Source organism: Zootoca vivipara, chromosome 4 (assembly GCF_963506605.1).
Source record: "Zootoca vivipara chromosome 4, rZooViv1.1, whole genome shotgun sequence".
Taxonomy (NCBI): Eukaryota; Metazoa; Chordata; class Lepidosauria; order Squamata; family Lacertidae; genus Zootoca; species Zootoca vivipara.
The window spans coordinates 47,302,906-47,374,994 of record NC_083279.1 but is presented as its reverse complement, the minus strand read 5'-3'; the positions used below and the strand labels follow the sequence as shown (position 1 = coordinate 47,374,994).

Here is a 72,089-nt window from a genome sequence, read left to right as displayed (position 1 = left end):
GAATGTGTTTTAAATGTATGGTGTGGATGTGACCCAAAGGAAAACTGAGAGCCCATGGCTTAATGAACAGGTACAGAAGGCAGAAGTCAACAGAAACAGATATTTTATTACCAAGCAAAGGTACCAGCACTCAACATGTTTTGGTTATGACAGTTTGTTCTAGAGGGGGGAGATGCCAAAATAACAACAACACCCCAACCTGTGTACCATTACAACATTTACAAATGTGATGTTATACTCTAATTCTTTTCCATATGAAAGCATGCAGAAGAAACCCCCAGAAATGACAATGCTGCTCACTAGCAATTGCATATGCTAATTAAACAATCCCCAGCCATCCAAATATCGCATAAAAATGCAGAGTTAAAAATAGCCAACACCAGTTTTTGCAATCATAATTTATGTATTTTATTTATGTATTTGTATGGAGGTTGTGACATGCAACGGACTCCGAGGCATCCCTGTTCTTCTGGGAAAACTCTCACAGTATGTGAATTTATGCGCTGTTGTCTTTTAACAAGTGAACAGGCAAGACTGTAGGATTGTTAACCAGTTAACCTGGTGACACTAAGGAGGTGGATGATTCACATTGACTGGAACTAACCACTTAGATACTTATTAGCTGCAGGTCTCTATATCGTCTCTATATTGTTTTCTAAAGCTGCTTCCAGATGGTGGTTTATTGTGGAATTGTTGCTGGTCATGCACACAAGTGTTTTGCACCATCCCCCTGACATCATTGTCATCAAAATGCCCATGCTTTTGGGGGGGGGTACATTTTAAGGTTCATCGACACTCAGCATGGGTCCAGGGAGATTTTTCTTTGGTCCTGCTGCTTTCCCCGGGAAAGCATGTTCTTTACTGCTGAATCAGAACAAATATCAGTTGGGTCTTCTGTGGATTGGTGTTTGTTCTGATTTAGCAGTAAACAACAGGTTTTGCCCAGGGAAAGCAGAGGGCCAAAAGCAAAACCTTTCATAACCATGTCTAGAAGTCATGGGGCAAGTGGAAGAAATCATGGAAGTGTAGATGAGCCCAAAGCCAGAAAATCCTTTAAGTAAAAACAACCCATTATACATCCACAGTTATTGTTGATGTGGAAGCTCATTTGGGGTGGCTGGTTTGTCATAGGTGTGATGAAGTTTCAGTGGGTGGTCCTATTGGCCATTCCCCTGCTTCTGTCTGCCTCTCATCCATGCCCAACTAGCCATTTTGTTTCCAGCAGCCCAAACTATACAGATGTGCCCATTTCCACCAACTGCTGCATGCTGAAGGCGTATGGAAATTTCAACAACCCAGTTCAGAGAAGCTCTTCTTTCAACACATGTGGGGGATCACTTAGAGGTTAAAATTGCAGTACATATATTGGCACTTAATAACACACAAGTCTTCCACAAGACCTCTTTAGCAGATTTTTGTATCATCGGCATTCTTTTGGTATAGTTGCCAATCAAACTTGAGGAATGGTTACAGGTAGGTAGCCGTGTTGGTCTGGGTCGAAGTAAAATAAAAAAATTCCTTCAGTAGCACCTTAAAGACCAACTAAGTTTTTATTTTGGTATGAGCTTTCGTGTGCATGCACACTTCTTCAGATACACTGAAGAAGTGTGCATGCACACAAAAGCTCATACCAAAATAAAAACTTGAGGAAGACCTCTGTATTTAAAAAACAAACAAACAAACAAACCGCCAATTGAAATGAATGCATGTTGTCCCTTCACCCTACCCATACACAAATCACAACCCTTCATTTTGCCCATTGTGGAACATAACTAGGGATGGATATGTTGACTCTTCCACACTTTCAGTAGGAACTTAAAAGGTGTGCATACACAGATGCAGAAATACCAGTGTACATGCCCAGAATGGGAAAAGGTGGTGGAGGGTGTGGAATAGGCATTAAAGGAAGGGGCCAGAAACATCCTGTGAACGACTGCTCATCCATGTGGGTGGAAAGCAGGGGCTTACCCAGTGCTTTTTTTCTGGAGGGACGCAGGGGTACGCATACCCCTAAACATTTTGTGAATCTTTGTGCTTTTGTCCATTTACTGTATTTATTTTTCCTGATTTGAACCATAAAATGGTGATTTTCTTGAGTCAAAAGGAGAGTACTGTACTCCTAAACATTTTTAAAGAAAAATATCACTGGGCTTACCTATGAAATGTCAAAGACTAAATTGTGTAATTGGTTGCATGCCACTCATTCATAGAGAAAAGTGGTATCTTATTGACTCATCTACGGTATAAACCCCCCAACTGGAAGCACCCTACATCTAAGTAAAGAACTGGATGGGGTCAGCTTCATCACAGTGATTCAGAATATTGTACTCATCACTCACCGTGGCCTATTTCCACCTACTGAAGATTCGTTTTGAAAGACTCTGTGAAGCCCCTGGAGCTGAATACACTGTTTTAACATGCACAATTGTTACATAAGCCTTAAAGAACAGGGTGTCTAGGGGCGGGTGATCATATAGAGTTCCTAGCCAAAAGCAAGACGTTGCCTGGTGCCAATTCTGTGGGACTGGAAGCGGATTGTAAGCGGAGAGCATGGGAAAGGAATGGAGAAGGAGAACCCTGAAGCTCCCAGACAATGTGTCTAACTTGGAAGGGGTGCTATCAGAACCACCAGAATTTTCCCACAGCAATGCCCAACTTTGATACTGCTCCTCGAGTTAGGAAATTCCTCCCTTCTGACGCCACTGCTCCTGAAATTGCTTTTGACCTGTTTAAACGCAGCTGTGCTTCGTGGAAGAAGGGTAACTTCAAAGAGCCTGTTGTAGCCACACTTGATAGAAATTGAGTAAGTATGTTATGCAATCAAAAACATAGAATGTGGAATGCAGCCAACAATGCCAAATGGGAAAAAACAAACAACTTGTGAATCAGAGCATCTTAATTTTATAGATATTCTTAATTGCCGTGACCTGTTCTGCTAGCCTAGATAGACACCATGGGAAACCAAACCAGGAATACATCAATAGGAAAAAGGGCAAACTCAGTACATCTGTTTTGCTGTGTCTACATGCACTGCTCTGTCCATGCACCAAGAAGCCATTTCAGCTGCCACTTCCCAGGACGTTTTCATACAGATACTTGTGTGACCATCGTGCTTGATTGTTCGTTTATATTTCATGGATTGACCTCCCTGCATGGAAGTTCACAAACCTAGGAGATATCTGAAGCAACTTCAACATTGCCTATGATCTATACGCATACAACAGAATTAAAATGGTTCAAAGTTATTTTAGGCTCGGATGCTTGCTGTGCTAAATAGCCCTCTAAAATGGAAACACCTCCTGCTCTGGCTTACTCTAAAGATGGAAATTACCTTGACATACAATGTGCTTCTTTATGCATACCAGAATCTTCTGAGCTGTAACAGAGGCTGAATCATCAGTTCAGAGAAGGTCAGGCTAAGGGCAAGATTTCTTCCTTTATTCCTCTGCAGTGGGTGCATTGACTCAACCCAGTCCTCTCTTTTTCTTTTAAATTCAAGCCAGCAACTCAAAAATGCTTCTTGCAGATTGAAGTAAAATGCTAGTATGCCTTCAAAAACACATCAGCTGGTGAAGGGATGGAAGAGAAAAGTCTGTGATATTCTTTACATTTCTAAACCCGTTAGGCTTTTCCATGTAGTATCACTGTTACAGCTTGCAAACTAGTAGCTGCTGATCAGATATGCTTGTGAAGGAAAGGAGGAGTCGACTGGACCTGTCAGCTTCCATTAAAGCAGGCTGGGGAACTTGTGACCTTCCAGCTGTTGTTAGACTCCAAAAGCCATCAGCCCCAGGCAGCGTGGCCAGTGGCCAGGGATGATGGGAGTTGTAGTGCTGCAAAATACAGGTGGCCACAGGGTTCCCATCCCTGTGTTAAAATCTTAAACCAATTCATTTGGCCAGTTTTGAAACAAGGCATAGTGAATGTGTCAGATCTGCAAAAAAAAATCTCAGCTTCCAGGTAACTATTGCATATCCAGCAGCCCAGTCTTTCTCTGCATTTGGGGGTGACCAAGCCTGAAAAAGAGGCATTCGCATAGATGCCGAATCTGAACAGAAATCAGGGTTTCCCAAACTTGGATCTCCAGCTGTTTTTGGACTACTAGCAGAACTAGTGGTCAGGGATGATGGGAATCGTAGTCCAAAAACAGTTGGAAACCCAAGTTTCAAACTGACCAAAAGGGCACCTGCCATCTCCTTGGTCACTACCCAATGGTGTTGGGGAAGGGGGTGTAGCATGATATTTTGCAAATGCACCTTTCAAAGAAGCAGGGACCATCATTGGGTCAGAGCAGAAGGTGAGAATTCTACCTGTGCTTTTAGTAGAGTATCCAATGTGGTGCTTGTCAGATACTATTAGACTACAACTCCTGACATCTCTGACCATTAGTCATGCTGGCTAGGGATGATGACTGGTGAGAGCACATTGGCGACCTCTGCCTTTGTGTCTGTGTGGCAGGGAACAAGATGCACATGACAATGTTGCCATAACAGGAGGCTGTATGCTTATTTTATTACGTTTTTATTCCACCCTTCCTCCAAGGAGCTCAGGATGACATACATGCCCCCCACCCCACCCCACAATTCCCCTCACAGCAACCTGATGAGGTAGACTAGACTGGCAGTGTGTGACTGGTCCAAGGTTACACAACAACAACAACAACAACAACAACAACAACAACAAATACCCCGCTCATCTGGCAGAGTTTCCCCAGCCACTCTGGGTGGCTCCCAATCAAGTGTCAAAAACAATACAGCATTAAATATTAAAAACTTCCCTAAACAGGGCTGCCTTCAGATGTCTTTTAAAAATAGAATAGCTGCTTATTTCCTTGACATCTGATGGGAGGGCGTTCCACAGGGTGGGCGCCACTACTGAGAAGGCCCTCTGTCTGGTTCCCTGTAACCTCACTCGTAATGAGGGAACTGCCAGAATGCCTCGTGCTGGATCTCAGTGTCCGGCTGGACGATGTGGGTGGAGACGCTCCTTCATGTATACTGGACCGAGGCCGTTTAGGGCTTTAAAGGTCAGCACCAACACTTTCAGTTGTGCTCAGAAACATACAGGGAGCCAATGCAGATCTCTCAGGACCAGTGAGCTTAGAAGCTTGAGTAGGGATTTGAACTCAGGTCTCCATGGATGATGTAGGTACTTCTGTGACCTCTGGCTGCCATACCAGTATAAAATATACTCAACTTCTCGGATGCAAGTCTTGTTGACGAATGGGGCTGACTTCCAAAGCTTGCAGCTTTCAAGTTCAAGCAGTCTTGCCCACCAAATATTTCTTTATTATATGGTAGACACTGGCTAGAAAATGCTCTCATTTTTGAATGTAAATGCACAAAGGTTGTGCATGGGGTAAGCACATGGATACTTGTTCTCAGTAATGTCATAAGTGCAAGTAAACAGGTTTGGGGTTGACTGGACCAGAAAGCATGAAAGACTTTATTTAAACAGAGTATAGGTTAACACTGTCAATTATCAGTCACTGTTGCTTTGTGTGTATGTGATTTTGTTTTTCAAAGGATTAAAGCTATGATTGTTCCTTCTGACATTTGCAGGCGGATTTCACTAGAAGAACCTAACAGACCAGTACAGACCAGAAATTCATAAAGCCTCCTCTAAAAACACTCACATACACAACCCTATACCACTCTGGCTCCCTGTTTCTGAGCTCGTATCTTCCATAGGGCAGGAATCTTGTTACAAAATATGGATCAGAAGCTTGGAAAGCTATTGTGTAATGCTGCAGGTGTTGCAAACTGCTCTGGGTTGTGTGTTAAAACAGATGACCCGATTTCCAATTCCACAGCAATAGAATCACAAAGGGAACCATTGGGAAAGGGTGGATTCCAATATGGGACATTTTGTAGGAGCTGAAATGGAAGCTAAGATTGCAGGAGAAAAGTTGACCCAACTGCAAAGGTGGTAACTTGGTATTCAGTGTTTGCCTATTCTGAGTAATAATTCTTAGCCTTTAAAATAATTTATTTATATTTGAAAAATTATGTGCTGCTACTCATAAAAAATCAGAGCACTCTACAACAATTGTACATAGAGCCATGTTTTGTTTTGTTTTTAAAGAATTGCACTATGGTGCAACATAATATAACCTCCCCACTGACAAATCAGAATTGATGCTCAGTACATAGCCAACACCATCTAAAGGTAAAGATACCCCTGACTGTTAGGTCCAGTCGTGGACAACGCTGGGGTTGCAGCGCTCATCTCGCTCTATAGGCCAAGGGAGCCGGCGTTTGTCCACAGACAGCTTCCGGGTCATGTGGCCAGCATGACTAAGCCGCTTCTGGCGAACCAGAGCAGCGCACAGAAACGCCATTTACCTTCCCGCCAGAGCGGTACCTATTTATCTACTTGCACTTTGACGTGCTTTCGAACTTCTAGGTGGGCAGGAGCTGGGAACTCACCCTGTCTCAGGGATTCAAACCACCGACCTTCTGATCGGAAAGCCCTAGGCTCTGTGGTTTAGGCCACAGTGCCATCCGCCACCATCTAACCTCCCTGCAAACTTTGTGCACCCACCTGCATCCTCAATGTGCTTAGATCAACTCTGCCCTCTGCTTCTGCCTCCATCTCCCTTTTAAATCTGACTCCCGACTGGGTTACCTCCATAAATGCCTCCTTGCATTCCCCAGTGGTCTCTGCATCAAAAAGCAACCTGCTAGCAACTTTCTCCATTGGGAGGCATCATCTGAATACCCAGAGCTGTTAGGAACACTGGAAGTTGTCTTGCAATGTCAAAGCAATGGTCCACCCAGCTCTTTATTGTCTAAACTGACTGGCAGTGGCTCTCCAGAGTTTCAGGCAGGGACCTCTCTTAGTCCTACCTGGAGTTCCTACCCAAGACCTTCTGCAGGCAGATCAGATAGGCCACCACGGGGCTACAGTCCTTCCTTCATCAAGCCTGTCCAGGTATTGCCTTAAGGCAGGCATAGGAAACCTGTCATCTTCTGGCTGTGGTTGGACTCCAGCTTTCATCTGCCCAACCAGCATGGCCAACGGTCAGCTGCCCTGAAGCATTCCTTGATTTTCCAAATCCTGCACGAGGGATTTCTCATGTAATGAATCTCTCAGATTCAAGCTTCATTTTTAGAAACAGATATGTGCATGATGATCAGATGTTTTACTTCCTTACTTGTTTTCATCCTGTATTTTATTCTGTGATCCACCCTGAGATCTTATGATGAAGGGTGGTATAGAAATCTAATAAATAAAATTCTCCACCTTCTCTTTCTTGGCTTGATGCAAAACATTTTGAAAGAAAGTTGCAGTTTTAATGTTTAATTATTATTTTTAAGTACTTCCTTCAGAAATATCAACTTGGAAAATCACCCCCATTTCCGAACAAGCATGCTAATTACTTCAAATGAATGGTATATCTGATTGACGTTTCCCATGATGGCACTACGGCTGCTAATCTTGCTGCTAATCTTCACGCGCCATCATAAGGAAGAGAAGAAGTAAGACAAAAGTCTTGGGGGGGGGACGACTTTCAAGAAAGCATTTCGACTATATACCGTAAGATTGACTGATTGCTGCAGATTAGCGCAAGCTTCTGAGAAAGCTTCGCAGAGCCCGCAGAGACACTGGATTTTTCATTATTTCACTTAAATTGGCTAGAAATATATTAGGACATATCTTGAAAAGTGTTGGGTGATATTAAGGAAGTAGCATCTGACGGCAGCCTACACAGAGTATTTCTGTGAGCATATGTATTACAGGGAATGTTCAACAGCCCACTGACACATACCTCAGTTGTATTATGTAACTGGCAGCTGTCACTCATTCAGCGGGTAGAATAATGCAAATACAAAAGGACCATCCCCAGGATTGCCTTATTACTGTTGTGATTAGGAATGGGATTGAGAATCTGTGCACTGCACATGGGGGGGGGAACATGGGCTGTTGGACTCCAACCCATCAGCCCCAGCCAGCATGCCTAGTGGTCAGGGATGATGGGAGCTGTAGCCCCACAACTGGAGGGCCGCAGGCTGCCCACCTGTGATCTAGAAGGACCAATGGCCTGGCTCAGCTCCAGGCTGCGTCAGTGAAGAGATCAGGGCGGAATGTGTACATGCCCCACCAGCTCCTGAGGGAAACTCGTTCCACACCTTGATGGTTATGCAACAGCTGAGGCTATTAGGCAGCATGACAGCTTTCAATGAGCTTAAACCAGTGAACAAAAGGATGTGCGTAAAAATGGTTATGGGGCGTTTACTAACATATTATTCACACATTGCCCTGTTTTGGGGTGTGGGTGGTTGCAAATGCAGTTGTCACTCACACTGGGGGAAATGTGGAATGGGAACAAGATCTTTCCGTAAGTCCAGTGGGAAAGCCACAGCTAAGTCAAGCATTTCCAGGTCCCCTATAAGATGTTTGAGCTTATTAAAGCAGATTCCAGGAGGAAGCGTTGAATTTCCTAGCATTCTGCCTCTGTCCCAGGGAAAGCTTCACTTGCTAAATTTCTCTTGGGCTGTTGTTACATGCTCAGGAGAAGGGTCAGTGGAGGCTAGTCCATTAGGGGAAAGGGGCACCGCCACACCCACCTCAACTGTGCTCAATTTTGCCAAACACATTTTTTTGCAGTGTGATTTTCCTAATTCATTTTAGTATGGTATTTTCAATAATGCATTTATATAAACACGTCGGTATATACCGGTACATGTCTGTGCACAATGTTAAGCCGAAGAACTGCATTGCAAAATTTGAAGAAGTATGAATTTCAAAGCATGGTTGTGTTTCAGTTAGCATACTGTTTTGGAAAATGCAGACTACGCAAATTTGCCTTTAGATGTGAACTGAATCAAAGTTCTTCCTCATCTTGGCTCCCTACACTCATTAAACATCCCTGGCTTTCTGCTTCTTTCATTGTTTTAAGCAGATTCTAAAGGAGGTAGAATTTCTGCAGACTGCTAAAAATCCACTGACTTAGAGCAGAAGTGAAGGAAACTGGAAGGACTATTACACCAGCTCCTAGGTCAGTGTTTTGACTCTATGGTAATCTAGCAATGAGTCAACAGCACAACCAAAGCTAGAGAAACTAGGGGTATATCTTTGCCAATGATCACTGAGCTTGAAAGAGGGCTTAGAAGAAAAGTTTCTCCAAACCTTATGCTTCTTACACCTATTCAATCACGTTCATAAACCATATCAAGCTACTATTACAACACTACTTTTTTTTAGTTTAAGATTATTGATATTCTTAGTAACAATGATACCATCATATAACAAATCAGATCTTGCTCCATGACAACATCACTGAAGGCAAATAATGTTAATTTGAACCAACAACCAGTATTAAAAGACACGTTGCAAAACTGAATGGTTTAATACTCCTGGGATTGTTGGTGCAGGTATCTCAGAATCCCTTCTGATAATTTAAAAACCATGTGAACCATTTGAATGGCAAGTACACTGGGAAAGAAACTAGGAGTTGTAATACCACGACATATATGGTAGATGAACAAAACTAGTAACTTGGGGTGGAGAGCCTCAGTCCCAGAGGCCAAATGATGTGGCCCTCCAGGCCCATCTGCCTGGCCCTTGAGACCTTCCCCTGCCCACCCATCCGCAGGCCACACACCCGCTCTTCAAACCATGCCCTATTCTAGTCCTGCTCCACACTCCTTGCTTGCTTGGCCAGGGGACAGACCTGAGGGAAGCCTTCCCACTCTGTTGGCTCCACCCCCTGGCTCCACCCATGTCCCAGCCTGCATCCCCATTTGCTGAAGCGGGATGCAGGCTAGGATCTGGCTCCTGATAGGTGGAGAGGGCTTATGCCCCCTCTGCCAATCAGGCAGGGGCACTGAGGTTCTGATTCCTTCGTCAGGACCCTGGTGGAGCCTCTGCCGCCCCAGAAGGTTCTCCATAAGGTAACATGTTTCTTGGGCTGAAGAAGGCTCCCTGCCCTGCCCTGAATGTTTTTCCAATCTGAAAGGGAATGAATTATCAGGGGTGGCTGAGAAGAGCATTAATCATATGGCAAAAGCAGGACTGCACCACTGGCCCCACTGCTAATGCCCCACACACCCATTAGCCCAGCCCACTCAATGCTCATACATTCCTCAAAGGAGCATCTACATGGGGGGAGGCTGGTTGCAGACAGTCGCCCCATGCAATTGGGAGTCACAATCCTATAAGGCAGTAGCCTTATTCACTCAACCATCAACTCATAATAGCCAAAGTTGCCAGGTACTACTGCTGTGCTATGGTTTCCAGAAATAAACCACATGGGTGCATGTTTCTTGTTAACAGCCCCCCCCCCCATATCCCACTTTAGGATCTGTGGGGAAATCTCAGCACTAGGGTTGAACGGAAAATAAATGGATAAGCACGTTTGAAGGAGCTCAGCAAATTCCATCTGCCAGGCACGAAGGTGGAAAAATGTAGCAATTCTGTGAAAAGCTGCACAAAGCTTCTTAGATATGCACATTTAATTAAGATGTAATGAAAGGCTGTTAATTAAGTGGCCAAGATGAATTATAAAACTTCACTTGGGATTATGTGATATCTACAAAGTTTATACTTTGTTTATACATGTGTGTTTTTCTCCAGAGGATTTTAAAAAGAAACACACACTTGTATTTACTTAACTGGGTATACTGGTAGCTATAGAGATATGAAGCTATCATCTGATCCAGCGTGTTTCTGATACCATCAGTGTTTCCTTATTGCTTTTCTGTTCCCATAGCCTCATTATAAGGCACGCCCTAAACAAATCTGCTGTCACTTCTTGTTGCTATGTGAGACTTCTCATTATTTTATTTTGAATCATGCTGTGAGTCTCATGTCGTGAAAAGCCAAGGGAAAGTATCCTGGTAGATGTATTTCATTTCCATAAGATGGTAGCAAGAGTGCTGAAAGTACGTTACTTTGTTTGGACAAATGTTACCGCAGTGATTCACCATTGCTGAATAGCAACGCTACTTGGAAAACTTCAAAAACACTGAACCTGTTTCTGGGGTTGCCAATTTTAAACAGCTGAGCCTTTCAACAGCGGCTTGAACAAGACAGAAGGTAGCAACTGATAAATGTTTAGCTCTACCTGTGCAAAGCTTCGTTCTCTGAATTTTGTGATAATAACTTCTTCGGTCAAACAAAATTTACAAAAATGCATATATTGGGTGGAAATGTTCTAAAAATGCTACATATGTGAAAATAACATGCCAAAATGTTAGGGTAAGCTAGTTGCAGAATGTATATATTGGTCAAAACTGCATGCAGAAAGTGACATATTAGAAGAACTTTGCACTAAAATGCCGACAAATTTCCATGAGATTAAAAATATATAGACTCACACACAATTTACTCACAGAATTGAGGAGAACTGAATTTTGCAACAACAACAAAAGACAAACAGAGAGAAACAAAAACCAGGGACAGACTTTGGTATTCTTTCATAACATGGAGCCCTGTGTGAGGCCAAAATTTGGCACCCCAAAATGGATCTTCTCAGTTATGGATCTTCTCAATTTTGCACCCCTTATGGCTCAGTACTCTGTGCATTGGAACCACCAGCACTGCCCTAAATCTGGTGCTTCCAAAATTGACAAATGTATCCATCTGTATACTGGCTCAAGATCACTTATGACTGGAGTAGCCTATGAACTGGGGACTTTCCGGACCACACTCTTAGCCACTGCATGAGTGTGGTCTGGAAAGTGGCAGCCTTATTTTAACAACTAGAGAAATGCTTGGCACATGGGGAAACTCTGCTAGCTGTTCTGATTCTTCCCCCTTTTATTTAATTCATTATTTAGTATGTTGACTGTTGGAACATTTCAAATGCCACTCACTGGGGCTTAGAAGTTTTAGCCTCATTAACAGGTAGGGAGCAAGTCTGACTTTTCTAGATCATGAAACAGTACAAGTGTCAGAATGATTCATGTAGCAGAAATGCAGGAAATTTCCACCATGCAAAGCAAGCTGGCTTGCTGCTCGTCATTTCTTCTACCAGAGAGGGTTTCCCTGCATGGCTGAATACTTTCTCAACACTCATGAAGTCCTACGGTACTTCTAAAATCAGACGAGAAAACGAGAGTTGGAAATATGTACACACACAAATACACACAATGTTATGTGCAGCAACTTTTCAAAACAAACAAACAATGAAATTATGAATGCAGACACTGAATGCTTATGAATTGGTTAATGGATGTTCCGGAGGGGAGGGCAGGCACAAAGATAGTACTGAAGGGAAACAACACCCAATATTAGATAGAAATGAATACCTGAAATTAATTTGTGTTTTAGTTGTGAGGAAGGGGATGTAGCCAGAGGGGAGAGAGCTTTGCAGAAGCAAAATCAGGTCTCTTTCAACCAACATCCACCAACCAGCTGCAGAATCAGCAGCCTTCTCAGGTGGGGTTACGAGGACCAGAATAGATGGCACATACTACATAGGAGAGTGGCACTAAACCACTGAGCCTCTTGGGTTTGCCAATCAGAAGATTGGTGGTTCGAATCCCTGCAACGGGGTGAGCTCCCATTGCTCTGTCCCAGCTCCTGCCTACCTAGGAGTTTGAAAGCATACCAGTGCAAGTAGATAAATAGGTACCACTGCGGCGAGAAGGAAAATGGCATTCCCATGAGCTCTGGTTTCCATTGTTCCATTGTGCCAGAAGCGGTTTAGTGGACAAAAAAAAGCTGGAAAGCTGTCTGTGGATAAACGCCGGCTCCCTTGGTCTGAAAGCAAGATGAGGGTCAAAACCCCATAGTTGCCTTTGACTGGACTTAACCATCCAGGGGCCCTTTACCTTTTACATATGAGTAAAGAATGGAGGAAAATCCTTTGTGGAAGGTAAAGAGACAGCTCAGCGGCAATTAGGACTACCATTTATTGGAAAGCAAAATTATGGCACTTGAGTGTACCTGGAGTGGGACTTGGCAAGGTGTGGGTGAACAGGTGAGCCCAACAAGTCAAGGCGTGTATATAACTCTAAGGCAGTATATAACATAGTTAATGATTTAAAACAGGCTTCCTCAACCTCGGCCCTCCAGATGTTTTTGGCCTACAACTCCCATGTTACCCCAGCTAGCAGGACCAGTGGTCAGGGATTCTGGGAATTGTAGTCTCAAAACATCTGGAGGACCGAGGTTGAGGAAGCCTGATTTAGAAGATCTTCTAGAAATCATCGAAAGACATTTTGTAGGCAAGGAGCACTGAGGCTGACAGATCAGTCCCAAGGAAAATCTGTGATTCCATGGCAGAGAATTCAAGACATATGCAAAAGATGTAACTCAAGAAAGCAAGCCATGCTACAGACTGCAGGTCAAGGGACTCCATCACTGGTTCAAAGCCTTGTGGATCTGCCAAGGGAATCAGGAAAAAGCACCTCTCCCTTTCCGCTCTGGCCACCAGGGCTTGGGACGAAGCGGCTGATCGGAAGCTCCATTGTGCTCCCCTGCTCCCCAGCTGGGGTTCGATATGTTTTGTCAGAAGAACTGTAACAAATAAAAACTTTATTAAGGAAAAAATGGGGGGGTGAGAAACGGAAAATGATTATTCATTTATGGAAAGGGGACATGCTAAAATTCTAGATCTAGAGGCTGAAAAACCAGTGTTTTTTTAATCTGTGGAAAAGTTAAATTCTAATAAAACAGCCCAGCTTTAGAAACCTGGAGATGTGTAAAATAAAATTATTATATTTTAAAGTAAGTAACTATTCCACACTATATCTATTAAAGTCAATGGATAATGCTAGGCAAAGCTAAAACACAAGTGTTTTGACAAGCACCCAGAGCTATTAAGACATGGGGGTTAGAACTGCAGAAGAATAAATTGGTAGGTTTCTTACCAAAATTATTTGTGGTTCATAATCACAAAAACATAGTGATAAAGAATAATCACTGGGAGTTTAAACTTTGTAAAGTGTATAGATAAAGAAAACCAGAGAACTAATCAAGAAATTGGCAGTGGCAAACAAACTATTGAAAATTGTGTGTTGCGGGTTGTTGGGGAGGTTTGAAGAACAGGAAAGCCAAAGAAGAATTTGACCAAAGGATTCCAATGAGGCAATCTAATCTTGAACAAAGGGAAATGTGATATCTAAAACATTACCCAGTTGAAGAGAAAGCTGAAGCAATAAATACAAAGTTGATAGTAGTGAATTATTGAGGTAATAAATTGTTGTGCTATGTGGTGTGTGTGTTTTTTCTTACAGTTAATTAATTCTGGCAAGCATAGATAACATTTCTTCCTTAAGTGCAAAACAACTTGTGCATGAAAAAACTCCTAAAGTAGATATCCTTTGCATGCAAGAAGCACATACATAGGAAACACAGGAGAAACTTTTGGAGAATTGCATTTAAACAATCTGTATACTAGGCCTCAGCTGGTACCAAACTAAAATTGGTCATATAACCTCTATCGTAAAGTAACAACAAAAGATCAGGACAGTATATCTTATTAAAAGGTGTAATTGAATAGGAAGTGTGTGTGTGTGTGTGTGTTTATGCCCCTGGGACACTTAAAAACCTAATTAAAAGGTTGGGAACAGATTTCAGCAAGATATTTAACCCATGTCTACATAGACCAGCAAACATTGGACATGGTAATAATTGAGCAGAGGTTGGGTGGCCAACTGTCTTGTATTATCTAGTTGAGATTCCTGCACTGCAAGGGGTTGGACTAGATGACCCTCAGGCTACCTCCTATGATTTTAATCACAAGCACATACATCTCAGACTGGGCCCTACAACATCAGAGGTGCAATTTGCAAGCAGACAACCCCTTTTTGGTTTGGAAATTAAAGTGCAGAACGCCAGGTTTCTTGTTTGCTGAACTGAACCATAGCAAGTACTGTAGTGTGAAGCTAAAGATCTAGTTCCATTGCCTGTGTTGAGACAACACAGTTGTGTTGAGGGTACTTAAATCTAATTCAGCAAGATATGATTTGGAAGTGGGGTAAAATAATAAACAACCCATGATCTGGCTAGCAAGCTCATAGAAATGTTGTGCATGGGGCAAGGGTAGAGACTTAGCCAACAAAAATAATATTGAATTTCTTCATGAGTCAGCAGTGTTAATGTTCTTTGTGCAGGTTGCTGATTCCAAATTAGCTAGTTGCTGGAAAACAAGTTCACAGCATTATTACGTCTGTTTGCTCTCCCATGCCAGAGCCTGGCTCGTTATAGTCTCCTCACCTCTCTCAGCCAAATCATCTGAAGTCTTTACACACACACACACACACACACACACACACACACACACAGCCTTCTGCATCAGCACTATAATTTAGTAAGTTCTTTCAAAAAGAGAACTGTATTCTTTTCAAAAGAGAAAACCACAAATTAAAAAGGGGACAGAGAAGCTCAGGAAAACCCAAAAGCAATAAATATTGTAACCCTCTTGCTCAATGACAGTACCTTCCATGCTCAGTATTCCCCTTTATTGGGAAAACTTCCTAGGAAATATGGAAAATATTTGCGGAATTTGTATTGTTAAAACAGAAAGGGGTCAAACCATCTCAAGAAGTGTTAAAATTTTGGAAAGTTGGATAATTATGATAAGTAAGGGGCTTGGGGTTGGGTGCACATTTTTATTTGTATTGTTATTACTTTAAGGGGGGGTCCTTGTTGGGGTTGTGGTATGCTTACACTCTACCCACCTCACTGCTTTGAGATTACCCAGCTTTCCATCATGCATAGGATGTGACTCCCAATGCACACCTGGAGGAAAGGCTTCTGTCTCACACTTTTGACAGCCCCCACCTCCTGTCATTGTTCCCTCCTTGCTTCATCCCCAAGACCCTGGGAATTTACCTGGCCACCTGTCAATCAGCACCCTGGGCCAAACAATCCTTTGTCCATCTTGATCCTCCAACCTGCAACTGATATACTCCTTTTGAATAAATTGCTGGACTGGATTCCTGGGCTATACTGATTTCTAGGCACAGTCAAGGGCTGGTTCTCTTCCATGTTGCTTAGACTGCCTGGGCTAGGCTACTCATTGCTCAAGTACCTGGGAGAGCAGGTGGGTGGGGATATGGACTGAAATTGCCAAACCAGTGTTCAGTTTGCTGTTTCTTTAATCCCACGGAGATCGCTGTGAGGAAGTAGCAAATCCCATGCCTCTTGCCCAAGCTGACACTAAGTGGGTGGGCAGCAGCAGAGAGGACTAGAATGGGACCCTCTTTGCTACTGGGATTCCTTACAGGATTGGTGCTGGAGTGGGGGACACCCTTCCGTTACAGGGGCTGAATATATTCCAACTGGAATAGTACTCCACAGACATGGGAGGGAATACCTAAAAGCAGGCGAAAAGCTGGTATCCACCTGTCCTTTAATAAATGATGATGTCTGGAGGTCCACAGTTTGAGGCCAACAGAAAGACGGAGAGAGGGAGAGAGAGAGCTGAGTTTGGGCTCTCTGTAAGCACCATAGGGTGGCGGGCGCCTCTCTAGAAATCTGACATGACAGCAGTGAACTTGGGCTATCTGTCGGCGTTTTTTACGCTGTGCAGCTCTTCCTGTACTCAGCCCATTTGTAAGCAAACAGAACCATTACAAAATGCCAATAAGCCTCCAGCAACTTCCCTTCCAAAGTGAGTAAACACTGAACCCATGGGACTTTCCACAACTTGGAGAAGTGGGATGAGCAACGCGATACTTCCCTACAGAGAGAGATTATCTGTGGAACAGAGCGGTATTCCAGGGAACCGCTTCAAGGTCACCAATCAAACAGCCTGGGAGAAGGGAGAACAAGTCCCGCAATCAGGTTCCCAACCTCGGAAGCCTTCTGTGCCTCTTGAAACAAACGTGTGCAAAACCACATCACTCTACGCCCCAGATTTAAAAGCTACATTTGCATCCGTTCATTATGAGCAGGGATACTAAGAGTTAAGTGCACAGTTGGTGTCAGCCCCAGTTCCCTAATGGTATGTAGCCAAAGGAATTATTGAGCCAAAAGTATGCATTCATAGGCAATTTATTTCTGCTTATGCAATGTAAGAGGCATAAGAGTGTGGAAAATCTAGATGCTTTGGAAGATCTTGTCCAAATTCATATGCAAAAACAGATGACATGCACAGAGCTTGCCAGCATCTCCTGTTTGACAATTGCTGAAAGTAAAAGACAAGCGCTCCCCCCCCCCGGCCAACACCCATCTGCCAAACTGTGATTCTGTCCCCAACGAGAGACAGAAATCTCTTTCTGAACACACCTCCCCCCCCCCCCCGGCAGAAGGTGGTGTTTATGCCATGCTGGCACTACAGCCCTGTCTCTAGCAATGCCACACAAAGTAATAATTATAACTCTTGCCCAAGTCTTGTACGCGGCATTTAGTGGCTGATGGGATGTTAGTGGCAGGCCAAGGAGGAAGCTGAAGCTTGCCCTACTTACATCACCCCACAACAAGGGCAACAGTATTTGCTTGGGTAAATCTAGGTTTGCCAACCAGCCATTATTTGACAGGTCTTACGAGCAAAACTGCATCAGGGAAGTAACCAGTATCTGGGATTAAAATGCCAGTAAATTACAGAGACAGCTCAAGAATTTGCGTGTATGTGAACAGATTTTTTTTTAAGTTCATTGATACTTCCCTCATTTTGCTACTTTAATCCTTAGCTTCAAAGGCAAGCCAAGATGATGATTTGCAACATTTCCAAAAGATCCCAAGACTTTTGACAATCAGGGCAGGGGAGAGCCAGTGAGAAAGGCAGAACTTTAAAACGATTCCTTCTCAACAATATGCTTCTTTCGTGTTTGGTCTGAGTGAAGTTACAATACTTAATTTGTACTTCTACATTTATTGGCTGTGGATTTCTTGTGTGTTAACAAGCTACTGATTTAATCACAAGTCATTTGGCGTTTATGTGTCCTTCCTATGGAATTTATTATATGACAGTTATTGCCCTATTTGGACTTTAGTACTAACAATAGTAAGGGACTCAGGTGGCGCTGTGGGTTAAACCACAGAGTCTAGGGCTTGCTGATCAGAAGGTCGGCGGTTTGAATCCCTGCAATGGGGTGAGCTCCTGTTGCTCGGTCCCAGCTCCTGCCCACCTACCGGTAGCAGTTCAAAAGCACATCAAAGTGCAAGTAGATAAATAGGGACCACTCCGGCAGGAAGGTAAACAGCGTTTCCGTGTACTGCTCTGGTTCACCAGAAGCAGCTTAGTCATGCTGGCCACATGACCCGGAAGCTGTCTGCAGGCAAACGCCGGCTCCCTCGGCCTATAGAGCGAGATGAGCGCCGCAACCCCAGTCGGACATGACTGGACCTGATGGTCAGGGGCCCCTTTACCTTTTTATATACAATAGTAGGAGGAAGAGAGAGACTGATTACTATATTGATCCAGGGCATCACCTGGTGTGTTTTGTGAGTTTCACACACAGAGAGACTTTATATAATTTTCATCTCGACTCATTATGTTCCCGCAAATTTTTCCCCTAACCTTTTCGGTGCTCTTGGTAAAACTAGCTCCATGTACGGTCCTAGGAGAGCAGCAGTTGAGTATTTTTTATATCAAAAGTTGACAACCCTATGAAGACCCCCAAAATCCATAAAATGTTAAGCCATAATAAATTTGTTAGTGCCAGATGAATTTTAGTTGCTTGCGCTCAAGAGGATCAAACTGTACACAAAAAGAAATACCTTGTATATGACTATGTGGAGACTGGGGATAGGACCAGGAAACATGGTTCCGTTTCCTTTTCCATGTTTTCCGTATACCAGCCTTTACCAACGCCTTTCAGATGTTTTGGACTACAACTCCCATCAGCCCCAGCTAGCACAGCGTTTTGGAAGCTGTAGTCCAAAACCCTCTGGGGGACACCAGATCAGGAAACACAGTAGTATTTGTGTGGGGGTGGAAAACATCTTAGGAGCCCTTCTGTTTTCCATGGAAATAAAAGAATTTACAAAAAGATCTGCTGTAAGGGAAACCCAAATAGATGTATCTTTAAAATAAAATAAAAAAGGATTGCAAGGCAGATCGCTAATTATTTCAACAACTGTTTATTTAAATATTAAATAAAACACAACTAATCATTTTGGTGTACATCTCTTTAACATAAGAAACAAAATGATCTCGTCATGATAAAAAATAAAACTATACATCTTAATTAAACCAATCACATAGTGTATTTAAATAATCTATTGCATTGCAGTCTGCAAAACAGTACTGTCAAGAACACTACAAGGGGGGCGGGGAGGAGACACAAACCCTGAAATGTTGAAAATGACCTTTTTCTACTTCAGAATAGTTTCAAAGCATTTTCTATAGCAATTGGGGAGGGGGGGGCTCAAGAAGTAAAGTGCTTGTCATTGCTTGGAAAAAAAGTTGTTTTTTGTGGCCTCTTGATCTATGGTAGAAAATAAAGTAAAAAGACAGAAATGGGTGGGGTGGGGGATGCAGTTCATAAAATAACATGTTGCTACTGTTTTACGAAAATGAAGGCAATGTTGCTGCTTTGTGATGGATCTTGCTCCCACTCCTTGTAGACACTCCCACAAACCACACACCAAACCGCTTTGCAAGTTAGCATGAGTCTGGTATTTTCTCTGCCAAAAGGCACCAGTCAGAGAGAAGGTTGTAGAGAGTTATTTCCCTTCACCTTGGAGATTCCAGAACACATAGCAGCAGCAGAAGCAGCAAGCTGAAGACACGTCAATATAGATACTGTACACAGATAAAGAGGTTGAAAAGCCACAGATAGATCTATACAACTTTATCTCCCTCCCCACTGCCACCACAGACAGACAGTCTTTGGCTTATTTATTTAAAAAAATAGCTTTTTTTTTTTACATATATAACACTGCAGGTTGCAAGAAGCAGTAGTAACTTGAAGGCACCCCTGTGTTACATTTAGAGATGGGTCCTTAAAAGTGTTAGACAGAATGAAGCTGTTTTCAGACATCTGGATGGTAATTTTGGCCAAGCTTGCTCACCTGCTGACAATTGATCTCCCGTCCTCTTTTCCCCACCAACTATCTATTAGGTCAAAGGAGGACACGCTGTGTTCTCTCCGCTCCCTGTGACATCCATTGCCAGGCTTCCACTGGTATCAACAAAAGTCATTCCCTGGTCAGAGGAAGCATATGCTAGGGAACTCCAAAAAGCTTATTTCAAAAGCCAAGTAGTGTATATTGTCTTCCAAGTCCTATATGTGTGCCAACACGCGCACACACACAGAATATTAAAACCGCAAATAAAAATGCCTAAAATAAAAACAACAACCCTCTCGCCTATTAGTATACAAAACAACAAAACCCAGAAGTTGTGCTGTTCATCTCACTTACAACTAGTTTGTTCAAAAAACGACTGTTTATGAAGAGTATCAAATTGTGCTATCCTATTTTCCTTTTGACTGTCAGTATAATTGTCACAACCTTTTGAATATTGCACGTTTCCCCAACGAGACGGTTCAGTTGGACCCTGATAACGAAATGCATAAAAACCTCATTAGCAGCGGCATTAATTGTGTGCAGCACTGAGAGACATCCCATAGGCAACCTCAAAGCATTTGATAGTGCTTTTCAAGGGGTGGAAGAGGGAAGGGAGGTAAAAGAAGAATTTAAAAAGAAAGCCTTCCCACACCAGCACCTCTTAGCAATTCTGCTCCTATCACCTCTGCAGTATTCCATGGGCATCTCCTCATTGATGCACAGACATTTTCCTACTGTTGAACCTCACCACCACCAGAAGAGAGAAAGGCAGGGACACAATTTGTAGTCTGGTATCAGAACCGCCAGAGGACAAATTAATTGCTTCTAATGAATACAAACTACCCTTAGCTGCTACAAGTGAGAGACTAAGCAGAAAAGTTCACAGTTTCCTCTTAAGGTATAAACCTTTGAGTAAGGGAGAATAAAAAGTAAAGAGAGGTATTGGTTCCTTTAACATGAGTATAAAAACAAATAATGCGTAATAATTTTGTCATTATTCCCCTATCAACGATTAATGTGACACAAAGCATCTGTGTTTATGTTTGTGGGTGGTGGTTTTTTCTTGCTTGTCGTCTTTAAGAAAAGAGGTAATTATCGTCTTCACAAATCCATAAACAAATATTGTGAATAGGGTGGCTCTGGTCCCTTCTTTGAAAAGCCTTCCCCTGCTACACCACAACTATTGACAGCCGTCAAAGTCTTGCATAACAGCAGAGCTGTATTGGCCTGACTTTAATACAGTACCAGAAAAGTGTTTACCTGTGAACTCCCCACCCCACCCCCACTTCCCTGTCATTCTTTTCTTCCAAAAACAAAAAAAGGTGTTGTTTTTTTCTCCTTTCAGTTTCTGGTTATATTTGTTCAGTGCAAGTACAGTTGAAGCCAAAAGACGCAAGTATTGCTTTTTTCTTTTAGTCCGGGGCTTTACTAAGCCAAATGGCCTCTTCACATATTTCAAACAGGTTATTGCTTCTGAGTTTTTACTGTTGCAAAAAATAATAAAAACCACCCATCTGCAGATCGTGGCGAGAGCAGCACACTCTTCCAAAAGAGAGATGTGTGAACCACGAGAACGGGAGAGCAGAAAGGTGGGTGGGGGAACCTTATTTGACTAAGACGAACTTCCCCATCTGGGTGGATGTAAGGTCCTCCATTTCAAAGTCCCCATGCTGCAAAGTAACTGCGTCATAGCTCGGAGATTGCACAGCAAAGCCATTCTGCTGAGAAAACATGGAGGCGATGGGGGAGACATTGCTACTGATGTGCAGGTGGGTGTCTAGGAGGTGAGCAGCTGACGTTACTGGAGAAACACTGACTCCAAACAGGTGAGGTTGGAGAAACTGGGTGTTGCGGAAGGCAAACTCTAATGAGCTCTCACTCTGCAGTTCGGACAGGGGGAAGGAACTGGATGCTTTGCTTCCTGTAGTGTCAGGCATGAGGATGGTGTGCGACTGGGACACCTGAGAAGGTTGGTGACAGGCTGGCTGGTGATGTTGTAACTGGAGCATTCTGAATACAAGAAAGAAGAGAGTGAAGAAGTTATCAATTTTTAATATGCTTCCTTGGGGTTGTTCTCACATTACAGCCTCTGTTCCTCACACCTTCGCATTAGAAGCATTTGTCTTTGCAAGTCATGACAGCAGATTTGGTGGGAGGGGGGAAACACACACACACACACACACATTCTTCTGCATGACTAAACCATTGGTACGGAGTCTCCCTTGTGGGCTGCAGCCCTACACAGACATTCCATCTCTATGTGCGTGGTGGGGAATGGGGATCTTGCCAGCGTAGCCCATCCCATCCTCCGTGGTGTGCTTGCCTCACCCAAAATGCTGTTCGCAAGTTCAGCTATGTGTGTACAACCCAGCATGCACATATCCTACCCACACCACCCGGAGATGTGAAAATCAAGAGGCACAGTTCAGCGTGGACTGAGCTTGTGTGATACTAGGCTCTACGTAGCCCCTGTGCATAAGAGGATGACCTGCAGTAGGGCTGGTGTGATTTGCATCCCCATCATGCACACAGTTTGGCTGTCTGCACAGGACTCTGTGTGATGCAGAAGCAATGTAAGATGCTAAAAAGAATCCTTCCATGCCTGAAAATGCTAAGAATGAATCTTATGACAACAGCTGGAATTCCTCCCACCCCCAATAACAATAATAATAAACCCATTGAAGCCCTGGCTAACTTAAGGCCACTGATTTAAATGGGTCAACTCCAAGAATGACTTAGTCAAACACAACCCATTTATGTTTAAACCTGAGCACCCCATATCGCAAACTGATGCTTTAAGTGGAGGTAGTGATGTACGCATCAGATCACACATCCTGTCCCAAAAGTGATGTGGAAAATAAACAGCTCGTCTGTTTTCAATGTGAAGGCAAGGTCATGGTATACTAAGCTACTGTTGTTACAATAGCCAGTGTGTCTGATGCCAGGTGCTGCTCTCTCACCTCTGCTGCTGAAGCACTTCTTCAAGGAGGTTCCTGCTCTCTCTGCTGCTTACGCCACTGCCACCATTTCCCCCGCTGCTGTATACGCAGGCACTCTGCTGAGAATGCTGGAAAGGACTCGTGCCGTTCCGTGCTACCCGAGCAGATGAGGACTGGCACACCTGGCGAGCGAGCCCTTTGATTTTATTCAGTCCCAGAAAACCTTTGGCTCTAGCATTCTTCCGTAGCTGCTGTCTAAATGCCTTCAAGCCTATAAAGCAAAGAAGAAGGAGGAGGAGAGTTATAATGTTGACATTGTCTTTGGACACACACATTACTTGCACGTACTACAGACCTGCTGGAGCTCATTTCCCCACCAATCAGGAACCTCGTACAAGAGCCACAGAAGACCAATAGAACACAATTTTATCTGCCAAGCATCTCTTTTCCCAACTTGCATATCTTATAAACTGCATTGTTGCATTTTCAGGTTATTTCATGGGATGGGCAAATAAAATGTGTGCAGATGGTCTGTGCTAATCTTATGATCAAAGCAGGAGTCTGGCATATTGATTACAGAACTACAAAAAGTGAATACTTGATGTATCTACTGTGTGTGTTTATGGACTGGTATTGCTTATATAGCGAGGAAATAATTACCTTGAGTTAGTGAGGTATCAGATGCCCTCCTTCCTTCCTGGAAGCTGACCGGCAACAGAGAAGCACCACCCAGACAGCCCTGAGCCTGCAATACTGGTGTGTCCGAATGGGAAGTCGGAAACGATGACGTAACTCTGGCTGTCGCTGGGTGACCAAGCATCATCTGATCTTCCAAACAGTTGCTCAGAGCCACAGAGCCATCATTTGCTGATGAAGTGAGGCAGCTGTCAGAACTGGTTCCTTCCGTAGGGCTTGCGGAAGAGGAAATGACTATGCCTACAAAAAGAAGTAGATGGGTTGGAAGAGAACTTCTGCAAAATGGATACAGGAAGTTAAAGAAGAGTGTTGGAAATAAGATTAATCTCCCCACCCAAAGAAAATCAACCATTAACTGAAGCCTCAAACCACAATGCAAACAAGTATAAAACTCACAAGGCTTTGTACATGGCAGGCATGCCATCCCAGTTATAGCAGCAATGTAGTCTTATAGGATGACTTTATTGCTAAAGCAAGTAATAATAAAATAGGGGATCCTTGCTATATCAAGTGCAGCTGCAATAATTATCTTGGTTTTAGGGCTTACATGACCTTTTCCAGGGGACAGGATGAAGGTAAGGGAATAGTGTTGACACTATTGTGGGTTAGTGTGGTGTGTGTTTAGTAATGGTAGCACACAAATCATGGCAGGTTCTGTAGCTTACCAGGAGGGAGAAGGCGGCTGATGTGCTGGGGAGATCAACCCACCAGTGTGCTTGCACTGCACTGGCTTCCCTGCCATCTCTTCCCTCTCCTTCCTGGTAAGCAACATCAACCCACCTGCCAAGAAGCTAGCATAGCTGGCTAGAACTCTGTGTCAGAGGCAAAATAGCCTGCTTCCAAATAATGCCATGGAATGCAGCAAGAGATGCAAACTGTTCACTAAGCTTCAAAAACACACCCCATACCCATTGAAAATAGGTACCAAAGAGTGAAAACACACAATATCCAAAGAAACTAGGGTGGAGAGGGAATGAGAACAGGAAATAAAAAAAAAGTAATGTTCAGACTTGCGCTTTTAAATTAAATGGTTACATGAAGTGCTCTATCGTTTTGGTGAGCAACAGAGAACGAAGAGAGGGACTTAAAAGGTTTTAAGAGGGCATGGCTAGGGAAAGAGCCTGTTTTGCTTGTCTCAGGAAAAATAATAGGAAATGGCCTTATACAGAGTCATGTAGCATTGTCTACAATGACTGGCAGCTGCTCTCCAGGGTTTCAAGCACGAGTCTCTCCCAGCTCTACCTGCAGACTTCCAGGATTGAACCTGGGACCTTCTGAATGCAAGCGGATGCTCTGCTGCTGAGCTATTGTATATTCTCAATGGTGCTCATACCACCATCTTCCAACTATGGGAAGCCCAACTATGGGGCTCATATTTTGACAAAACGTTGACAAACACTGCAGCTACAATGCTTAAAAAAGGAAATTCCCTCTACAAAGATGATCATGCTTGGGTAAATGTCATTCAGATTTCCAATAACCATTACATGTTTATTGTGAACTAGAAGGAAAAGCCCCATTCTGGAATAGGCCTGTGAGAGTTACTTGGCTGTTTGGCTCCAAAGCCAAATGTTTTAAATAGCCTACAGTAAATAAATGCAATAAACAGAGGCACAAAAAAACTGGTGTCTGTCAACATGTTGTTCAAAGCACAAAAAGGAAACAGTCTTCTACTCTCTATGTATATCCTGCGGTCTGCCCTTCTTGCAAACACTTACATGGTGGAGAACACTGATAGAAATGAGTTGTCACTTCAGCCAGCGTGTGCCTTCGGCTTGTGTTGATGGGGAGGCGAATGGGGTTGAAGGCTTTAATTTCCTCCTCCAGCTCTTTGTCCTGCCTGACTTCCTCACTGATGGTGGTTTCCAGGAGGCTGTTTGGAGAGATTGAGCGATTCCGAAAAAGACTGTTGAAGTTCGGGTCCACAGGAAAGAACATAGGCTGAAAGGTCAAAAAATACAGGAAGTGATAGAGTGCCCTTGTTTGGTTCTTCCCCACATTTCTCTCCCCAACACTCCCTTCATTATCACAGCTGCTTGGGTGCCCTATGTATTATGCCTCTATGATATCCTTCAAGGGATTTTTTTATTCAGTTTTATGAATTTACATGGGAGTGCAAAACAAATAAAAAGATGGATGGGGTGGAAAATTAAATGCATCCTGGACCTTTTTGCCCCCAGGTCTCTCTCTCTCTCTCTCTCTCTCTCTCTCTCTCTCTCTCGCACACACACACACACACACACACACACACACACACAAGCATGCACACTTCCTTCAATCAAACACGAAGTGAGGATGCTAGCAGCACCAACCTGTAATGGGTTGTTTATGTCACAATCCATTTCTGCCTGCAAGGGCGACTGAATCAGATTCTGGGGCTGCTGGTAGAACAGAGATGATCTCAAGGTCTCGCTGGCAAGGCTGTCCTGAGGCAACTGAAGCCAAAGAAGGATTGAGAGAACAGTCATTACCAACCACTCTTGTAACTGGAACAAATACATTAAGTTTGAAATGCTGCATGGGTATGGATCAATATGAAAGGATGAATTAATTTGCTCTTCAATAAATACATATCCATACAGAGTTCCAAGTAATACAGAGGTTAGGACATTGCACAGGATGCAGCTCCCGTCTGCTTAATGCTTCACAGACGGAAATTTCCTGCAGCTATAGTTTCGACACTTGTATAATTCATTCTACATCCTCCTGAGTGCTTGCAGAATTTTGGTTTTAAACCTGAAGCAAGCCACGTTTCCTGTCAACACTGAGGCCGGGTGCAAGAGACCTCCCCCCCCCACCTGCTTCCTATCCCCTGCTGAAAAATGTCCTTTGATCTCAGGCATAAAAAGAAACATGAGGAAAATGCCACTCTTGGTCACACAAAATATAAGCTACTGCCCCAGAAGCAGAATACACAGCAGAATATATACTTCTTAAAAGGACAGCGAGGAGCTGGTGTGACCTTATGAAGGACAGCGCATCATCTTACCTCAATGTTGCTGAAGTCTGAGCTCCTTGGCCTTTGCTGACGGCTGCTTACTGGGCGATTTGACAACTGATTGCTTCGGTACTCCTTGAGACGCTCCAGGAGAAGGTAATAAATTGCAGCGAAGTGATTGTAGCTGCTGTTTTGTAGAGACTAGAGGAGACAGGAGAGAGAAAGGCAGCTGTTAAAATATTGCTTGGTTCAAAAGGGGAGTGCCACCTCTCCACTAAAGGTCAGAAGGTCAAGATGCATTTACTTGGAAGAATGAGCCCCCGAAATCAAGAGGGATTCTACCAAATAATGCATTTAAAATAGAGGGATTGGGATGTGTGCAGTATTAGAAGCAACACAAGCCCATTCTCAGCAGGCAAAAAACCTTGGTCATGTGTGCTTTCAGGTTAGTCTCAAATGTCTCAGGTATGTCTCCAGCCTAATAATTCAGTCTCGTGCCTATAGTGCCATATTTGAGAAGCACCCTGCCTGGTTTCCAGATAACACAGAAGAAATTCTACCAAGCAACACACCACCTTTTAGCACGACAACAACATGGGGAACCATTTTCAAAATTGGAAATCTAAATGGGAAGCATATTACCCTTTCCTATAGAGCACATTGGCTATTCCAATATTTTATAAGGGACAAGGGCTTCTCAGGTGCCAAACATGTAGCTAAGGGCTCACCTCAACTGTTCTCTGCCTATCAATCCCAAGGGTATGCATGATCCCAAGGACTTGTTCGTTGTAGTCACCCAGGTTAGAGTTGTAGTTATGCATGGAGAATGACAAAGTCTGCTGCTGCTGAAGCGAAGGGTCTGCTTGCATCCACTTGTGCTGCTTTATTTGGGCAATTGTGATTCGTTTTGTGGGATCTACAACCAGCATTCGTCGAATCAGCGTTTCACAGTCTGTTGAAAGACAAGACACAAAACCGAAACATGAAGATAGATATTATGAGGCAAGACACATCACTGAAAGCTAAACTAGTGGCCACTACTTTTTATCCTTACACATAAAAGAGCACCAAACAACCTTAGGTAAATCTACCTTCATGGCTATTTTGCAATTGTATCACATACTGCTCAAAAGAGTTTAAGATGTTTTTAAGTCTACATGCTGAAAACAATGATAAATTAACTTGTTCTTTTTCCCACAGCATGAGCAAGATGTAAGTTATTGGGGGACTGTAGCAAACTGTCAATATTTCAGTCTTTGACAGAATGTCCTAGTTTTAATGACTGAATGAATTTAGAATAATTTTTAATATGCCCCTTTTCATTAAATAAAATATAAGCCACTACAGCCAGTCATCCTCTTCTACACAGATATGCCTTTGTATATGTCAAAGAAAATCTACATGGGAAACTATCAACATAGATCTAAAGGGTTCTTCTAAACACCAAAAACAGGATTACACAAGACATAAGTTTTCATCTGGAAAATATGGTTCAAAACCTAAAAATCTAACAAATAACTAGAAAACAGGAAAGGAATTGTGGATTTCTAATGCCAGAAAGATTGGTAAACACACCTTGTGACATGAAGTAGGGAATGCGGAATCGTCCTTCAAGCACCCTTTGTCTTAAAGACGGCAGATTGGGTCCATCAAATGGCAGAGAACCACAGACAAGGACATACAGCACCACGCCAAGGCTCTGCCAAGAAATAAAAACAGTGCAATACATGAATGCCTGAAATGCAGTCAGTGAAGTTTGTCAAGCATCACCACCTTGGAAAATTAATACACAACCAGAAATCTAATACAGAATGCAATACCTACCCATATATCAAGATGCGGACCTTCATATTCCTTTCCTTCAAAGACTTCAGGGGCTGCATAAGGTGGGCTCCCACACCACGTAGAGAGAGGCTCTCCAGATTTGTAGAAGTTTCCAAACCCAAAGTCTGTAGAGGAAGATGAATTAAATACTGCTTTATATTTTTAAAGATACACTTGTAATTAAAGCAAGCAGGGGCACTGCAAGGGACCTCTGTGTACTTGTTTTGTTTTTATATTTCAAGATTGGATTTTATTATTTTATTCATTGTGAGCTGTTCAGAGAAAGTATGTCAGTGAGCAGCTTATATAAATCCAGTAAATAAATAAATTGCACCTATGCTTCTTTGCTAAGTATTATATATAATCCATTCAGCAAGTTCATAAACATAGAATTTCAAAGGTGCTGTCTATTGTGGCATCACACAAAGAAGTTGTTCAAAGAAGGATTTCATGAAGCCCTACTAAGTTTTTAGTGACATCATCTGTGCAACCACTCTCACCTGCAAGCTTGATGTTCATGTTAGCGTCTAACAACAGGTTCTCCGTTTTGAGGTCTCTGTGCACTATATGATGACTGTGGCAATATTCTACAGCTGAAAGGATCTGCCAGAACTTCTTCCGTGCTTCACTCTCACTCAGGTGACCATGGGAAGTCAAGTGATCTGCCAAAGACAATGACAAAAGGGTCAAATACTAAATGCCACGGACAAACTTCTCCTTTGATCCCCAACTAGACTTTCCTCCTTCGGTGTTGTGACCTTTACTTTGGATATCTAAGCATTAGGATCAAAATCCTCAGCTTCTGTACCCTCATAAAACAACACGCCCACAAATAAATTCCCATTATTTGGACTTCAGCTAATTAAGGAATTAATTTATATCTGGCTTTTCAGCCTAGACCAGACAAATACTTGTCTGTTCAAAGCACTGTTATCTGAAGTAGAGTGAAACCCATATAATTCTATCATAGCTGCCAAGTTATCCCCTTTTTTTAAGGGATTTTCCCTTATGCTGAATAGGCTTCCTCGCAAGAAAAGGGAAAACTTGGCAGCTATGAATTCTATGCCTGTAGAAGTCTACAGATAAACAAAGCCCACATTTATTCGAATGCTAAGATGCATGCTCCTCACCCAACATTCAAATTACTAAGGAAGTGTCTACTGCTATGCTTTGATGATAAGAACTTACCGAACATTTCTCCATTTTTGGCAAATTCAGTTACAATGTAAAGCATATCTTTTGTCTCCATAACCTAATAAGGGTATAGAGGGAGAGGAGAAAGAAAGGGGGAGGGAAAACCCAGAATGTATTAAAGATACAGGCCTTTGAAATATTTAATATACTTTTGAATATCATATCAAATGCATTTGCTCCATAGAAAAGAGCTAAACGAAAAGACCAGGCTTCCCTGCATGAACCTAATATTGTTTCTATACGGAGATACTTTAATAGCATCCACCTCTTCCTTCAATGTCCATAATTTATTATATTAACGTGTATTAACTACACAGGCGTATCATGTTATTTAAGGACAGTTAACAGGACTCATGATCTCACTGTTAGGAAGCAGGTGACCGACACATTCAGAAGGTGGAACAAAAAGCAAACAAGAACTATCCAAGCGCCCCATTCACACTTGGTATTGTGTGGGTTTATTCACTCAGTTAAGTTACTAGACATGCCTGTCTGTCCATAACAGCTTCCTCTGTGTGCTCAGCTATTTCTCAACGTCCATCAACACTCAAGTGTGAATGGCAATTTCAGTATCAATTTACTTCTAAAAGGCATTACCGCCTGCAAAATAACTTTAAAATGACCCTAAGCATTTTTTAAAACATGGTTCAAATTCTTTCAAAAAAATAAATTTCACATGTTGCTCCCTGAGACTGCCTCTTCTGCTTTGCAGCATCAAATGATAAATATAAAACATCCGTCAAAGACAGCTCTCCCAAACAGAACTGTACTTTCTGGTTCAGTAAATTCTGGCTTACAAAAAAAGATTAAGAACCACAAAGCAGCATCAGTGTCTTTTCAGAAAATATAATTTTTAAGATTCTGCAAGGAGGTTTGAATATCAAAGGCAGAGAAAGGCACTCTCATCCCACATATAAACATAATGAGAAATATAAATTTTAAATATATATATATATGTAGAAAGAAGTGACAGGAAGAGTAAGACATTTTAAATGTTCCGGGAAAGAGGCCAATTGGATTAAAATTAGACAGTGCTGTTGAAACTAAGTCAACACTATCCTTCCACCCCCAAACTGGCATTTCACCTAATTCCTGCAGCTCAGACTCCTCCACCAAAGGGGAGCATCAAAAAATGAACACAGAAAAGACGTGTAGGTAGGAATACTGTCCTCTCCTCCTCACAAAAACAGCTTCTAAAAACACTTTTCTGGTTCAGCTGAGTAGCCTAATTCAGCAATGAGAGGATTTAAACAATATTCAATGCCTGAAATATTATTTTGACCTGGACTATTTTATAGAAAGGAAATAAAAATTATCTGTCGGGTAGTGATGACAAACAGACCTAAATATGTGTTACAGCAGTTAATATAGCAGCCACATAAGTGTACTTTAAAAATAATGCCTCTACCAAAACAAGTTTCTCACTGGCTCTGCTTTTCATATTTGCGAAGCTTATCCTTGCTCATCTTCCCAAAGATAAGATGTATTTTCTAGGCATCTTATATTATGGCAATTGTTACTGTACACTGAACTTAAGAGCAGCTATATTCTTAAGCCACATGCTTAACATTTTCTTCTTCCTTAGACAAAAAGTCACTCATCACCTTCCTCTTAAATCCATATGGTGCTCTTTAAGATGATTAAGAGGAACTTCCACCAAACACTAATTAGATAAGATATTTAGCATTTGTAAATTCAACTCTGCTCACCAGATGCAGAGAACATCAGTTTGTTCTTTTTTTAAGGAATGTTTGTGCTGAAAATACAACTGAGCTAGAACAAATTGCATAGTGTTTCACTGTGGCTTTTGAGTTCCTAAAACCAAGATTTTAAGAAAACTTCCAAGTGGCAGCCTGACCCTAAACACATTTACTCAGACGAAGCCCAATTTCAACTGGTAATTCAAATAATCAGCATTGTAAGTAGAAGCTTGATTATGGTTTTGAAAATTCTATAAACAGAGAAGTATTTTCATCATGTAAAAGCACACCTAGCACATTGAATGTTTTTCAGTCACATTTGAACAATTTATAACTGTTTGAATTGATTTTGAAAACAAAATAACAACCTTGCTAAATATTTAGATACGAAATACTTTGTCACTTTGTTCCAGCATTGTTTAGAAAGGTAATGTTAATTCATTTCCTGTTGGAAGCATGTGCATTTTAAGATCATTAGCAGCCAAAGCCATAAGGATAAGTCTAATAGCCAGGTAGTGATCAGAACTTATCTCTTACCTGATACAGCTTGATAATGTGGGGGTGGTTCAAAAGCTTCATAATCTGAACCTCTCGATAGATTTTCTCCAAATTGCTCGAATCTAACCGTGTTTTGTCGATAATTTTTATTGCAACCTATAGTTTTAAAAAAAAACCCAGAATACTTGTAAAATATGGTTTTATACACAACATACAAGTACAAATAAAATGTTTTGAAAAACGAATATTTGAGAAAGTTAGGGAAAAACAATCAACAAATTTTCTGTGTTTTATAATACTGTATATTGTCTAGTCCAGATTCAAGAAAATAGATCATAGGCTGACTTAGAAATTCAGCATATATAATTAAACTATATGTGTGTGTGTATGTATATATATATATATATATATATATATATATATATATATATATATAAAAATGTCGAAGCTTTCAGTGTTTTGATCCAAATCACATATCCCACCTAAGTTCTAGAAAGGTAATGTAAGCTGGAGTTGCATTACACAGCTTATTTCAAAAACTGACAACTACCTAGGAATATCAAATAAGACACCATGTCTTTGGTTTGTTTTAATTATGTCAACAAAAATAGTGAAGAGAGCACTAATCACCAATATTTCCAAATTCCGTTTGAAGTGATTTCAATGTGCAAATTGAACTGCTGCTATTTTAACTACATTCTATTATACAGTCTACTCCAGGGAATTTCTCTTAATGTACTTAGTTTAGTCCTTATCTGTGGAAACAGAAAGCCCCACAGAGGAATACTACCAGCCCTTTACAGTTGATTTTCTATACAGATCAAGGCAGCAAACATCAACACACCCACCTGCGTTTTGGTTACTCTGTGTCTGGCCAGTTTTACTACAGCAAAATTGCCTTTCCCCAAGGTCCTCTCAATATCATAGAATCCGACCCGAAGAGGCCTTTGCTGGCTGTGGCTTGAGGTGGGGACAGTTGTATAATCTGACATGATCACCATGGTTTGATTTTGGTGGGTGACAAATGCTATTTAGAAATTTCTACATAAGCCTTCCTCTTCAGAGACTGGAATCTGCACCTGCAAGAAGACAAATAAAGTTCCGGTGAATTTTCCCCCATATATATAAATTCCATCTGCCCCACTGAGGCTCTACCAAATTGCCTCAAACTTCAGAAGTTAGTCCTGAGGACTTTTCAACTTTGAGAAAGCGCAACTGACTCTTTCAAAGCTTGCCTAAAATGACTACACAATCAAGACAATGAAAGGTACTTTTGCAGCTTCAAAAATCAGCAATAAGTAGCAGAAAAGTGCTGGGCAAGTTCTGTCTAGGATGAGGGAAGAAACCCGTTCCAGGATCATCTGAAAAACTAAATTCTGCGCCCGATCCATTCAAGTTCCACTAACAATGAATGGGACGGGAATTGGGGGGCGTTAAGAGGAGCGCCGTGCAAATCCCCTGCGGCTTGGCGAGTCTTGCAGCTTGGGAACCTCGCATGGACTATTCACTTTATATATATATATATATATGAAGATAGAGAAACGCTCCACTAAAAAGCTACCTAGGGGTTGCAACAAGGGCTTCCCTCAAAGCAGCCGCCGTCCCGGGAGGCAGAGAGAGAGAAAAGGCTACCCAGACTGTGGGGAGTCCAGGAATGCCCCCGAGGACGGAGCATGAACGAAACCACGAGGCGGAGGCGCCGCTGGAAATTCCCCTCGGAAAACTTGCCCCGCCGCGCGCGCCCCGAGTCAGTGCAGCGCCGGCTGCGAGCGTCTTCCCGCGCGCCTCGCTCTCCGACTCTACCTTGCGCTAGGCGGGCTGGCTGGCTGGCGGGCTGGCTGCTGCTGCTGCTACTACTACTGCCGCCGCCGCTGCCGCCGCCTCCTGCTCCGCGCCCGCCTGCCTGCCTGCCAGGCTCCCAGGCTGCTGCTGCTGCTGCTGCTGCTGCTGCTGCTGCTAGTGGCGCCGCCGCCGCCGCTGCTCTCCTTGCTGCCCTCGCGCTCTGTGTGTGCCGGGGCCAGAGGAGCACGCGGGAAGCCCTCCCTCCGCCCCCTCCGAAAACCGAGACAGGCCCATTGACGTCACTTTGACGCCAGAGCGACGCGCGACCAAGCGCGAGCCTGAATGAGAAGGGAGAGAGAGACATCCAGCCGTTGCCAAGAGACGGGCGGCTCTGACGTACGCCCAGATGGGCCCGTCGCCCTGGAGATCGGGAAGGTGGGGTGACGTTAGCGCCGAGGGAAAGGGAGAGGGAAGGAGCGAGGGAGGAGGAACGGCCCTCCCCGTTCGAACCACACCACGTGACCGTTTGTTATCATTGCAGGGGTCGCCCCCTGTCGGAGCCACAGCAGCGCCTCCAATTAACCCGTCCGGCGCCGGAACTCAGCCTTTTCCTTTTCCTTTGTTAACCCCTTGTGCCCCGGAGCCCAGTGTGAGATTGGGCGCGTGGAACTCTACGGACTCTACTGCGTGAGAATGTAAGAGACCGTGTGCAAAGGGCGGCCGGAGAGCGGGGCTGCTTGGCAGTTAACGGTCGCACGTGCGCCGCCTCCCCCGAGACCCCGATTAACCCAGTAGGCGCCAGTGGGGCGGATTTAACCTCTTTGCCGACGCGGCAAAGCGACCCAGGCAGGCAAGCAAGCAGGCAGGGCACCGAAATAGGATTAGGCAGCTTCACGCACCGGCACCCAAGGCAAGGATTAAACCTCGCCTCGGCTCTGAGAGGCTAGGCTGGCAGGAATGGCCTCTCCTCGGGGGCAGCCAGGGGCAGCTCGGCTGATCGCCGGGCTCTCCTCCAGGCGGTTGAGGGGGAGGCGCCAGTTAAAAGTTGGCTTTGAACCACCCTCGAAAAGGCTCCGAGCTCTCGGGCATATGTGATTTTTTTTGTTTTGATTTTTGGAACCACGTGTCAAGGCATTTGGAAGCCGCGTGTGTCAACTGTCCCTCGGGGCGCTTAAAATCTGACCAAAGAGACCTCGGCTTCTAAAAGCGCCCGAGAAGGTTGTTTTTCCCTCCTCGCATCTCCCGATAAGGGATGGAGAACAAGAACAACTCCGCGAAGATGAGGCCGGCGGCCACCAAATTTAAAACAACAACCCCCTCCCGCCCCGAAACAGTTAAACGTGCCTTGTAGATCCAATGCTTCATTTTTTATGTGCTGCGTGCACAAATAGTCAACGGGCTCCAAGCAAAATCCCCGGCGTGACCTTGACAGTTTGTCCTGCCTGGATTCAGTTTGCGTGGGTCACCTTGCCCCAACTCCTATAATGCCATTTAAATTGGCCGAGAGCTCGTGCAATGTGGCAGCAGGCCAGGAGTCCAAAGGCTAGTTTTCATTTGCCCAGAGTGGAGAACAATGGAGCAAAACCTCCGAATGAGAGTGGAGAATCACTCCAGCCCAAGATTTAGCCATCAGCAACGTCATTTGGGGGGTGAGGTGATGCAGAAGCTGTGGCTTGGTACAGAATTCTGTATGCGTAAATGTATATATACACATGTAATCAACTCAGTTCCATGGTTTATGGCAGATGCTCCCTCTATGCGGCTCCAGCCAATTTCTACATTTTTCATTTCATTTGGGGGTTTTCCCCCTCCCTTTGAATTATTAGCATAATCACAACTGTATTTTTTAATATAAAAAACAAACCCACAGGAGGAACATAACAAAAATCAGGAAATTTTTGAGACAGAGACAAATTGATATATAAATGTTATATAAAAATTACTGTGGTGTTTAAAACAACAACAACAACAACAACAACAAGAGCATATCCTGGACATATTTTTCCTTAGAGAGGAGGAGAGGTCAATATCTCATTTCTTAGCCGTAAAATTTAAGTAGGAATTCTGTGCACATTTACTCCAGGAAATAAAAATAACAAATTCATTTGTACCCACTGCATGGTTCCTACACAGCTGTCTTCCAGTAAGCCAAAAGTTAAAATTGGGTTGCAAGGACAAAAGTGTAGGTGTGACAGAAACAAGACATGACCTTAGCAGAATAGACATCTGGGAGTTTTGAGTGTTTGGGCTGCTAGACACAAACTTGATCAATGACCTTGGACTTTACTTGACCTATATTTGTGATGGAGGTGATGAGATGTACCTGTTCAGTGATGATCAGTGAGTGTCTGAACAGTGCCCAAAGAACCTCATGTGAAATAACAGGTGAACATTCCTGATTATTAGGAAACAAAACTCACTGTTCTCACTTGAAGCCTAACAAAACAACATGTACAAGCACAGTGGCTGCAAATGAACAATTCCCTAGAAGCGATTACGGGTAAGATACATTGTGACAGGCTGTGTTTCATCCCCTTGAAACACTGGCAAGAGACTGTCCTAAACAAAGGTACACTGTAGTCATAAAATAAAAGGATTTGTCACCCAGGAGTGGATGATATTGAGCAGCTCAGCATAACTGGTAAAATGATCTATTATGGCACTTTACACAGAAGTAAGGCCCGTTGGAGTCTTAGGATTATCCTAGGGACCCTTGTATATTTCTGGAATTCCTTCAAGTGGGGCTTGCAACACAATGTTACAGTGTGGAATGTTGCTGTTTAGTGTTTCCATTGTATCCCAATTCCATACCTTCCCCCTAATTCCCCCACCCTGCAGCCAGTAGGCACTTTGTGCCCACTGAGCTTGCTCAGTCTTCACTGGGAAATTTTATGTGGTGTTATATATGGAGGAACACACTTGTGCCCAACTCCAGCTACATTAAATTATTTCATTGCTCAATTGAGGTCTATGGGAAGTTCTCATTTTCTGATCCTTACAACATAAATAATTCTGGGGTGAACCAGGACCTATTCAGACGAGATTATTATTATTATTTACCGGATAGATATTATTGCCAGATAGATATATGTGAGTGGTGGAACTTGTGGTGGAGGCGGGGTTTGTGGGTGTGGTATAGATTTCAGAGGAAGGGAGGGGGTGTACTGTGGGAGGAATTCCACTTGAGGGCGCTGTTTTACTTTGTGGAAAAACAGGTTTTTACCTGCGGAGGTGTGAGTTGTGAGGGTTTTTTTTCTAACAACACTTGGGGAGTGGCCTGGATCGTTGTGTCAAAATTTCAGGGCGATCGGTCAAGTGGTTATGGAGAAAAGTGGAGCCCACACTTTCACGATTTTTACATTTTTATATATATAGATACATCATATGTGTATATGTGTGTGGCTATCCATTCTCCTGTTCCAACCATTCCATTCTTCCTCATTCTCACACAGTTGTCAATTTATTTCCTCTCACTCAGTCACTGTTCTGTCCTTCTCTCCCACCCAGTTAGAGTTTGTTTACTCTCAATATTCCATATTGAATTATTTATTTATTTTTTAAAAAAATATTTTTATTAATTTTCCAATTAAAACCAATTATATCACATTCAATATTTCAAATTATACACATATATATATCAATCAAACCGAATGTTATGCCAAATCATCTAAAGAATTTTTTATTTGGGTTCCCATGCTTCAAGAAATTGGGAATTCCTCGCAACTGTCCACTGCCGTCTTTTTTCTAAAGTTCAAATCGTCCTCCAAGTTCATAATAATCCAGATCTTCCCCTTACAGTCACATAGATGTTTTCCACTTTCATCCGATTGTTTCCCAGCTGCTGAGATAAATATCAAACAAAGTTTCACAGATGTTCTTTCTCCTGTGTGAGTTAATCAGTCCAGCCTCCCCATAAATCTTCTTAATGGAGCTCCCTGTTGCGTCGAAGCAGCTCGAAGTAGCGCCATCTTAAAAAGCTCAAATCACTTTCGTTTTCTCTCATAGCCATGAAGATTTACAATCATTATAGAATTTACAGCTTTTCTAGGCAGGAGACCCAAACATCAAACCATAAACTCTTGGTAAATTAATGGATCTCCTTGCCCTATAGCTGAACTTAGCTTCAGGTCGCTGCTCCAATTTAAAGTGCGTCACAGCTCATAAATCCTCCGAACGCGTCCAGAACTCCTTCCGTCCGACTAGGGGGGGGCTTTTCTCATCGGCAACTCCACATCTTTAAAAAATATGCTCAGTAACAACAGTTATAAAGTTCAACTCACACAGTCTTTTGCTTCTCTTTCACTCCAAACAAGCCAGGACATCGCGTCCGGGAAGGTACGAGGCAACAATATGAAGAGAAAAAAAATAAAAACTCACTTCCCTTATCGCTCCGTCCCCATCAATCCTTCTTCCAGATGCAGTACAATCTTTGACTCCTCTTCATCAGCAGCATAAATTTCTCAGCAGTAAACGGCGCTTCTTCCCCTCCTTCTGAAGTATGTCCATAGATTTAAGCCTAATTATCTTCTTTAACCATGGAAATCCCCGCCATGCAGATTAGCGTCCGGGAGTCCTGGCCCTCGTAAGTGCTCAGCCCAAGCTCCCCCCACTCCAAAAACAGTCGGAGTGGGTCTGGGGGCATCGCGGGCCAGCGGCCCCTCTCCGTAACCCCCGGAGAGGGTAGGGGGTTGCCATTTACTCCCCTAGCAACCGCCAAATTCCTTACGAAGGTCAGAGAGATGGAAAACAGGTCCGCCATTCCTGCAGGCGGAAACCGGAACCACCGGAACATGAAGATAGATATTATGAGGCAAGACACATCACTGAAAGCTAAACTAGTGGCCACTACTTTTTATCCTTACACATAAAAGAGCACCAAACAACCTTAGGTAAATCTACCTTCATGGCTATTTTGCAATTGTATCACATACTGCTCAAAAGAGTTTAAGATGTTTTTAAGTCTACATGCTGAAAACAATGATAAATTAACTTGTTCTTTTTCCCACAGCATGAGCAAGATGTAAGTTATTGGGGGACTGTAGCAAACTGTCAATATTTCAGTCTTTGACAGAATGTCCTAGTTTTAATGACTGAATGAATTTAGAATAATTTTTAATATGCCCCTTTTCATTAAATAAAATATAAGCCACTACAGCCAGTCATCCTCTTCTACACAGATATGCCTTTCAATAATAATTGAATTATTATGGTTGGGGTGGGACCTTGAGGTTTACCCCCGGCAACTTTTTGCAATTGTGCACATCTCAGGGTTGTCCAGGGTCTGCTGGTACTTGTCTCTTGTGTGCTAGTACTGCACAAACAACAGGAAATCTCAGGTTGGTATGAGTATACAGGTGGTGGCTGTACTGTTCAGGGATCCCTTCCCTTTTTGCTCCTATGCCTGTTCACCAAACTTTCTTCCACTTCCCCTCCCCTTTTGCATCAGCTTGCAGTCATGAGCGGAGACTGCATTTGGTTCCCAGTTATACATTCTGATATATCCAGACCTCAATCTCTGTCAAATCTGTGGTTCATGTTAGATGAGTCTGGAGGTAGCACACGTTAGGGATTGATTGACATAGGTTAGGTTTCACCCATTCTTCTCGTCTAAAACCTCCCAGGGTTTTATGATAACCTTGTGATGTTTGCAATGCCATTTACATCAACATTGATTCTTTTAATAAAGCCATTCCCACACTTTTCTGTCTGCCAGTTCCAGTTAAATATTAATACGATGTTGTCAAGTAGTTTGGTGATAGAAGTTTTGAAAGTTAAGACACATTCTCTTTCCCCTGCCTCTCTGTTTTTAAAATGCCTTGTAGATCTGCTGCACCACTTTAAAATCTCTGTAGGAATGAGTCAGCATGACTTCCCCCCAACATTGCAGTTTGCAGAGTATTCTCAGTGTATGCTTTATCACTCTCACCAGTTCAGCATGGAATCAGTCCACAAAGTCGCCCTTGTGCAGACCCCTGGGTGTGCATTCTGACAATGTGTGTGCATAAAGTTTCTACACAAATGGGCTTGCCTGTTCAATGGAAGGGGCAGCTTTGTGTGCATGTACTGTTTAGCTTGCACATTACATTGTATGGACAAATTAACTTCCGATTGGGAATGGCTGAATTGCTACAACAGGAAGATATGAAACTGCAAGAAAGGGAGTTTGTAGACTCAAAACAAATAGGGGTGTTTTTTGGTGGAATTAATGAAGTGAAATAAAAATTGAACCATTCTATATTCACAATATGCTTGCAGCCAAATAACTGGCTGGCCAGTTCCATATAATCTCTGAAACTCAGTCCATGCCTGCTCCCAACCAATGCACCTTAGCCTTTTTTTGCCCATTAGGGTTGGTAGGTCACAACACTGTGATGTTATTAAAAGCCACAGCCATCAGAATTCCCCGAACATGGTCTAGACTTTCGACTTTGCAACTCTATACACATTGGCTCGCTCTCTTGTTTGCCCATGTCCAGCCAAAATGGCATCATTTCTCTAGGCCAGACCTTTACCCCAGTTCTGCTTCCTTTGCTCCCCCTTTCGTCATAGTCATAGTCCTGTGCATGCTGGTCACATGCATGCTGACTGAATGCATTGCGGGGAGGAGAGGACTGCCCCCACGGCCACGTCTCCCTGCTCCCCTACCTCTGCATGTTCAGCAGAAGCATGAAAGGGATTCACAATTCCAAATCAAGTTCACCCATCACAGGAGAAAAGGTAATAGAATGTGCAGGTGCTCCAGTTGGTGCATAGACAAATGGGGGCACCTGAAGATCTCCCCTAGGGCCCTGGAAGAACTGGCTTCAAGACTCTGAAGTACTAGACTTACTTACATGTAAGTTACATGACCTGACATACTGCACTCCTATAGATATTTACTCAGATGTAAGTCCTATTGAAGAGTGGGTCGGGCTACTTCTAAGCAAATATGTATAGGATTGCAATGTTTCTTTCCTTTTCCTTTTGAGTTTTATTTATGCCAAGGAAAGCTTTTTATTCTTTAGAAAACTGCAGAACCAAACCATATTTATCTCTGCATAAATATTATTTTCATACTTATAAAGTAACAAGATAACATTTAGAAAACAAAATGAAAACTTTGATTTGGGAGCTTTTGGGAAAGTGCATGTAGTGTTGTTTACTTACAAAGATAATGCCTACAAGAGGCCTCCTTGTAGCTCCCCTTTATAAAAGTTCTTCTTGGGACATTGTCATTATCATTCTGTAATTAATATAATACAACATAATAACATAATTTATGGTGTTTTTAATAATTATGTGGTTTGGGGATATAATGATTAAGGATTCGTTTTTCTGTCAGAAAGGTACCACTTCGTGTGTTCCAATGCAAGTATTTTTTTTTACTGCCAAACCAGTACTGCCAAAGAAGTTATAACTGAACACTTAGTAGCTTGTCTGTGTCTGTCTAGCAGTCAAGCTCCACCTTTTCTTCTGAATCAGTTTCTACTCTTCCCTCTGGCTCTTCTTCACCCTTTCTCTGTAGTTCCTCTGAGACCTCTTCTTGATCCATGGCAACAGAGAAGAAGGTGCTTGCATCTGCAGTTGGTGACCCAAGCTCCAGTTCCTTTTGCTCCCAATGAGTGAGAGCATGGGTACATTGGATGTGAAAGGGGAGCTTGGGTTTCCCCTTTCTGGGTAAACATACTGCCAACTGTGCCAAACACTTACTTGGATGAGACGCTTGGGTTGATCAAGCCAAATGGGAGATTACCACTAAATGACCTGAAGACTAGGTCAGTGTGTCCAAGCCCCAAATCCTTCGCAGTCTTCATCACATTTATCCCATTGTCTACTACTCTACACCCCACCCCTGGCCCAAGAGGTATGAGCTTCTTTTCTGGAAGAAACAAGCTGGTCTCTTGAGTTTGCAAAAACAATTAAATGCCCCTAAGCATAGGGAGTTGTTTGGGCTTTCTTAGAGTAACTGGTATTCCTGATCCGAGCAAATGTAATGACTTCAAACAAGGCAGTCATTAATGTAGAGGTCACCCTAGGGTTGGATGAGCCAGAAGGAAGCATCAAATTGCCCACAGCTTGGGCTACAGGAGGTTGGAGGGAGCTTGGCAGGGGGTTGGACTGGATGGCCCTTGTGGTCTCTTCCAACTCTATGATTCTATGATTCCATTGGTGGGATTTCTTCATGCTCCACAATGAAAGCCTCCTCCTTCAGGTGACTTCCGCAGAAACTGCACATCCAGTGCCTACTGTGGCATTTCTATGCCGGACAGGAAATACATGTGGGTGCTCCTCAAACAGATATTGATAATTTTTCTCATCAACCTGCTCAACTGCCTCCTTGACACAGAAATTGTCATGGCACCAGCGAGTCTTACTGTTGGGGCAGAATTGCCTGTTTCTTGGCAGCCATCCTGAAGATCAAACAACTAAGATGGTGGTGTTAGTTTCCATGTGTCCACCCTATTTACATGTAAAACAAGCGAGTATGGGATACTTGACACTCCAACCACAAAATGCTGCTCCCCTCCCCACCAGGGAAGAAGGGGTGAGTGAAGGTCTGCATCAGGAGGGTGGGGGAAAATAGAGATCTACATCACAATTAGTTTCCCCTGTGGATCTTGCCACCTGAGGCACCAGTCACCTCACTTTGCCTCATGGGTGGGCCAGCTCTGCCTTAAGTTTTACATAGCAGCAGCAGGAAAACATCTTTCAGCAGCTGGCAGCCTCCATTATTTCAAATGCACGCACCCTGCCCAAACGCCCCTGGAATGATGCTATGCCAGGATGTAGCCTTGCTCCAGGGGCCTTCTGGGATAAGAGGTGTTCCACTACTGCAACAGGCAACAGCACAATTTAAAGTAAATGAAAGGGGGGGGGAGAACCTGCTGGTGGTAAAGGTATGCATATTGCATACACTTACACAAGACCTTTGAAAAATTTCACTCTCCCCTCAAAAATGTCAGAACTCCACCCCCTTTTTTGCTTATTGAAGAGGTTGCTAAAATATAAATGAGCATTTTATAATAGAGCCCAATTTCCTGCCAAAAACCACATGGGAACACCATATAAATGGTGGGCGGAAGTTGCAAAAACAGAAACAGTGACAAACTCCCACCCCCAGGACAAAAATCCCCCTACATCTGGAAATAATCCAAGGTGAATGCTGCAGAAATAATTTCAAAAGCAGGTCACACCAAGAAGACGGAAGAAAGCTTTGAATCATGTTTAACTTTGCCTTGTCTTAGGAGAAAACCATTTCCTTACAGGTTTACTTATGCTAAGTGGGTATCCCATCTGTGATTATACCTTTTTAAAATAAACGGTGTCCTCACTGCTGCTGCAAGTATGACAATGCAGTGCTGGAAATGGTGAAGCACTGTGAGAGTAATAGTAACCAAAACGAAATTAAAAAGAAAAACAACTTATGGAAATTGCAATGTTGAACGAGATGACTAAACATGCCAATTAGTAACTGCCATAATTCATCATTCCACCTGGCTGCATCAGTGGGGGAACAGCAGAGCCCTCTCCTTTGGTGCCATGGAGAGGCCACTTGCCTTCTTCCCTCCCTGAACTGTTTACATTCAAACTGGTCACCATGAGACTAATTATATAACTTTAAGAATTGGTGCCTGAGTTTCATTTTTCCCCCCTTCTCTCCCCATCCTTCTTCTTTTCATGTTGTGTCTATTGGATTCATAGATTGTAAGGTACTGGGTACAGATTATTTTTTGGTTTTTTAAAAATAGTATATACAGCGCCTACGAAACTCTAAAGGTAAAGGGACCCCTGACCATTAGGTCCAGTCGTGACAGACTCTGGGGTTGCGGCGCTCATCTCGCGTTATTGGCAGAGGGAGCCGGTGTACAGCTTCCAGGTCATGTGGCCAGCATGACAAAGCTGCTTCTGGCGAACCAGAGCAGCACACGGAAATGGCGTTTACCTTCCCGCTGTAGCGGTACCTATTTATCTACTTGCACTTTGATGTGCTTTCGAACTGCTAGGTTAGCAGGAGCTGGGGGCCGAACAACGGGAGCTCACCCCTTCGTGGGGATTCGAACTGCTGACCTTCTGATCGGAAGCCCTAGGCTCTGTGGTTTAACCCACAGCGCCCCCCGCATCCAAACTCTAGATGCTTTATAATGATGCTAATGAAAAGTGATAGTTCACTGGAGGTGGTTTCTTCTTCAATCTGGACGTCACCTGCTTATGAAATGGAAGCTTCAGTGTTGGAAATGAAAAGGTAGCCAAAATTCAGCGCACCACTAATCTTTTCCCTGCCAAAATGAACAATTTCCCCTCCCTTCACAGATGTTCGGCCACGAACTGCTTTGTTTTCTGAGCAATGGAACTTTCTGAGCCACTGCACCAGCTTCCCCACTTACTATCTAAGCATTCACTGCCAAATACAAAATACAAGTTTGCGCAACAAAGTTACCAGCAACCTACTTAAGCATTTTCTCGTGCAAATATTAGTTCTGCTGGCACTAAACATTTCACCAGCACAACAAGCATACCCCTAAGTGACTTTAACTCAGCACTACATTGGATAGAACCCATTTTTTTCTACACACAGTTTTTCATATAGTAGTGTATGGTTGTACAGCAATGGAGGAACCCAAACACAGCCACCGTGATTTGATTTAAATAGCTAAACATCTTTATTCAGGTCAGGAAGAGGTAACTGATATCATTGTTTATTTTACTCTGTTCACCATCAGTTCTTGGTAGAGACAGCAAGGAAAAAAAACCTTTGCCAATATTCAGCTCTCTTTGGTTACAGGCAACGAGGCTTATTATTACAAGGCTGCTTCCATACTCTCACTCCATTTCTGTGTGGTGTTTAGCATTTGTTTTAAAACAATAAAATTACTGGATCAGTTTCAAGGTTGATGTCTAGTGGTGCACAAAGGAGAGTCATTCATTGGGAGAGCCAAAGGATCTGTCTGTCTCAAGAGAGGCTAATTTGGAGCTCAAGGGTGGACAGATCTCCACAATGTACTGCCCTTTGGCCCTAACCACACCAGTTTCAGCCTTTTGCAACAGGAATGGATGGGGGAGGCACTGGGCATTTGCACTGAATACAGATTTTTCAAGCCGCTGATAGGGTGGGTGAGGAGAGAGATCAAACCTGTGCAAAGGAAAAGGAAGAGGGAATTAGTATGAGAAGAAAGGAAGAGATGAGAAGGCAGGAAGAGACAAGTGCATCTTGGCATGAATAAGGAGGGCAATGTTAGGTCAAATGGCAAAAGCACAGAGATTTCATTCAAGGTAATTTACTCTTAAAACTGTTAAAATAAAAATGTAAGGTAAAAAATTACTGAGCACCAACCAGGACTGATTCTCAAAGCACAAGCATGGAAAGAATGGTCCCTGGTCCTGTATATAAGCCCAGATTTGTGAGAAAGGATGTGTCAATATCCATCTGTAATAATGTTATCAGCCTACCGAGCAGGAAAAAAGAGAAGAAATAGACTGAGTTTTCAACTAGCATAATTAGAGTGCAATCCTGTACAGGAGTTTTGCTAGCGAAGGATGTGATCATCATCATACCCCGCCCATCTGACTGGGTTGCCCCAACCTCTCTGGGCGGCTTCCAGCATATACAGAAACATAATAAAACAGCAAACATTCAAAACCTCCCTTTACAGGACTGTCTTCAGATGTATTCTAAAGGTTGTATAGTTACAGGTAGGGAATGATGAAATATTTTCACAGAAATGCTTACAGGTTTGAATTCATCTTACCAAAGAGAGAAATGCAGAGCTTAGGTACCATCATGCTAATTTAGAAACCCTCAAAAATGCCAAAGATATGAGTCACTGCTCTATAAATTGCTGATTGACAATGAGCTGGATTTTTGTTTGGCAAGTAGGTGGTCCCCTGTAGATGCTTTGAAGAAGGAGATTATATATTGGCAAAGGCATTACTAAAGACATGCATTGTCAGCAACACTCTGCTAGCAACGAGAAAGAAAACTTCAAAGAGGAGGCTTCTGCCAGGATGAGGCAAGGCATTAAGAATTCATGACATCAGTGCTGGAATGGAGTAGAGGTTTCACACTAAATTCCTGTACATATTTGCTTGTGGCTACTTCCAAGTAGGTGTACTTGGCCTTGTGGCCTTCATCAATTCCCTAGATGAAGCTCAACTGGACATCAATAGCACCTACTCAAACCATTTATATTTTGCCGGTAATGTGCTAAACTACAGATAGCAACAACACTTGAAAAGTAAAGCGTTGAAAAAACTAAAAGATGTCAGTAGCTGGCATGAAATTTGAAACATGCGTGGCCATTTCCATATAAGTCCTTGAAAAGCATGCCAATTACCATGATCAATAATTTGAAACTGGAAGGACAGAAAAGCTATATTCACAAGCATATAATTGCTGGGTGCACTTCTAAATTTCAATGTAATTTTTTTGTAAAGTGCAGGACTGAATGTGGCTGGGGAAGTAAGATATCGCTGTACCTCGGACCTGATCAAGCCACAGCCAACTAAAACCCTAAAACTTCCTCCTAAGAAAAACTCTGGCATTGTATTATGACTGGTGATCTCATGGTTCAGGAAGGGCTGCCCCCATTTGCTGATAGCCCATATGCCTGCCTTTGTTCTCTGCTAATGACCCATCTTTTTGAAGATCTGAGTCCAGCTATTAAGAGACTGACTTCCAGTTTAGTTCTCCAAGCATTGGTTAAATTCTAACACTTACTAAATCCAGGAATTATGGGTGTCTGGAACTCATTGCCCCTGGCACCCACCAACTCAAAACAATATCATTACTATATTAACATGACATATCCACAACTAAGCTGGAAAAAATGTGTGATATGAAGTTGATACACACTCACTTGGGGGTAAGACCTACTGAACTCAATGGGACTTACTTCTGAGAAGACACAAATAGGATTGTGCTGTAAGAAATGTAGACTGTAACAGGAGTATGCGAGCTTTCAAGTTTACAGAACTCCTTTGAGACTGACACAGAACCCCCAAGTCTATTAGTGCATGACGTCAGTCACAGCAAAAAACCAGTGTGATTTTCCATGAGTTAAATGTGATGGCGGAAGCTGCCCTGTGATGTGTTTGGGTCTCTGTGGTCATTTAGCAGGCAATTAGGGCCTGATTCAACTCTTTGACGTCAGTAACAAGACATCCGCTAATCTTCGCATTGGTTAGACTGAGTTCTTAAAGCCCTTGTGGTGGTGGTCTTGCTGATATAGTTCGCCTACAGTCTATAGGGAGACTGCTATACTTATCTTACATATTTAGCATTTGTACAAACCATGAGAATACTGGGCAAGGTGTAAAATTGGTTAGCTCTTCCTGTTCCCTTGTAATTACATATCCCACCAAATTTAAGCAACATTTAATTAATTTATCTGAGTGCATCGATATGTACCAATAAAATTACTGCCAATGTTGTGGGTTTTTTCATATTACTTAGGCTTTTCTGGCATTATGTATAAGACATTAAAAAGATGATCAGATAACTCTGTTGTATACTGAGTGCTAAATCACTTACTGAAATATTCCCCTGACATCACCCTCTTGCTCATAAGATATTTTTTTTGAAAAAACAAAGAAACCGTGAAATAATTTTTTTGTTAACTTACAGTTGTACAATGCCGCATCCTGCAGGGAAAACTAGATTTATCCACATATCATCAGAGGGAGGAACACAAAGCCTTAAGAACTGAGTAACTGAATTACTAAAGCCAGCCAGTTTCCTTTCATGGGGCTTGATAAATCAGGTGTATTGCTTCCACTGTGGGAATGCATAAGGGTGGGCTCAGTCGTATGTAGAACACTGAACAGCAGGGAGGTTAGCGAAAGAACTGTTGCAACACACATTGCTGGCTTTCCCTGGCGATACGTATTCCATTCATTTCTCATCTTTTTCTGCTTTCCTATAATTGTTATCCTCCCTGATGCATAAAAAACTGCCCTCTCTTACGTCAGATGCACTGTTGTAATCCCCGCCCGCCCCTGCCCTTCTCTGTCAGGAAAACTCTAATCCTCCTCTTACTGGAGGATACTGGAGCTACGTCACTGACATTTTCAATTGTACTCACCAGAAAAATCAAAAAGCAGGAAGAGGGAGAAAATAAAGAGTGGGGTTATATAAAATCAGCCAAGGTAACAGTTACAGTCACCAGGGTAGAAAATTGTGGTTTAAAAAACAACAACATACGATCATCGCTTACTTAAAGGTCAAATGTATTTTGCACACTCCATTCACAAATTCCTTCAGGATTAACTATATCTGCAGAACACGAGGAGCTCAGCAGAATTTCTGAATGCCATTTAATCACACCTCAATATGGTATTGCCAACAGGCGGCCTGTGGGTGTAGGAAGAGGATGCAGCCCTTTAAACAGCATGTGTCTGCAATGATGTTTACACAACAATTCTGCAGCGCTCAGATTGCACCGTACACAGCCAGATCCCCTAACAGCACAACCCTTTACACCAGAGGTAGCCAATGTACTCCCTCCAGATGTTGCTGGACTACAACTCCCATCACCCCAACCAGAGGCCAATGTGGCACCCCATTTATAGAAGAGCCTTCCCAGGAAAGCTTGCCTGGTGCCAGCAGTTCACTCAAGCCTTTAAAATAACCAACCTGAGCCTCTCGGGGGTTGTTCTTTTTTAATCTGTGTTTTTAATACGGAGGAGTGTCAGGTTCCATTCTGTTGGATTTGTCTAGCTCCCCACTCCTTTATTAATGGTTTCGCATTTTACTTTGCAGTCTCTGTTTACCTGCGGTTCTGGGAAAGCGGTGTTTGCTGCTCAGCGCAGCTGCTGCCCGGTCCAGGGGCCATTTTTCCTTCATGTGCAGCTGTGGGTGGGACCCTCAGCGCCACCTCCTCCTCCAGCCACAGTAACCTTGGCAGCAAAGGCCCCTTTGAATGGGCTAATCCGGGGACATTGGGGGCAGGGTTGCGGTGCTACAAATTGAAGGCCACATCCGGGGGTCCTTGCTCTTTGGTTAACCAGCCACCCAGTCTTTATGTTTCCTGCCCAAATGTAAGTGGGCAGGGCAGTGTGAGGACTTTGCTATGGTATATTCAGTGCCCATATCCAGGGCCAGGGAATAATTTCTCCTGCAAACAAGTTGACTGGTCTGCAGGCTTTTGCCCATCTCATAACACTGGGTTGGATATTTATGTGATCAGATACCCTGTTAAAGGGTAATGAAATATGCATGAAATATGGCTTTAAGGATATTCTGGCAGCTTCCATGCTTCAAGTGGCTTCCGTCTTGGCCTTTCTGCGGAATCCTCAAGCCTCTGCAGCTGCTGTGCCATTCATTAGGGGATGGAGCTGAGATAATTGCTGCACTCCTGCGCCAGAAATAATGCCAGCCTGTCCACTTCAAATCCCACTTTTCCATTTCAAGTAGCAAGGCCAGTTTGCCTCTCCTTCGCAGCTTTCGGATATTTTGCACACACAGCCGGTGCTTAGCCACCGCATTTGAACATGGAAGAGGATTCGCTCTGAAATTCTTAAGATGAAAATGCTTATCATTTAAATTATTTTAAAATAAAATAAAAATCAGGGGATCATTAGCCGCAGATTACCTTTAATATTCGCGCAATCTCCTTTGACTAGCTGGGTTGGAGCACGGGAAATCTAGGTTGAGATGCCTGCTCAGCTGTCAGCTTCAGCAGATAACCTTTATGTAGGTTATTAGATTCTAACTAAACCTTATATTAGGGGACGTGGGTGGCGCTGTGGGTTAAACCACAGAGCCTAGGGCTGCCAATCAGAAGGTCAGCAATTCGAATCCCCACGACGGGGTGAGCTCCCGTTGTTTGGTCCCCAGCTGCCAACCTAGCAGTTCGAAAGCACGTCAAAGTGCAAGTAGATAAATAGGTACCACTCTGGCGGGAAGTCTAAACGGCGTTTCCATGCGCTGCTATGGTTCGTCAGAAGCTGCTTTGTCATGCTGGCCACATGACCTGGAAGCTGGCTCCCTCGGCCAATAACATGAATTAGCGCCGCAACCCCAGAGTCGGTCACAACTGGACCTAATGGTCAGGGGTCTCTTTACCAGCAACCTTATGCCTTATATTAATGACGTGATTAGCACTCAGATCACATGATTTTTTTACAATATAATACCAGGGGCCTAATAGTTACAAATGCCACAGCATGAAGGGAGAACAACTCTAAGCAATGCTGTCTTGCTCTTTCCACCTCTCTCCAACCACTTTCTTGGTAAAAATCCACCCCTGGTGTATCAATTAGCATTAGGGAAAAAACTCCTATTGCTGCATGGGCCGTGATTTTTGTACCAAGGTTGAGGAAGGCAAATGAAGGCTTGATGCTCCCCTCTTCACGTACTGTGGTTCTGATGAAATCCCCCCCCCCCACTCTGCCCTGAGCTTTTTATTTTAAAAATCTGTGTCATGATTGCTAACCATGCTAGCATAACATGTAGTTAAGGCCTTGCCCATGGCCTGAATATTTCACAGAACTGAAACTTTGCAAAACACTCTCTATGCTACAGAATGATTAAAATAATGTCTGCTGCTCAGGACTGCCAACTTGGCCCCACCACTGTGGGTGCCTGAAATCCGTGGGTGCCCAGCCCCATCATGGGGAATTTTGTAAGTGCTTGGGCACCCAGGGCCCCAGGGTGTTGGCACCTATGCTACTGCTGCTGTATATAGTTTGGAAGTGCTTGTTTGGAAGTGCTTGTTCCCAGGGACATGCCATTCCAGAGACATGCCTACCGGGAGACGCTCAGAGGTCGTGGGGGTTGCCGTCTCCCCAAGAGCATTTTTCCAACAGTATATAGTTTGGAAGTGCTTGTTCTGTAAGCCACTGTTGTGCAGTGGCAGACCTGGGGGGGGGGGGTCCTCAAATTTATCTGGCACCCTGTGCAGCTCCAAAATTGGGTTCCCCCCACCTCTCACCTTCTGTTCTACATCATAGCTGCAGAGCCCCTGTAGTGTGACTGACCCGGTGTCGCTCCCCTAAATCCACCTCTGCTTTCTCTAATGCACATGGTTTCCATTTGTGGTCTGTGTTGCTTAGGCTGATGAATGAGAGAGACCAGTGGAGGGTCATTTAATAACTGTTCCTGATCACAGGATACTTCACTTGAAATGCACAGACCCTGTATTTTATGGCCGTCAATTGCGGAGGTGACTTTTTTCTCTAGGGTTCTGTAGATGTTTGCTCAATGAGCACTGATAGCCAGAAGATGTAGTTTTGATAAGAATTGGTTGCTTTTGATGACAGGTGGCTTACTGACCAGGAGAACGAGTTCAGCAGCAGTAGCCAGCAAAGGAGACAGAAGTTGGATTTTTATTTTGTTTTGTATTTTACAGCTGGCTGGGGTATACTGTTTACTTTTGGGTGAACGTGTGTTGCTTTTACTGACTAGGCTTGTCTGATGGACTAAATGGAACTTGCTGAGCTGACCGGGAGACTGCGCGATCAGGAAGAAGAGTGGAAAGGTTTCAAAATGTATTTTAAAAAATATTGTAAAATTGATTAGTAGGAGTAGACTTAGAAGTGTATAGAAACTGCAGGTATAAGAATTCTGTTAAATAAGTTGTTATATTGAGAAAATATAAATTGGAAGGATTTAAAATTAAGAAGTAGAAATTGCTAAAGATGAGCAGAAAAGAACTGCAGATAGGGGGAACTCGAGGAAGTCCCCTTTTAAAATGTGAAAGGAAAAATGATTATTGTATTTTAGTTGTTGTTTTTAATGTTGTTTTATGTTTCTGATATGTTTGTTTTATTTGTTGTTTGTTGTGTTTAATTAGAAAATGAATAAAAATTATTTTAAAAAATAAAATAGAGACTAGGCTTGTCTCCCTGGGTGTTTCTGCCCTCTCTCAATGTGTAGTAATCCACAGATAATACAAAACAGTATTCTAATAGCATTAGTGAAGATGTACATGGTATGTTAAAAGACTCAACCTCTATGATACACACACAGTATTGTAAAATTAAACCTATCAAACAGCAGATACAGCTTTTCAAAACACCCACTCTTGTATAAACCTTTGGCCAAAATAAGACATTTTGATCCTGCGTACACCCTCTGAGATCTTGTGATGTGTATTTTCAGAGGTTTCCTATATAGGCGGACAAGTGGCCCTGGGACACCCATCATCACTGCATCGTTGTTGTTAGCCTCAGATAAACATGTGGCACCTGTAAAACCGTTCAGCATCTCGATTCCCAGGCTTTGAAGAAGTACATTTAGAGCGCCTGGGTTTCCCTAGCAGGAGTTGTGGTGAGAGTGGTGGGCTGGACTGCTCACCCGGTGGGTAAGATTTTCTGCTCAGTGAACACCGCTAAGCTTCAACTTAATTGATTTCAGGCAAAAACAAAATGCATTTGCACATGAAGATCTTTAAGGAAAGGAGGCTACAACAGTTGTCTTTTCCTCCATTCTCTCACCAGCCCAGGAGACTCTGCTGAAAGGGGAGGGAAAGCCTTAAATTGGCTAAGCATGACGCTATAGCAAATTTCTCTCTCGCCACCTCAGCAGAAGGCCACAGCGTTACAATTTAAGCTGTTAGGAAAACCTGACAAAAGGCAGCACTTGACTTAAAGGGGAACAACTCCCCATTTCTTTGTGTTGGCCACTAAGCTGCTGTTTTTAACAGGCTTCAAAAGGAAAGGTGTGATGGGGGCTAGAGGATTTCATGAAGGGCTCCCTACCTCTTTGCCTATAATTTGAGCGCGAAGAGGCAGGAAAGAAACACATCTCTCACTTTTTGCTCTCCTGCTTTGTTCATATGGTAGGGCAAAGAGAGGGAGGTGGGGTAAGTCACACCGGGGAAGAAACATTTTGCCTGAATTTGATACCAAGTTCACCGAAGCCTGGAGAAGCTAATTCAATCCTTCATCATTGATGACTGTGTCCCCCCACTACCAATTTGTCTCAGAAACTCCACACTGAAAGAGTCCATTTTAAAAAAATGGGTTTTTTTTGAGAAGTTGAAAGAAATAATAATAACTGTGGGATACTGCTTTACTGTCCATGTATCAGATGTAGGCTAATAATATACAATCTGAATTATTTCGACCATGTATTCCTAGCTGACCTCATTTTATTATAGCATTGCTTGATCTCACAAGACTTGTTGAAGGCCCTTAAGTATAGATACCAGCAGCAACTGTTTAAGGTGTGTCCAATATGTGTGCGATTGAGCATGTGTGCAATCTGCCGAACCCAGAAGTGACCTGAAAACATCTCAAAAAGGGTCAGGGCACAGTGAGATGGTGTGTTAGCAGACTTTTCCAATGGTGTTTAAAATATACATGATTTCACTTAAACGTGCGGTGCCTTGGAACATAACCCCCGCATAAATTGCAAGTTGCCTGTAGAAGCAACAAAACCAAGCAATGGGCTATTTTAGAAGCTGGTAACCAGGGTTATGTCTATACCAGTTCATTTTTATTACATGTAAGAGCATCATTTCCTCCCCCATTTATATACAGAACTGCCCTTGGGTACTATCCTGTCTCCCCTATTCTTTCCCCATGCAGTGTGAATTAAAAGTATGAGCTCTGGGTATATCTCTGTCCTGAGCCCCTGGGAGAGAGCAGGCTACATATCTGAATGAACAACTTTGGCATTCCATCTTTCAAACCTGTGTGCAGAATCTGATTTTCAACACAGCTGCATAGTTAACAACACCCACTGACAGCGGTCTCTTTCCCACATATCTCCCCCCCCTATTTAATTTATATACTCTCCTCTTTCCCAAACAGCCCCTTTCCAGTTAGAAATAAAGTGCATGTGCGGCCGCACTTTATGGAAGAAGGAAGTGTATGTTCACCATAGACATGGTACAACAACAAGCTGTTCAGGCTCAGTACGACAAGAACTTCCTAGATCAGTAATCAGCTGTGCCCCTACATGCTGAACTAGCTACTAGCAACTGTAAAGCATTGCTGGAAACGAGAGCAATATCAGACCTTGTCGTCATGCTGCAGCAAGGTCAATCTGGGACACATAAGATCATAGCTGAAGGTGGGGAAACATAGCTGTTCACAGATTGTTCCCTTACAACCTGTCAAGTATTCCAGGGATTGAAAGGGGAACCTCGTGGTCTGTGGCTAATACAGAAACAGCACATGCTCAGAGCCACCTGCACTCACAGAAAGGAACTGGTGTGCGCACAACACTGGTCCCTCTGACGGGATGGCAGAATGAAGACTCCAAATTACTTGGGGATGGTGGGCCATCTTTTCCAGGCTAAGGGCACACCATTTCCTTCAAACTTCCTGGGGCCACACAACGGCGTTGGGCAGGGCTGGAAGCCCAAGTGAATGGAGCTACAAATGTCCATTGACTCACACACCCCTCTCTACCTTCCGTCCAGGAAAGCAAGAAGCAGGATCAGAGTTCAATGACACATTCTAGTCAAGTGAAAGTACTCAAGGAGGGTACAAGGTAGGGCTGGTTAGGGACATGGGCGTAGCCAAGGGGGGTAGGGCAGCAGCTGCCCCCCAAAATCAGCAAAAATCAATACAAAACTGAGGTTCTCCCCCCCCCAATAAAAGCCTGCTCCCCTAACATCCTGGTTATGCCCATGGTGAGAGATGTGATGTAGGGAGAAGGGGTGTGGGCTGGGAAGAGTCCTGAGACCCAGGGAGAGGTGGCTGGAGGGTTACATCCAGTCCCTGTGCCTGAAATTCTTGATCACCACTTCTGCTGCTGTGGCAGCTGAGGCTCTAGCACAGGCACCCCCAAACTGCGGCCCTCCAGATGTTTTGGCCTACAACTCCCATAATCCCTAGCTAACAGGACCAGTGGTCGGGGATGATGGGAATTGTAGTCCAAAACATCTGGAGGGCCGAAGTTTGGGGATGCCTGCTCTAGCACATGCCCTGTATCCAGCCAGGCTTCAGAAGCCCTGCAGAGTAAATGAACCATACCCCAGGACTTGTTTCCATTTGGGATCCGGCTAGCCACAAGTTTAGGCTTGGCCAGCTTACCACCAATGACATATGTGGCCATGGAAATATTCTCCTCCCGTGTGTCCACATAGTGATAATAACCAGTGTTTTGTAATGTAGCACCCTATATCATTTTAAACATTCTCCAAAGAAATTAGCAACAGGAAACTTGTCAAAAAGAGGGTGAACATATGCAATCGTTCCTGATAAGCAGCAGAGGTGGATTTCAGGCAGCGCAACCAGTTCCGCCGCACTGGGTGCTGAGCTGAGGCGGCTCTGCAGAGTGTTGCAACTTGGATGTAGTGAATTAAGCAGAACAGAAGGCAAGAAGTGGGAGCAAGTCGAATTTTGGCCTTGCACAGGGCACCACCAAAATCTGAAAGATCCAAGTCTGCCCCTGTAAACAGCGGTTCATCACCCAAGAACAAAATTAATGCCCTGCTATGTGCAAAAAGCCCATCTGGTCCAGTATCCTATGGGAAGCCCACAAGCAAGTTCCTATTCCCTTCACTTCCCATGCCTTTCAAAACTTTCCTGTCCAGGCACCACGTCATCCAGCACGGTGTTAGTGCATACATTCGTAGAAAAGGTGACGCTGTCCCAGTGCACAGCTTGCTCATCTAACTATGCTCTTAAGGTCCCCAAGTTCCACATTAGCTTCCCTAAACAAGACCTGTTGCTTCAAAGCCTTCCTCTGTGTGGCAACTAACTTCCTTTCTTTCCTAGGACCTTGCTGTCCTCGTGTTGATTTCTGTTATGATGCCAAGTGAACAGAAGTCCAGTGAACTGAATGAACCTAAAGAGTATTCAGAGAACACACGTAAGTATCCCTATGGGAAAAAGTTGCAGCATTTCAGATTAGAGAAAAGGGCAAGGAGTCAGGGCCCTGACAGGGTCCTAGGGTCTTCCTGCATCTTTCCCAAAGCCTACTTAGCACTTGTCCAGCTTTAGGAAGGAGTTGGGAGGGCATTGTTGTTGCTATATGTTAAATTAGTATGCCACCCTTCACCTGTAGATCTCAGTGTGGCTCTAGGACCCTGCCAGAGCCCTTGCATCTCCTTCCCAAAGCCTGGCACAACGTAAAGGCTGATGGGGGGCACCACAGCTCAGGGCACCATAGTACCAAAGTCCACTCCTACAGGTGATGAATTTTTCCCTTTCCCACGCCTTCCCTTCCCTCAATCTATTCCTCCAGCCACAATTCCTTCTTCCCTACTAGCATCTGGAAGGGGAAGATGTGACCAGAGTAACACACTGCAGGGAGTGTTCAGCATCCTTTTCCCATGCACTCTTTTTACGTGGGGAGAGTTGCAGTATTGGGTTCCTGGAACCTAGGATTCTATACAGAGGAGGCACTACAGAGGAGAAATTTATTTTGCCCATTCTGTGTCTCACCCCACACACATACAGTGCAGAAACATATATTTTTTCTGGTGTCCCCCACTCCTCATATGGCACTGAGGAAAAAGCCCAATTTAATGTTCCCTCAATGTGATTAGAATTTTCCCCCATATCAAATGTTATTTGTTCCAGGTTTCAGGCCTGGTTCATGACAGCAACAGATGCCCTCTCCACATCTCTAGAAAACATATTAGAAAACATCAGCCAAAGACAGTAATAATAATAAAAAAGGTTCCTTCCACAAAATCCTCAAGGTAGTTTCCATATGGCACATGTGACTCAGCAAGCTGGGGAAATGATTGTCCTTAGCTCACCTTGAGGGCATTACTTTCTAGTTGGCCTCGGCCCCTGTTTTCCAATCTGAACATCTTTTCTAGCAGGAAATACTTGGGGTAGAATTGGCAAGCGTGAAAAGGCTAGGTCTACGTGAGCAATGAAATAGGGGGAAAGGCAGGTGATGAAGAGACAGAAACCTACAGCTCCATAGACGCTCAAAGACAAAGATGAATTGTATCTGGGGGCTGCCGTGGCTGTTTATTCTGCATAGTGGCCATTTCTACCATTGTACAATATCCAAACCTATGACAGCACACAGAGGTATCATCAGAATAAGTACTGAAGTAGGGGGTTGGGTTGTGGATCACGGGCAAGTAAGCAGAAGGGAATGGAAAGCAGTGATGAGAACAACATCAGTAGATCAAACATTTGGGAGCAGAGTGGTTAACAGAGAACTCAAGTACAGTGTACCTTGGGTTACAAACGCTTCAGGTTACAAACTCCACCAACCCAGAAATAGTACCTCAGGTTAAGAACTTTGCTTCAGGATGAGAACAGAAATTGTGCTCTGGCGGCGCAGCAGCAGCAGGAGGCCCCATTAGCTAAAGTGGTGCTTCAGGTTAAGAACAGTTTCAGGTTAAGAACGGAAATCCGGAACGAATTCAGTTCTTAACCAGAGGTACCACTGTAGTGCAAATTTAGGTTGTGTAAGCCTTTGCTTGAACCCGTGTCCCCAGTACTAATAAATATTAATCTTAGAGTCTGGTAGTTCTGTGCTACACATGGAGGATTTTCACTGCACATTTAGCATAACTCTGAGCCAATTCACACAAACATTTCAAACATGCCCTGGTGAAGTCCTCATGAAGTTACCACAAGTTGACCTTTTCAGTGGATAACATGCCATTAACTAGTCTTGTGAAAGTGCAAACAAGCCCTCCTTTGGGGAAAAATCTGGAGGAGGTCTGCTGTAAAGGGCCCAAGTGGCTCTCTGGGAATGATTATGATAGAAAAGAACAATGTGGGTTGATGTGTTGCTAAGACAGCCTTTGCCAAACTGGTGCTGTCCAGCTGCTTTGAACAACTCCTCCCATCGGCCCCAGGGCATGCAGGGAGGGAGAGGCAGAATGTGCTGGCTGGGGTCCAAAGCAGCTGTTGGACTACAACTCCCATCAGCTCCAACCAGCAGCTGCGCTAACAATATGTCTTTGGACAATCCTGCTGATTAAATGGCAAAGCACTGGTGGTAGCTCTTGGAACTTAGAGGAACTGATGCCGTGCTGACCTACGTATGAGCAAGCAAGCCCACCTTCCCCACCTTCAGAAACCATTATATCATTGGGTGGATAAGCAAATGATCATGGCTTCAAAGGAGATCTCCGCAAAGCAGCTGAAGATCCTTAATGAAGGCACTTCCCACCCACCCGCCATCTCAGTGACACTGTGAATGATTTACTTTGACATTCCAGAGATCACAATATTATGCCAAATTATTCATAAACTTACAGCTATTAAGGAAACACAAACTCAAATGCTCTGCTTAAAGAATCAATCAAGAATACATTTTGCATGGGAAAGTGCTGGTGGGTGGCTCTAATTACAAATCCCCCAAGAAAAATTAAGCCACACTTTGCTCAGTAGGGCTCTAGTCATCACCCAAATGTCAGCTTCCTTAACAGAAAACAGGAACTCAACAGGTTGGGTTTTCCTTGAAAACTGAGGACATATGGTAGTCCCACAGCTGAGATCCTATGGCTGAAGTACCAAAGGATTTTGTTTTGTTTACATTTCTATATTCACAGTCCTTGTTCACCTCATGGGGAAAACAGGAGATGCAATGCAGCGGTTAGGGCAAAAAATCCACGACTTTTGCTTTCTAATTTGGAATGTGGCCCAAAGCCTGTTGCTTAATATTTCCCTCCTTCAGGTTTACACAGGAGAATAAAAGCTACCTTGCTCAGGTGTTGCAAGGCTTAAACAATTATTATTTGTACACAGTTTTGATTCAAACGTGCTATATGATCCAAATGCCAGCCACCTACCATGCACAAACATTTTACGCACATTCTGAAAGCTTCAGCCAAACCAGTGAAATCAAGCTGTATCTCATCCAAATGTCAAATGAATCCAAAGACTTATGTAACAGTGACTCAAACATACATTTTGATTTTAAAAAAAATAAGAAATAAATGGACTTTTATGAGATGTGCAAAGTACAGATTGCTAAGTGCAGAACAAGATATTCGAACAAGATATACCCAGAGAACAGTGAAGTCAAGTACAATTCTCTCCCCAATTCTCATGTAGGCTCTGGACTGCTTAGCTGGGAGTGGTAATTTCCTCTCTTTCCTAGAAAGCTTCCATGACTCCACTGGCTTTGCTGGCCTTATGCTGGGCCGAAAAATCAGTATAAAGTCCTGCTGTGGTGTAAAACTGCTAGCTCTGGAATGATCAGTCCTATCTAGAGCCCTAAGCATAAGTACTGACTCAGGCTGAAGCTACATATGTCTGGCATGCCATTGCATGCCACTTCCCCCTCACTTCCCCCTATAAGCCATAGAATCATAGAATGGTAGAATTGGAAGGAATCCCAAGGGTCATCTAGTCCACCCCCCGCAGTGCAGGAATCTCAACTAAAGTATTCATGACAGATGGCCATCCAGCCTCTGCTTAAAAATCTCCAAGAAAGGAGAGTCCACCACCTTCTGAGGGAGATCGTTTCGAAGAGATTTGAAGTTTATATGCTCTACCCTGCAAGGGGGAAATAGAGCTGGGTTGAGGCATTCATTGAGCAGCAAATGTCCAGGGGGGAAGGGGTTAAGTAGTCTCTCCCTTTGTGCTGTATGTCTTATTATGCTTACCTCCTCCCAAGTCTGCATTTGGTTTTAAAACAAAAACATAGGGGGAGTCGCATGCCTTCATGTCAATTTGGCAGGCATTGCCATTCAAATTGTATACATGTGCCATGTCTTATGATCTATTATGCAGAGTGGGACTTACCACACACACACACACACACACACACACCAAAAATATTCAAGATGGCACCCTTTGCGGGGAAGGAAATAGTGCAGACAACTGCTGCAAGGGGCAGGGAAGGTGAGAGAGAAGGTGGAGAGACGGTAAAGTTTTGGAGGTCTTTTGAAGAACATGTTTGCGGACCCTCCAGAAGCTCCCTTTCTGTGCTGAAAATGCTTGTGTAAAAACATGTGGTGCAGCCCCAATGTCAGCTGCTCACTTGTAAGTTCAAAGGGCATATAATGTGTTTGGGATTCTGCTCTCAAGAAGATTGTCCTCACAGTCAGACACTCTGGAAGATGGCTAGGCTTTATCATTGAGGGAAAACTGAACCACATGCCCAGTGGGAAGTCAGAGACATGCTGAGAGAGATTTAGACAAGAATAAGAATTGGGCTCTTGCAATCCCCTTTTATGCTTATACACTATGTAATCATTTATTACAGTTTCTTTTGTTTGACCCCAGTTTTGCATTAAAAGTGGCAATCGGCAGCAGCGTAGCGAGCCGCCCCGACACCCAGGGCGGCAAATTGCCATGCACCCGGCGGGCGTGGCGTCGCTACATAATGATGCATGCGTGTTATGTAACGACATATGCGTCATTACGTAGTGAGGTATCGCCACCCGCGCCTCCAAAGCCGCGCGCCTCCAGCTACAAACTCCAAAAGCCTGCTTGGCGTGGCGGGTGGGTGCCAAGTGGCGCCCCCCGGCGACTCCCAAGCCGAGCCTCCAGCCTCCCGGACTTTTTACTGGGAGGTTGGCGGCTCGGCTTGGGAGTCGCGGGGGGGGCACCCCCCAAAGTGAAACCCAGGGTGGACCGCCCCCATAGCCCCCCATTGTGACGCATCGGGACATATGTGAGGAGGCTTGTGCTCCCTGAAAAGCCTTTTGCATCTGCTTTCAGGAGCCAGGAGCCGTAAGAGACATCAGGAAAAGGAGAATTCTTGGTAAAGAATGAACAACTGACTACTCTGACAGCCATTTCCACTCTGGAGTTATTTTCCTCTGTAATTTGCTTGTTGTCCTAAGATTTAGGACATGGGTCAGCAAACTTTTTCAGCAGGGGGCAGGTCCACTGTCCCTCAGACCTTGTGGGGGGCCGGACTATATTTTGAAAAAAAAAATGAACGAATTCCTATGCCCCACAAATAACTCAGAGATGCATTTTAAATAAAAGCACACATTCTACTCATGTAAAAACACCAGGCAGGCCCCACAAATAACCCAGAGATCCATTTCAAATAAAAGGACACATTCTACTCATGTAAAAACATGCTGATTCCCGGACCGTCTATGGGCCGGATTTAGGTGATTGGGCCGCATCTGGCCCCCAGCACTTAGTTTGGGACCCCTGATTTAGGAGTTGGAAAATCTGTGGACTGGAGGGAACCTATATATACTTTTCTCCCTCCCTAATAAGTCACCTTGAGAAAGTCTCCCAGTTGATAGGGATATAAATATTCCAAACAATAAAATTATCAATGCTGATTTCAAGCTACAAATGAAAACTCTGTTAATAACACAAGAGTAGTTAAAACAGCCTTCAATGGTGCTCTCCAGATGATTTGGACTACAACTCCCATCAGACCAGTCAGCTTGTAAAGAAAAATGTTTTCAAAACCATTGTGAACATGTGAAAAGGGGAAGCCTGTTAGATCTCCCCAAAGTGGGAATTCCATAAAATCAGGAAGAAATTGTCTTTTCTGTTACCTGCCAACCAAAGAACAGGGCTCTAAAGGTGGTATCCATGGCTCATTGGGGTGTTCCATCTTTAGAAGAGGTGCATCATGGATGTAACAAAAGAGAGAGCCTTCTGTCCTTGACTTCAGAATACCCTCCCAGGGAAGGTATACCTGACACTGGCAACTATTTCCTTTGGTGCCAAATTAAAACTTGTTTATTTGCCCAGAGAGAAAAAAACCCCATCATGATCATTTTAGTTGATTGAGTGGTTTTACTCCTCTTAATCCTATTGCATTGTTGATTGTGCTTTGTAATGTGTCTGTAATTTTAAACTTTTGTGTAGATTGCCCTGAGTTCCTTCTTTATTTTATTTTTGCATAGGGTGGTCTATACATTTAATAAACAAACACATAGCCGCAGTTTATACTGAACCCAAAAGCAGCCAGGGAAACAATGGAGTTGATCAGTGTGAGGTTCTCCAATTGCCATTTGCAAGTCACCAGCTGCAGCTTCAGAGAGATTGTAAAACCAGACACACATAGTAGTGGGGTAGGAGAGCTGAAAATAATGCCAACATATTTCACATCTGGCAACGAATGCGCCCCTTTGGTTTCAGATAGTACATGGGTAGATGAGTCTAAAAAGCCCAGGACACAAATTTCCACAGCCCTCTAGAGGAGGCATCCCCAAACTTCGGCCCTCCAGATGTTTTGGACTACAATTCCCATCTTCCCTGACCATTGGCCCTGTTAGCTAGGGATCATGGGGGTTGTAGGCCAAAACATCTGGAGGGCTGCAGTTTGGGGATGCCTGCTCTAGAGTCTATGGTGGCTCATTTACCAGAAGTAATGTAAGGTAAAGGTAAAGGGACCCCTGACCATTAGGTCCAGTTGTGACCGACTCTGAGGTTGTGGCGCTCATCTCGCGTTATTGGCCGAGGGAGCCGGCGTACAGCTTCCAGGTCATGTGGCCAGCATGACAAAGCCGCTTCTGGCGAAACAGAGCAGCACACAGAAACGTTGTTTACCTTCCCGCTGTAGCGGTACCTATTTATCTACTTGCACTTTGACGTGCTTTCAAACTGCTAGGTTGGCAGGAACTGGGACCGAGCAACGGGAGCTCACCCTGTCGCGGGGATTCGAACCGCCGAGCTTCTGATCAGCAAGCCCTAGGCTGTGTGGTAATGTATTTAGCATTAACTAACCAATCCAAACACCTTGTCCACATCCTCAAGCCTTACTAACTGAAATTCATCCAACACAACGGGACTAGCCTGTGCACTGGACACCCTCTGAGATCCATCTGCTGTATTCTCAAAATGCTTTGCAAACAAGTCACAGCAAGCTGCCGTTGCTTCTGCCACCTTCTTCAGGCCAGACTGTATCAGACCCCTCACTACCCAGAAAAACTCTGCTGGATGGCACAATGAAGATGCAATGGAGGCAGCCTAGAATGAGAGTGCTGTGTGTAGTTTTATGTACTAGTGGCACCTCAGCCAAAGCATAACCACACCTGGTTCTTCTATGTAGATGTTAAAAAGCATGGGAGATAAGAAAGACCCTTGCAGCGTTTCATAAGCCAGAGAGGTGGAACAATTATGTCTCACCACCATCGCAGTCTACGGTTGAATCAAAGCCACTATGACAAGTGTAGTGGACACTGAACTGAGAGCATCAGATAATTGTTTGGAAGCTCAAAACATTTGCAAGAGACTCTTATTACACTTATTTAACACCCACAGTCTTCAATGTATTGCCTAACAGAATCTAGTTCTGTGAAGTAGGGTATGCAGACAGGCCACAACTGTAATTGGCTTAGCTCCTCTGATGTCACAGAAGGGTTGGGTTGAGCAATATAGAATTACTGTAGAATTCTTTTTGCCACAGATTGTAGTGTCAAGTTTAGAAATGCATAAGGAATTGCTAAATATAACTTCATAAATGAATCACTTGCCACGGACCTCCTCCTTTCTTTATCCATTTCTCCCCTTTCCTTCTATGCAATCTGTCCTGTCATTCTAATATATTTCAAAATAAAAATCATATCGGCTTCCTCCCCCAGTCAAAGCACTACCATTCATTGAGCATGTTAGGAGGTAAGGCTCGTGAATGGGTGGGTGAGGGGAGTTGTGGCTTTAGCCAGTATTTCAAAATAAAAGCAGGGCATGGTCCCAATGTTTCAGATTGGACATCCATTACTCAAAATAACACTAGACTTTGCTCAGGCCATGTTTATTGTGACCTATTTGTTTATTTGTTTTCGCCTGTTCCCCCAAGTTGGTGGAATCCCAGCTGACAATTCAGACAGGATTCAAAACATTTGGGACAGGAAATCATGTTAGTACATCACATTCTCATCTCAGATGAAAATCAAAACAATGATTCACCCTGCATAGAAGTGGAGTTCCAAATGTTGGCATAGAGGCGTCACTATGTGAGAGATTTCAGGTAATATTTCAGGCTATTGATAAGAACACTACAACTGGCCCATTAAGTTGGGGGGCGGAGAGCAAGAATTCCACCGCCCTCGCCATCTTGGTGGCTTCTTCTCTTTGCCCCTGGACAGAGGAAAGCTGAGGGGTGAAGTGGGAGAAAGAGCATTCCTTCCACCTCTCTACCCACAGAACTTTTTTAAACTAAGCAGCTATGCTAAAGCCCTTATGACCAGTAGCGTAGCACAGGGAGGGCCACAGGGGCAGCTGCCTTGGGCACAAAACTTCAACACCCAGAGCTGCCTCAATACAACTGTGTGCTTCTGTTTGCTGGGCTCCATTGAAAAATGGCTTCTCCATGCGAACCAAGAAGAAACCTCTCCAGACAACAGAATGACTCTTCTTTTCTTATCTCTGCAGCTGCAATCTCCTGGGTGATGGGGACACCTTTAGGCAGTTGAATGTGTGTGTTTATTCCACCCATTTCCCTCCCTCGCATCCACCCCCTCTGTGTGGCCCCGGGCACTGGTAATCCACACTACGCCACTACTCATGACTGGCTCCTAGCTGGTCGCTGGAGCTACAGCTTTGCTAAGAAGCAAAGGGACTTCCCAGTTAACCTCTTCCTAGTTAACCGCCCCTCTTGGCTGTGCTATAACACAGCCAGAAGTGCTCTTGGGCTTTTGGTAAAAACAGACAGAACCTCTCACAAATGAATTGTATTTTATTTTAATATAAAATACAGCTGAGGCCTAGCACCACTAACTCAGGGATGGAGAACCTGAGACCCCTCTGGATGTTGTTGGACTCAGCGTGGCCAATGATCAGGGTTGATGGGAGTTGTAGATCTTGGATCTCTAAGGGTATCTACATGGCTGCCCTATCAGTCAGTCAAAAGAGGGACGAGCTCTTCAGAAATGCTTTTGCTGCACTGATAAGGAAGAGAGGAGATTGAGTCGAAAGGGGCTATGCCACTCGGTATACTGCAATGGGAGGGGGCCTGAGAGCAGCTGGCTTAGTGCTTCCCAAGGGAGACCCCCCCTTTCAAAAACTATTGTTGTACAGAAATGCCAAGCCTTACTGGGACAGCCTAACTTTCCTTCCCTGCAAAACGATTCTTGTTAACAATGTTTGCAGCTTTTTGAGGAGCCATAAACACTGGGCTGGGCTCTGCCACTCGTTCCTGGTAATCACCCTACGTGCCACACATTGGATGATCTTTCTCTGCCCTCTTGCTGACTCCTGGGCTTGCTGACGTCTGACAAAGGGTGTGTCAGATAACTTCAGAGGGAAGGAGGAAAACACTTCTGTGTGATTCCCTCGCCTGCCAGTGTCCTAGATAGTGGGAAGGCACAATTCCTGGCACAGCAGCTCTGCATGTTTCATCTCCTTGATAAATGCCAAGCAGATAATTAGCAGTGGATTGATTTAATAATAAAGCAACCGCATGCTGCACTCACATGAGAATGAGGCTACTGTGCCAGTTCTGTTCTTCTTCCTTTTCTCAGGCCAGCCCTCTTCCCACTCCCTGCTACCGGTACCTCTTCCTAAATACCAACTTTGCTAACGGACCCCCCCCACACACACACACACCTTATAACAAGCAACCTTTTCAAGAAGCCATTAATCCCACTCGACTCAACCTATGATTGTTTACAAAGCTATTTCTCTTTTCTTTCAGCGATGGTCTCCTTCCTTCCTTCCTTAGCTGTCCACACACAGCCCTTTTATCTGGCCTTGGGAGGTTACTGAATAGCCAGCTCTTTCCTTCCAGGGAACTGCTCTTTTGCCTTCCTAGCTGACAAAAATGGAGAACTTGAAGCGTATAACTCCCCAATCCCACCCATCAGAGCCATGCCAAGACTATTCCCAGAACTTACAACAAAGAGGAGCTTGTGCAACCGGTAGTGAGTTTGAGCAACTTCCCCTTTGATCAAATGCATCAAATACCGTATTGAGCTTCTGTCCCATATGGGTGTGGGGCAAGGCACGCTGTCATAAACAAAGAGAGCAGTTGTGACATAGTGACCTCACTGTGGAATCTGAAGCACCTTCGTTTCTCAAAGCAAGGGGACAGATGTTCCCATTCCTCTGGTGTGGTCACGCACTCAGGCATTAAGGATTAACTATTTTTGCTCCGCTCCCTTTTGTTGACATTTAAATCGTAATGTGAACCTCTCAGGTAGCTAAGCTTGAATATAGCAAAGCCTCACCTGTAAACATGTAGCAACCTCATCTAATAAGGAAGGAAGGCCTCGAGGCCATGTGGAGTGATTTGGTGAGCTGGCCATGGGTGTGGAAAGAGTATATACCGTATATCACAACCCCTTTCCCAGCCAGGGCAAGTCTGAGTGATTGCTGCCACTACACATATAGGTCTGTCCTTTTCTCTGAAAAACTAAGGGTTAGAATGGTACTCTCCTTTTGCCCCTTTTGGCATTCTGGCACAAAAGTGGGTCCATGCCCTGTTCCACACTTTTCGTTTTACAACAGTAGTGCCTGGATAGCGACATGGAAGCCACCTGCCAGCCACTACTTCAAATGTGAGTGCAGACCTGCAAAGATCATCGCAATGTCTTCCATCTGGCAATGGCTCCACCCAATAGGGTAGCACGTGCCAAAATCAGCAGTCCACTCGTGACGCCAAGGCAGTGCCACAGCATCAAAGCAGCTGATATGAAAACTTCCCACTCACTTGGCACAACAATGGACAAGATAGCTGCTTGCAAACCATACCCTGTTAGCTTGCCTACCATGTGGAAAAGAAACATTTCAAGTGGGAAATTTTGAAGCAGCCCTGAGATCAACATGCACAAGCCAGGAGTGGAGTTCTCTCACTTATGCACCTTGGGTCATAGCTGTCAAGTTTTCCCTTTTCTTGCAAGGAAGCCTATTCAGCATAAGGGAATTTCCCTTTAAAAAAGGGAAAACTTGACAGCTATGCCTTGGGTATTCCCTCCCTTGTCATTAGGGATGGGAAAATATGTCAGTTTCAATTCCTCTCATTTTCCCAATCTTCAGCACAGTTCAGTTTGTGATTGCTTGATTATTTTTTTAAGGCCTCTGAAAAATTTATCAGCATTAAAGTGTTAATTTCTCTTAATATACACATTTTTGCATGTAGTTTTTGCCCAATATACACATTTTTGCAAAGCAATTTCCCATAGTATAATTCATTTTTATGCTATTTTCACAAGCACGTACATTTATATGCACACATATCCATGTGGTTTTGTAATGGAGCATTTATTTCACCTGGCTCTGCTCCGAGTATCAGCCACTGTCAATGGGTGCCCTCCACTCCAAAACAGGAAGTAAACAATAAAGTCGAACAAGAACCTTCACATCTTGTTGCCTGTTTTCTTCCCTTCCAAGGCAACATTGCAAAGCGTAATCATTCCCCAGTAGTCTCATTTGGCAAGCGCTGCCTCCAATTCCTGAAAATTCCCTGCTGTCAATAGCTTAATAAGAACTATGGAAGTAATTTTCCAGTGTAAACCTATGCAAATCTACCCAGAAGAAAGTCCCACCGAGTTCAGTGGATCTTACTTCCAGGCAAGAGTGGTCAGAACTGCTGCTGTAGCTAGTTTGCTACTTGTGACAATTTGCACATAGACGAACTTTTTTTTTACTTTTTTTTAGTGATTTGCAAAGTGCATGACTTCTCACTAAAAATATCACAGGCTTATACAAGTCTGCCGGAATCAATAGATTCCAGTAAAACCTTTGATTCCAAAATGTGTTAGTGGAGTACTTGGCGTACTCTGCTCTTAATGCTTCCAGCGTGAGCCCTCCCAGAGGACTAGGAGAGTGGAAGTTAAATGTGAGGGAGACAGATAAAACACTGATTACTTTGGCTTGGCTGTGGCACCTTATCCCACCCAGAAGGGGGGCTGCACTTAGAATTCATCATTTGGCTATGAATAGGCTTCTGTCAACAGTTTAGATTAAGGCTGCCTAAAGTGGCATTTATCTTTGGGGCTATTGATTAGATTCCTTTCTAATTTTGCTGCTTGCGTTCCCCTTGGTGTTTATACCATACATGGCTAAATTGAATCTTTGTTGGTCCCAAACAGGTTGCTGAAAGGTCAGAACTTTTGCTCAGTACATCCTTTATCCTCCTAAATATTGTGCACCGAACCTCTGAAAGATATACACCACCAAAGATGTATTTTTGAGTCAGCGCACAACGTTAATTGGTGTGCAGTGTGTGAATACACACACGGCTAGCTGAACTATTGGACTCGTAAAAGGCCTCCTTTTTAATTCAATTTTCCTTTCCTTTGGGAATGTATGAGGCTTTTCCTGCAGGGTATGGGGGAGTTGATGATATTGTACCACACGGATGCTAGTGGAAAATTAAAACACTAAGGTCTTCCTCTTGATACATATTGTATCTAACTCTACAGTCACCCCAGAAGTTTCAATTTCTTTCAGCTTCTCATTTTAAATTCAGCTCTTCACATTTCCACATCACTTTGTGACTTTGTTTTTTTAATTGATCAGATTTTCAGTGTGAGCTCTAGATTTTCTCCTACTATACCCCTATTAGTATGTCGTTTTGCCTAAGACAACACAATTGTCCCAACAGGACACATTTTTTAATGTTATTTTGCATTGCAAAATTCAGAGAAGTGTGAATGTTGCGGTGCGGATGTGTTTCAGCTTACATATTGTTTTGGATGGTGTGAATTAGGTAGGTTCACCTTTAAATGCATCTGGGTCCTGTGTTGGGAAACTGACCTCCTCCTCAGGGATGTCCCCTGTCTCCTCCTTGGTGCAGACAGTGTGCTCTGCTGCATCCAAGAAAAGCTCCAGTTCTTAAATTCCCTGGAGCGTAGATAAACGGGCCTGAAGCTGCTGGACCTTGTCTTCTTCTAGTAGGGCAACCTTGTCTTCTAGTAGGGCAACCAACTTGCAATTGCTGCAGGTGTAGCTGCCTACATCCTTTGGCAAGAATACAAACATTGTGCAGGAATTGCAGGTGACTACAGTTGTTCTCTCCCCCTCCATCTTGAAAAGCTTGAAGTCGGGGGGAAAGAAGAAGAGGCCTAGGTCTCCCCCAATAAACGTGAGACTTGCTGCCCTAAATCTAAATCTAAATCTAAAAGAACCTTTTAATGAGGGTGAAAGAGGAGAGCACAAAATATGGTCTGAAGCTCAACATCAAAAAAAACCTAAGATCATGGCCAATGGTCCCATCGCCTCCTGGCAAATAGAAGGGGAAGAAATGGAGGCAGTGAAAGATTTTACTTTTTGGGGTTCCATGATCACGGCAGATGGTGACAGCAGTCACGAAATTAGAAGACGCCTGCTTCTTGGGAGAAAAGCAATGACAAACCAGTTTCTACCTCATTCTTACTTGCGGTCCTCTAGATGTCATGAAACTCCAACTCCAATTATTCCCAGGTACAATGGGATTTAGAGTTCAGCAAGTATATCAATGGCTACTAGCCATGACAGAAGACATGCTCTGCCTCCTTGACGAGAGGCAGTATACTTCTAAAAACCAGTTGCTGGAGACTGCAGGAGGGGAGAGTGCTCTTGTGTTCGGGTCCTGTTTGTGGATTTCCCACAAGCATCTGGTTGGCCACTGTGAGAACAGGATGCTGGACTAAATGGGGCCTTGGTCTGAGCCAGCAAGCTCTTCTTATGTTCTTATATCTGTTTCCTTTGAAGGGCAGAGTGCCGGCCATTTACGTGTTGCTGGTGTTGTTGTTTTCTTATTTGCAAATATACAAGCTGAGCCTGGGGAACCAGGGAAGCAAATGCAATGAAGCGAAAGTAGCACCGATTAACCCCAAAGCAAACAACATATCCCTCTCTCCTCCCACACCCACAACCAAACCGCAAAAACTTTGCATGTTCTTTGCTGGTTACATTCCAGTTGCAAAACTGTTTATTACAGCCCCCACCCAAACAGGTATGGCTAGTCAATGCTAATTGCTGCCACCATTCAAAAGCCACTGAGCAAGCATCTTCAAGTCATGAATGTCACAGAAGGAGCATATTTAGCTATTAAATTAAACAAAATGGGGGGGACCCCTAGTCATAACATGACTCATGGTATTGGTGTTTACCTTTAAGGGCCTCCATGTTTTGGGAAGGCTGGCAGAGCAGAGGTGGGGAACCTCAGGCTCAGGGGCCAAATGCAGCCCTCTGGGTCTCCCTATCTGGTCCTGGCCACACCCTCCGAAGGCCATGACCCTTACTGCTCCTGTTTCACCTCATCCTTGTGTACATAACCCTTCAAGTGTCCCTGTTTTCCCAGGACATTCCTGGAATTACAGAAGCCACCCCGGCTTCTGATTTGCTCCCAGAATATCCCATTTTCCCCATCCAGCACCACCGCTTCCGAGCTTGGGGAGGACAATGAGCCAGCGCTTGCACTTGCAGCAGAACCCTCATAAAGCGGAGCCCTCGTGCGCAGGGGAGGCAGTTCTCTGCTGGAGCAGAGGTGGCAGACATGCACAACGCTCTTGCCAACCCTTCTCTACTGCTGCCCAAGCAACTACCACTGCTGTCATAGCAGCCTGAGGTGCAATGCTGGCAGAGGAAGGAAGCGAGCGGCTGCCAGGTATGGGCTGTGGCAGGGGAGACAGGCAGCTGGCTGTCACAGCAGTATGCATCTTTTGGTACTACTCTCCCACACAAGCCAGGTGACTTGTGAGATGGTGCAGCAAGCGTCCCAATTTTCAGCTGAGGAATGTTGGAGAGCAGTGCTTTTTATAAAAAAAATGTTTAGGGGTACTCTCATTTTCCTATTAATTTTGAAATAATGCCCCTCAATGAGGCCAAACTTAGATTCACAAAATTTTTTGGGATATGCGTTCCCCTGCGTCCCCCCAGGGGGAAAAAAGAAGCACTGTTGGAGAGTATGCGAGTGCTTTTTGCCTGGCTGGAATGTGTCCTTAATCTGTGATCATGCTGGCTGGAGGAAAGAGAGGGGTAGGTGATTGCATGTAGAAACCAGGCTAATGTACAAAGGTAAATTTTACCTTAGTTGCCCAGCCCACTTTTCCTTCTGACTCTACCCACCACTTGTATGTGGCCCCTGGCAGGTTGCCCAGATGGGACTGAAAAAGATTCCTGACTCCTTCCTCAGAGACTCTGTTTCCCTCTCCCCCTCCCCCCACCATGAGCCATCATGCCAGCAATGAAGACTTTCTTGTTTCAGTAGGCTTTGGGGAACTGACTGTTGAGTCGCTGTCACTGAAAAAGGTGGGATATAAATTAGATGATGGTGATGGACCCTGCTTCTGATGTCTTCACCGTGTCTACCCAGGAACAAGAGCAGATGCTCTTCTCATGCTACTTTCCATAAAAGAACTGGTTCTCTGGTGTTTTGATTAACTCTTTGTTTTGATTAACTCTAGCTTTCATCATTGTTTATATTAATGTTTTAACTAGTTGAGCTGTTGGATTGAAGCCATTTGAATCTGCAAGAGGACTGAGAGGGCTGGAGAGCACAAGCGCCCTACTTGCAGTGGTTGTGTGTTTCCCAATGCTGGCGCCCTTTACATGTGCCAATGTAAGGGAAGTGAGAGGATCTATGGTTTGGAGGAGCCCCGGGGGCTCACAGCACAATGAGGATGTGGAAGCTAAATGGAAAGGATACTCCAAAGAGAGGCAGGCGAGTAAGAGGCAGCAAGTCCAGAGAAGAAGAAGAAGAAGAAGAAGAAGAAGAAGAAGAAGAAGAAGAAGAAGAAGAAGAAGAAGAAGAAGAAGAAGAAGAAGAAGAAGAGGAGGAGTAGTAGTTTGGATTTGATACCCCGCTTTATCACTACCCGAAGGAGTCTCAAAGCGGCTAACATTCTCCTTTCCCTTCCTCCCCCACAACAAACACTCTGTGAGGTGAGTGGGGCTGAGAGACTTCAGAGAAGTGTGACTAGCCCAAGGTCACCCAGCAGCTGCATGTGGAGGAGCGGAGACGCGAACCCAGTCCCCCAGATTACGAGTCTGCTGCTCTTAACCACTGCACCACACACTGGCTGGGATGGCTGAAGAAAGGAGGCAGATAAGCAATAGGTTGAGCCTAGGAAAGACTGGAACTGAATAAATATCTCCTGGGGAAAAGGAGAGATCAGGGAAACCACACCCAGGGCCTACAAGCAGGAAGGGAGGAAAAGAGACAAGACTGATGATCTGGAAGAGGGACTAAGATTTCTAGTAAAAATAATATGTTAAAGAAGAGGTTGATTCTGCATAAACAAATGGTATGTGCAGCCAAAATTCTGGTACTATATCTCAGAAAAGATATGCAAATGTTGAGCTGACTATAGAAAAGTTTGACCAAATTATCTGCAGGTAAAGTGAGCAAAAGAGACCCTAGAGATTAGATTTTTTCCAACTCAGAAAGGGACAGCTGATTATCTGGGCATTATGAATATGAAGTCAGTGTTTCACATCCATGGTTTCTGTGCCTGATACATATTCATGCGTCTATGAATTATGGGAGTCTATGGGCACAAGCTTATTTCTTGAGAGTATATTTGCCTTTTATCCTTTTTATCCAAACAACCCTCTTTCATTTCATTTCAATTCATTTTTCAAACAACCCTATGCGGTAGGCTAGGGCTAGGCTGAAATGTAGAGTCTGACCCAAGGTCAGCAAGTGAGTATTGTGGCTGAGTGGGGATTTAAACCCAGGTCTCCCAGGTCCTAGTCTGGCATTCTGGCCACTACACCATGGAGAACTGCTGCCAGTCAGTGTGGACAATATTGAACTAGCTGAATCAATGACCTGACTTTGGAAAATGCAGCTTTCTATCCGGTAAGTCCAAGACTCAGTAAAAAATTGAACCTAGATGAACATTCTATTACTGGACCTTTGCTGTAATTAGTGCTGTAAATTCAGAAGGGCCCAATTGGCAAGAA

The 72,089-nt window shown here is 43.8% G+C and overlaps 1 protein-coding gene across 1 annotated transcript; it reads right to left on the bottom strand.

The window, feature by feature from the left end:
- Nucleotides 1-19,717: 19,717 nt before the first annotated feature.
- SIK1 (salt inducible kinase 1) lies at nucleotides 19,718-33,643 on the bottom strand. Its single transcript, XM_035115164.2, has 14 exons — nucleotides 33,504-33,643; nucleotides 32,549-32,779; nucleotides 31,740-31,856; nucleotides 29,497-29,560; nucleotides 28,809-28,970; nucleotides 28,309-28,433; nucleotides 28,060-28,183; nucleotides 27,213-27,436; nucleotides 26,536-26,685; nucleotides 25,859-25,981; nucleotides 25,265-25,487; nucleotides 23,511-23,786; nucleotides 22,872-23,121; nucleotides 19,718-21,921 (listed from the first exon to the last, which is right to left on the bottom strand). The coding sequence occupies exons 2-14, from the start codon at nucleotides 32,699-32,701 to the stop codon at nucleotides 21,516-21,518; spliced, it is 2,397 nt and encodes a 798-aa protein (XP_034971055.2). The 5' UTR covers nucleotides 32,702-32,779; nucleotides 33,504-33,643; the 3' UTR covers nucleotides 19,718-21,515.
- Nucleotides 33,644-72,089: the final 38,446 nt, after the last annotated feature.

Bases quoted from the DNA above. Each gene is read 5' to 3' on its own strand.
- SIK1 (XM_035115164.2), bottom strand. From the start codon at position 32,701: ATGGTGATCATGTCAGATTATACAACTGTCCCCACCTCAAGCCACAGC. The intron at 31,857-32,548 runs GTGGGTGTGTTG...TTAAAACTATAG, and splicing joins ACAGAGTAACCAAAACGCAG to GTTGCAATAAAAATTATCGA. The intron at 28,971-29,496 runs GTAAGTTCTTAT...TGTCTTTGGCAG, and splicing joins CAAAAATGGAGAAATGTTCG to ATCACTTGACTTCCCATGGT.